At 34.3% G+C, this 72,089-nt stretch overlaps 5 protein-coding genes across 9 annotated transcripts; 4 read left to right on the forward strand and 1 right to left on the reverse strand.

The window, feature by feature from the left end:
• The first annotated feature begins 4,178 nt into the window (after positions 1–4,178).
• Positions 4,179–5,774, forward strand: LOC107904654 (uncharacterized protein At2g34160). The gene is made up of 5 exons (XM_016831103.2): positions 4,179–4,474; positions 4,841–4,889; positions 5,105–5,167; positions 5,252–5,316; positions 5,410–5,774. The coding sequence occupies exons 1-5, from the start codon at positions 4,352–4,354 to the stop codon at positions 5,500–5,502; spliced, it is 393 nt and encodes a 130-aa protein (XP_016686592.1). The 5' UTR covers positions 4,179–4,351; the 3' UTR covers positions 5,503–5,774.
• A 1,697-nt stretch (positions 5,775–7,471) lies between these two features.
• LOC107889372 (flowering locus K homology domain) lies at positions 7,472–13,375 on the forward strand. Of its 2 annotated transcripts, none has more exons than XM_041081650.1 (7): positions 7,472–7,675; positions 8,322–8,904; positions 10,595–10,847; positions 11,261–11,409; positions 11,499–11,768; positions 12,244–12,438; positions 12,905–13,375. In XM_041081650.1, the coding sequence occupies exons 2-7, from the start codon at positions 8,332–8,334 to the stop codon at positions 13,064–13,066; spliced, it is 1,602 nt and encodes a 533-aa protein (XP_040937584.1). In that variant the 5' UTR covers positions 7,472–7,675; positions 8,322–8,331; the 3' UTR covers positions 13,067–13,375. The 2 variants fall into 2 exon arrangements, with proteins under 2 accessions (XP_040937584.1, XP_040937585.1); XM_041081651.1 differs by having other exon boundaries at positions 11,264–11,409.
• A 2,370-nt stretch (positions 13,376–15,745) lies between these two features.
• LOC107889359 (uncharacterized) lies at positions 15,746–19,505 on the forward strand. The gene is made up of 2 exons (XM_041081652.1): positions 15,746–16,182; positions 16,984–19,505. The coding sequence occupies exon 2, from the start codon at positions 17,071–17,073 to the stop codon at positions 19,282–19,284; it is 2,214 nt and encodes a 737-aa protein (XP_040937586.1). The 5' UTR covers positions 15,746–16,182; positions 16,984–17,070; the 3' UTR covers positions 19,285–19,505.
• A 19,378-nt stretch (positions 19,506–38,883) lies between these two features.
• LOC107889336 (myosin-binding protein 1) lies at positions 38,884–43,401 on the forward strand. 4 transcript variants are annotated; one of them, XM_016813738.2, is made up of 4 exons: positions 38,884–39,390; positions 40,895–41,754; positions 41,838–42,932; positions 43,035–43,401. In XM_016813738.2, exons 2-3 carry the CDS (start codon positions 40,905–40,907, stop codon positions 42,905–42,907), a joined length of 1,920 nt encoding a protein of 639 aa, XP_016669227.2. In that variant the 5' UTR covers positions 38,884–39,390; positions 40,895–40,904; the 3' UTR covers positions 42,908–42,932; positions 43,035–43,401. The 4 variants fall into 4 exon arrangements, with proteins under 4 accessions (XP_016669227.2, XP_016669206.2, XP_016669214.2 ...); XM_016813725.2 differs by having other exon boundaries at positions 38,904–39,390; positions 40,304–41,754; XM_016813730.2 differs by having other exon boundaries at positions 38,909–39,463; positions 40,304–41,754.
• Positions 43,402–43,542: 141 nt separating this feature from the next.
• LOC107956075 (phosphoribosylaminoimidazole carboxylase, chloroplastic) lies at positions 43,543–44,867 on the reverse strand. Its single transcript, XM_041081653.1, is given in 5 exon segments — positions 43,543–44,020; positions 44,126–44,232; positions 44,304–44,398; positions 44,490–44,607; positions 44,691–44,867. Coding segments are annotated over 5 exon segments (489 nt in total). The 5' UTR covers positions 44,766–44,867; the 3' UTR covers positions 43,543–43,926.
• Between the last annotated feature and the right edge of the window lie 27,222 nt (positions 44,868–72,089).

Here is a 72,089-nt window from a genome sequence, read left to right on the forward strand (position 1 = left end):
TAACGTGAATTGAAATATAAGATTCTCTTGTTCCGAAGGAATATCACATCCAGCACGTTAGGACACGATACTCTAAACCATCGAAACCAAGATCACCTTATAGTTTAATGAAACCATATTTTGAAGCTTTAAGAGGATATTTGGCTATTTAGTCGAACGAGAAATCGAAACCCAGCACGTTAGGGCACGTTTCCTCGATTTTCCAAACGCGAAATATTGCCTTATTTAGAAAAATTTTCCTTTTGATGTTTGGTGTTAATGCTTGACGAAACAATAACGAATACGACAAGGTAAGCAAAGTAAAGTGAGTAACAACAATACAATAGGCAAAATGAAATGACGAGGCGATTACATAAACAAAGCATACAAATAAATAAATAGAACTAACATTTTAGAAAAAGCACAAGTGTACATGGATAAATAAACAAACACCAAATAACAATGATGACAATAAATACAATTATGTAAAATGTATATATATGCATGTATAATTTAAAACCATAAAATAAGAAATATATATAAATTACAGAATATGAAAACATAGATAAGTATGTACATATATATGAAATCGGTAAATATTATAAAAAATGTAAATGTGTATTTATATATTTACAAATCGTGATAATATAAAATATATGTATGTGAATTATAAAATATGTGAAATATACAAAAAGCATTTTTAAGAGTATAAAATATATAAGTAAATATATGTAAGTATATAAGAATTATGAAATGTGAAAAAATATATTTAAGTAGGTATAAGTACGTATATCTACATATATATGTAAAAAATATAATATTAAGAAAGGGGTATATATATATGCGTAATATCTATAAATACATATATAATATAATGTTAAAATATTCACATAATATACATAATAATAATGTTGAAAACATCTATTAATAATAAATATATACTTATATGTATTAAATATATATTCATAAATACAAAAACATATACTAATAATCACAATAGTAAAGATAAAAAATGTATACGTAACATAATGCGAAAATATATAAATGTTGTGATATCTAAAAACATATACATAAAAATGAAAGAAATGTATGACGAATAATGCAAAGATATTTGTATGAGATAATGGGAAATATACGAATAGCACGATATTTACAAGTGTATGCTTAATATAATTATTTAAAAAATGATATAAATAAATGAATACATGAAAATAATACCATATACGCAAAAATACCTATATACATATATGTAATGAAATATGTGAACAAATATTAATATTAAAGAATATATAATATATGTATATAATAGTAGAAACGAAACAAAATATATATAGTTAAATATAATACAATAATAATGAAACAACAATGATAATAATATTATATATATAACAATTAATATTTAAAATTGAATTAAACAGCAAAAATATTATGAAATTTAAGGTAAAAAAAATAGATGAAAAAGGGATGAGATTGGATTAAAACCAAATCTCTGGGGCGAATTTTGAAAGAAATTAAAGGAGAATGGACTTATCAGAACGCGCGTTAAACTATGGGGGATCAAATAAGTAATTTATCCAAACACTTGAAACGACACCGTTGGAAGGGGGACTAAATCGCAAGTGTAATGGATTTCGGGGTCAATTTATAAACAACGAATAACTTGGTTGCGAAATATAAAAATGCGGAAGGGCCAATTGCGCAAATAGCCCTTCCGCTCAAAAACACGCGGATCCTGCCCTGGTGCGGGTCGGGTCGACCCGCCCCACGTCCGAAACGACGTCGTTTTATCATTAAACAGGGGGGGACCAAAACGGTGCGTTTTGGTCCCCTATAAAAGCTAAGTTTTTTTGAAAAAATTCATTTGAGACCAGGTGAGGGAAAAAAAAAAGAAAGAAAGAGGGAGAGGGAGGGCACGGAGAGATTTCCGGCCAAGGGGGGGTCACCGGACGGCCACCGGAGGCTCGCCGGCGCCGGCGCCGGCCACCGCGTGGTAAAATTTTTTATTTTTTTTGCTAACTCCTTTTTTATAAACTTATGCTATGTAAAAATATAATAGATGAGTTTTTGAACAATAAAAAAAAAACCTTAGATCTGACTGCCTTTTCTGTTTTTGGTCTTTCTTGCTTGAATCTGCTTTTACTCTTGTATTCTTAAGTAGTATTACAATTGAAAAATGAAAGGAAAAAATCCCTTTGTTCCCATGACAGATTTCGGCTTTTAAAGCCAATACATTTGTTTTGTTCCTTTTGTTTATTATTTTCCCCATCATTCGCATGCTTTCCTTGCTGTTGTGTTTGTTCTTGCTGCAGGTGGTGGGCACGGTGGAGCAGGTGGGAGTGTCAGACGCGTGGGCGTCGTGGTGGCCAAGGCTGAGGCGTGCGAGTGGCGACCGATCAGAGGCGTGCATGCGTGGGGGGCAGACGAGGCTGAGCGGCGCGCCCTAGGCATGCTGCGCCTAGGGTTTTCTGCTGCAAACATTTGTTTTTTTTTATTTGGGCTAGGGTTTCTGCTATTGGGCTAGGTAGTGGGTTGAATTTTGGGTTTGTTATTTTGTAATTGGACTGTTGTTTATTGTTTTAATATTCGGGCCTGGGCATAAAATTAGGCCTTACATTAACCATGCAGTTTTTTTATTAAAATCATTTACATTTTTATATTCACAAAAACATTAACTTAAAAAATAATATTTATTTAATAAATTTTAATTTTTTTCTATTTTTCACACAAGTGCATGAAGTAATTATAAGTAATAGTTTATTAAGAAGCCAAATCGTATACGAAAATATAGCATGCTTATATCATTTTAGGCACCAAATTAGACTTTAATTATTCAATTTCTGTAATAAAGCGAAAGGGCGTGGCGGAAAGATGGTACCATTGACTTTAATTTTGGACAATCGTATTTAATTCTCATCATACGAAGCTAAGGTCGGTCCTCAAAAAGTATTTACTTGCTATCCTTTATTCACTATTATATCAGATATTACCCCTTTTTTAAAGCTTAATATTATATACGATAAAATTAAGGAACAAAATAATATAATAAAAATATTATTTATTATTATTTTTTCTTTCTTCTAATGTGTTAACCAATAATCGGAGTCAATCTATTGATTAATTCTTCACATTTTGTAGTCTATTGAGAAAGTAGGTTTTAGTCGAGAGTTTTAATACGATAATAATTAATTATTAAAAAATTAAAAAAAAAAAAACCTTATGTCTAGTAAGCTGGAATCCAAACTATCATTTTTTGGTTAGTCCAAGTCAAACAAATTAAAGTTTGAAAATAAAGGCTAATGTTGGACCACCCTCTTAATTAAATTTATACCAAATACGGGGAAGGTGCCTTTATTTAACTTAATATCAATCAGAATCATGATTAAAAATGAAGTAGTCTGAAGTTAAAAAAGGGTTTAAAAGATAGAAACTTTATGGGATCCAAATACAAAGGAATCTCAAAAATAAAAACAAAAGCTTTGAAATTTGTATTTGCTTTAGCAGTGTTTGGTTACGGGTTGATGACCAAATTATAAAATTGGCGAGCCAGTTGGTGCCGACAAATATTTTTACTACGTGTGTATTAAGACAGCATTTGTTTGTCCCAAACATGTTTTCTACATGCTTCTTTTTTTTCTACTATTATTGGAAAACCTTTTTCTTTTTTCTTTTTTCATGAGAAAATGACTAATCGCAAAAAAAATTGGTTTTGTCCCAATTCTTTTGATTTCAAACCCATGTATGTATATATATATAAAAAAGTAAGGTCTATTTCATAAATCACCGACAATTTTGTGCACGCTTTCCTAATCTTTTTGTGGGGATAAAAAATCCAATATTTTTTTCAATTTAAAGGAAAAATAATAAAAGAAGAAGCCAATTTCATTTATTCTCATTTAAATTTAATTGGAAAATCATATATTTTACTATGGGTGGAATTCTTTTAAAAATCGGGGTTTGGCACTCAGTTTTGGTTATGAGAGCCCATTTCCTGAAACATGGAAATGGGCCAAAAAGAAGCGGGAAGCCCATACAGTACGAGGGTATAACTCTCCTTTCATCCGTTTCTAAGCAATCTTTTTATCCATTAAATTAAATTAATTCGGTAATTAAAGAAAACCCGTATTCCTCTCTTACTGCGTCCACAAACCAATAAAACCCCACCACGCGTTCAATTCTCATTGGTTCTATTTGTTCCCATATATAACCACCCTCCCGTAACGGTATTTTCCGCCCCCAACTTTCCCGCTACACAAAAACAACATAAAAAGAAATCAAGAAAACCAGAGGAAAAAAAAAAAAGATAAAAAAAAACAAACCAAGGATCCCAAGAGAGCAAAGAATTTTGAGGAGCATTAATCAGAGGAAAAAAAAAATGGGTGTGGAGGCAGTGGCTGCTACAGGTGGAGGAGGAGGAGGTGTTGAGGCACAGAAGAAGAACAGAATTCAAGTCTCTAACACCAAAAAGCCTCTCTTTTTCTATGTTAATCTTGCTAAAGTATGGGTTTTTTTTTGTTTTAATGTGATATATTTCTTGAAAAATGATGTTTTTTTTTGGTTTTGGGTCTTCTTTAATTTGTCGCTTGATTGTCTAATGTGTTCACAGTGTGTTGCTTTTGCCATACATATGATCTTTCTTTTTATATTAAAAATTAAGAATTAGTGGCTAATTACGATGATTTGTCTTATCTTGATGAATGTTCCCTTTTTGCTAATTGATCTTTAATTTCGTTGTAATCTGCGGTTGATCTGATGTAACTTCAAAGATAAGAGTTTTATTATTACCAATTCCAAGAAATTGTTAGTCTATATGGATGATTCACATTACAAAATCATGTTTCATTTTAGTTTTCTTTTGATGTAGAGATATATCCAGCAGCATAATGAGGTTGAGCTTTCTGCCTTGGGCATGGGTAAATTTCTCTGAATCCATATTATCTCAAATCTTTGTATAACTTTACAATTGCAAATTACTGATATCCTACACTTACGCTTCTTTCTTTTATACTTTTGATCTGTTTTGATGCTTCAATGCCCATGTAGTTCACCACCTAGTTGTATTTATCGGCTTTGAAATCGATTCATTATCATAATGCTTGCTTTTTTTTTTCTCAAACTTGTAATGCAGCAATCACTACTGTTGTCACTATTGCTGAGATCTTGAAGAATAATGGACTTGCTATTGAGAAGAGTAAGAATCTCTCTCTCTTAATCCTAAAAAAGTTTCTCATCAAGCATGGTTAATTTGATATTGATTGTTTATGGAACAAAGCAGAAGTTTTGACATCCACAGTAGGCATGAAAGACGAGAACGAAGGGCGTGTTGTTCTAAAAGCCAAGGTGTGTTTATATTCTTACAGTCTATATAGTTTGCTTCTGGATTTGGTAACTGAATATACCTTCCTTCTGATCTCTTCTTGCTTGCTTTTTTAGATTGAAATCGTGTTGGGGAAGTCTGAAAAGTTCGACTTGCTGATGAATGCTTCCAATGTGGCAACGGAGACTGATCCTAAAGACAAGGAATGACAAAGTTAGTGAAGCAAAATATTTGATGTTCATTGTTGTAGTTGGATGTTCGAATTCTTTGTTATGTGTCTACCTTGGTCCTTGATAGTGCTTACTAACAGGAGTATAGGCAGGTATTGATTGAAACTTGTGGATTAGATAATTGCTCAATAGAGTAGAGACACAGCATTTTATAGAATGATATAAACAATGGGGCAATTCCAATTGTATTCTTCTCTCTATTCTCCAAGTGTGGAGGGATCATCTATGATATTACATTGTTTCTTTTTGAACTTGTATTTTCAATGTTACAATGCAAAAATGGATGATTGAATAATCAATTAGGTCTGCTTGATTTACTGAATCCCTACATGTTTCAGACACAAATTCAGGCATGGTTTTGAGCATATCCGTATCCAACACTCTCCTCTCAAGTTTGGGTCACGTAGTTGAAGCCTAATTCTCACCTTTTATCGGTTTGATAAAATATAACTATATCAGCCGCAAAATATGTAATATGATTGTGTTCTACATCAGTAATAAGGTGTCAACACAGAGGTTTCAAATGGTTGCAAGCTTTGAAAGCTTTTCTCATTACTTTTATGTCTCAATGATTTATTGTCACGTTCGAAAAACGGAATGCTGAAGCCCAAAGAGGCTCTTGGTCAACACGGTTCTAACAAAGTAATGTGATTACTCTTGTTTTCTGTTGTTGTTTAAAATGGATTAACAAGCTCAACATGACTGAAATAAGCTGGAGTTCTTTATATAAACCATTCTTGCATGTGTAAATACAAGGAACTCAAACATTGATCAATGTTTGATATGTTCTTTGTAGTGAGTGATACTTGATCAGCCTGTCAATTAAACCATACTGAGTTTATTCGAATGCATGTACACTACTAAATCCTTACTTGAAACGGACCGTTCGACTTGATATGGCAGGTTTTGCCCGCGATTTTCTTATATGGTGTTAACAACAGATTTGGCAAGTCGAAGCCGGTATCTATGATAACATGGTATGAAAATAATATGGAAATCATACATGACACGAAGATGCCTAATAAGTTTCTGCAGTAAAACTTATCTGTCATTTTCTGTGTTTCCTAATGCACAAATTAGCTAGCCTAAGGTTTTTAAAAGCATTTCTTGGCTTGGTTTCTGGAACTGATTGGATATAGTCTTCAGCATTGGCAGCCTGCATTTCCCTTCTGTCAGCTTACTCTAATCAATGGATTTCGATGAGTTCGTTCGGTATGGCTGCATAATAATAATCATGCTATTTATTGTTTCTACCCTTTCTGCACTCTGCTTATTTCAGTTGTATTGAACCGGTCATACATCGCATTTCGTTTCAGTAGTTAAATCTAAAGTTATTCTAAAAAAGAATGTAAAAGTTTGCATTGAATGGTATCTACATAGTGCAGTCTTTCTCTTTTAGACAGTCTTTAATGGAATGCTTTTTTTCATGGAGAGTGGTGTCCACAATTTACCTGAATCGTGTTTTCATGGAGTGATTACTTTAGATATTGTCAAGCTCTTGCATAGATTATTTGCAGCTATATATACTGATGGCTTTTGAGAGCATATATTGGTGGATCTCATATGATGCTTCAATGCATAGATCCCCCATTTTCATATGAAAATGATGCTGCCATTATGAAAGTTGGTACCATATCTTTTTGGAAATTGGTAACTGATATAACAATGAAAAACTTGTTAATCTGATGATTAAGGTAAATAATCACTTTCTAAGTTCGTTTGTGTTATTGCCATTTTCCGTGTTTCCTACCAAGCAACAGCTTTTGATGTCATATATTATTGGAAATTGGTCATTGACATCAAAATTGCAGCCTTTCATTGGCATGAAGGAAAAAAAAAACCCGGATTTGCAAAAAAAAAAAAGCCCACAAACTTGCAGGGTTGTTTTTGTCATTTGAATGTTTTCCTAGGACAAAAAGGCAAAATCAGCTTTCTCCAAGGCCCCCAACATAAATAAACCCCGCCCGAAATTCCCCAAATCGAGATAATTTCACATATTTATCGCTTCGTTTCACTCTCGTAAACGAACCCTCCAAAAAACCTAACGGGATTTGCTTTACTCTCTCAGTCTTCTTATAGTTTTCGCGATTTTCGTACCTGAAGTCAAAACCCATCTTCCTATTCCTATTATTATCTTCTCTCTTCATCTCATGTAAGTCCTCTAATTCAATCAATTTCTATATTTGTAGGGTTTTATCTTGTAGTTCATTTTTTTCTCTCTCTTATTTGAGGCTTTAAGGCTTAATAATAATGGCTTCCCTTTGTTTTGCAAATATATGCAATCCTTTTTGGAGCCGAATTTCCCTCTGGGTTATGTTAGGGTTTTTTAATAGTTTTTCTTGTTCTCCAGTGATTTGAGTATTTAGAGGTTTTATTGGTGGATTTTTTTTTATAATTGTGATACGAGCAAAAATATTTGAGATGAAATTTATAGATAAAAGAAAAAAGAAGAAAGGTACATTTACGAACTAACCCAAACAAATGTCAAAAGCCATAATATTAATAGAGTTAGGCATGTATGTAATTATTTGTTTCTTTTTCTTCCTTTTTTGGATTTTAATTAGTTGCGGCTGCTTAGTAAAGATCTTTTTTTTGTTTGCTTCTTCTGTAGATTTGATATTGTTGGCTTATCACTTGTATGTTTAGGGGATGGGAGTTTGGCACAAATTATTAATATTTGCTATTATCAGTGTGCTATTTTTGACCTTTATTTGACAAACAGTTAGATTGACATGATTGTTTTGCATTGTAATGTTTTTCATATGTTAATGTTGTCTTTCCTTTTTTATTCACCGCAGCACAACACTTATGGCTGAAGTTGGTCAAAGCTATGGTGAGAATGAAGTAGAACAAGTGCAAGAACATGGGGACTTAGAGCAGAATCTTAACCTGGGGCATGATTTGAACTTGGAGCACAGTGCAAACTTGGAACAAAATGCGAACTTGGAGCACATTGCAAACTTGGAGCACATGGCAAACTTGGAGCACAATGCAAACTTGGAGCATATTGCGAACTTACAGCAGATTGCGAACTTAGAGCACATTGCTAACTTGGAGCACAATGCTAACTTAGAGCACAGTGTGGACTCAGAGCAGAACTTAAACTTGGAGGAAGAACCAGAAGAGAACTTGGAGGAGCATAAATTGCAGCAGGAATCACAACATCAACCAAAACAAGATCATGAAAACGAGGCAGTGGTTGGAGGTGGTGAAAAGAAGTGGCCTGGATGGCCTGGAGAGAGTGTTTTCCGGATGTTAGTTCCTGCACAGAAGGTTGGTAGTATAATTGGACGTAAAGGGGAGTTCATAAAAAAAATAGTTGAGGAGACAAGAGCTCGAATCAAGATACTTGATGGTCCTCCAGGGACACAAGAGAGAGCTGTAAGTTTGTACCTTCTCTTCTCAGCTTATATTATATTTACACTTTTGATTATGATAATAGACTAGTAGGGCAGAACCAGTTCTTGTTGAGGCTCACTTTCTGTGTCTACTTGAACTCTTGTGATATAAGTCATATGAGTATCTTCGTTATCCTCTATTCTTGAAGAACGATTCTGCTACACAGAGTGGCTTTCCTTAACTGCAAAGTTAAGCTGACACTCACTGCTGGAAATATCTTTATGGTTGTTAGAATTTATTCTGTTCCATTTATATTAGATCGACATTCCATATGCATTTATTTATTTGTGCTTATGATGAAGCCATGTTGGTATATAGTGCTGTGGAAGTGATTTTGACTATAGAAAATAACAAAGATTGCTCTTTGATTTTAGCTAGATCTCTCACAGTTTTAGGGACTACTTACTTAAATGTTATATTGGTTCAAAACATGAAAAATTGAAAACATAACAAATAAAGGGAAATGTAAAAAGATTCATCAACAAGTAAAGGTTAAGCTTTAAAATATTCCTTTCTAAACAATTCTATAAAGAAGTTATAGAATAAAACATTGAAGATTATAGAAGGATGGAAGTGATGAATTAATGGATGTAAAGTTTGAAGTGCTTCACATGGGGGTAATTTGAATAAAAATAATTCTTTGTTACACAATAATTGTTCATCATTTCTTAAAGTTGCCTAACTTCAGCAGTCAATTCATGCCCAAGGCATGTTATCGTTTTAAATATTTGAGTAACTAAAGAAGATTGTAAGAAAAAGGCCATAAGAAGCAGCCCGTAAAATACAAATACAGTTCCCTTTATTGCAATAACAAAAATGAGTCTGTGCAGGTTCCATCCGCAAATTTTAAGGAAAGGAGTCAATCATCAATAAGACTCCTCTTATGAGGAACCAAATTCTCAGATTGCAGGGATCATCATTGAGCATTTCAAAGTGCTGAAAGTTTGATCTGAACTAACAGACACATCTTGTATGAACAACTGTACCAAGAAGCTCTGCTTTTTCCCTGGTAACTTCAGAACCTAGATGACTGGTGTCAATTGTTAAATGAATCTTAAAGGATCCTGTGGAAATAGCTCAAAGATCCCTTGACATCAAGCTAAAATTAAACTCCTATTTGTAGCATAATACATAAATACCTAAAATTATTGTGGCCTAAATTTACCCAAATTCATGTGAAGCCTGTCTTAATAATACATATGGTATATGCATGTGTGATATATTCCCTAACTGGGCTCAAAATCTATGATCCAAATAACTTTCAAAAACTTAACAGATAAAAACAACTTGGTTAATAAGTCTATCCTCTTGACAAGAATAATAATTTGCACAGATAAAACGGTAATTCAACTAAGGTCAAGAGTGTGAAGATAAATAAAACTGTTCTAGAAAAAGTTCAATATCATTGTTGAACATAAAATGTCAGCTTTCCTTTAAACAAAAAGGAGTTTAACCGTATACTATAGATTACACCTAATCTAATCCAGTATGGCAATTTTCACTTCTTCAAAGCATTATGCTTCATGGTTTTACACGTTTTCCCTCATTTACTGGTGGTGTGTGGTAAAATTGGGTTTTGTTTGAGTTTCTTACCTTTCCTTCCTAATTTTATCTGGCCATGTGGACAATGAATCAACTTAGCCTTTGTGCTGCTGCTTTGTCTTGTGAATAGGTAATGGTATCTGGGAAGGAGGAGCCTGATTCTTCTCTTCCGCCTGCTATGGATGGACTTTTAAGGGTCCATAAACGCCTTATTGATGGCTTGGAGGGTGATTCATCTCATGCACCATCGGCTGTGGGAACCAAGGTTTCAACAAGGCTGCTAGTCCCTGCCCCACAAGCTGGAAGTTTGATTGGAAAACAAGGAACAACTGTCAAAACCATTCAAGAATCGTCTAATTGTATTGTTAGAGTTCTTGGATCAGGTATTTTTTCATCGCTTCTTTTGTACCTTTCCTTTTAGTGTAAAAAATTGCCATTTCTTTCAGATTGTTTGTTGGTGTTGTTGAAATAGTAAAAGCTTAATGGCTAATCTTCATAAACTATTTTCAATTGTTTATCTAAGTGGTGCTTAATATTGCTCCTCTGCATGTGTTTGACTATCTTGATTTTTACCCAAATTCAAGAATATGGTTTTTAGTTCCAGTGCTAATAATTTGAAGTTTTTTTAATTATTATTATAAAGATTTGGCATCCTTTGTTTGATATCTCATGCTATCATTTTGTTAAGGGATTTCATTCTTAATTTCTTTAGACTGCTTTTGACTGGTTTTGTTTATAATAATTTGTTAACATTTCTTTTCTCTTTCTCTTTGTTAAATAAAATAAAATGCTGCAGAAGACCTTCCAGTCTTTGCTCTTCAAGATGATAGGATTGTTGAAGTTGTAGGAGAAGCAGCTGATGTGCATAAAGCTTTGGAGCTAATTGCATCTCACCTCAGGAAGTTTTTAGTGGACCGCAGTATAATTCCCTTATTTGAAATGCATGTGAGGCTTCTACTTTTTGTTGACGTACTGATTGATCATGCCTCTGTTAGTGTATAGACTAATGAAAATCTGTTACATGTTTCTATCAGATGCAAAAGTCTAATCCTCAGATGGACCATATGCCACCTCGTCAAACCTGGGCCCCACCTCAAGGTGTCCCTCCTAATGCTGGTGGAGGTGGTTTTGGACACAATCCTCAGTACATGCCGCCTCCACGGCAACTCGAGAATTACTACCCACCTGCTGATATGCCTCCTATGGATAAGCAGCCACATCAGGGTATTTCTGCCTATGGAAGAGAAGCCCCAACTGGTGCTCATGGATCATCAAATCCCAATGCACCATCAATGATCACACAGGTACAACAACTTACTTACCTGGTGTCCACTTTCTCTCCATTTTCCTCCCCTAATTTTTCCATTTCACTTTAGAAGAAGATGCTCAGGAGCTTTTTTCTCTTTGACTGTTAATGCCATTCCTTGTTCTGGGTTTGAGTTTTTCAAGTAATGGGGATGGCTTGCTGAATTTTAATATTAGAGATCAATGTAAAGTAAGTTATCATGCCTTGGCCTGAAAGGGGGTGTGTGGGAAGGCTTTAGCAAACCTTTTATACTCGTGTGTTTTGTAGAGATCCATGTATGCAACCTCATGCATTGGTCTACTTTTTTCTGGTTTTGTTTCTGGATGTTGGTCAGTTTTTGGATGTTACTTCAAAGGTTGTTTTACTCGGTGTAGGCACAGCAAGGTCTTGCCAGTCTTGTGAAGTGTTAAGTTGATTGGTCTCAGATCGAACAATCAGATTGCAACATGTTAATAAAATTTTTGTGTTTGCAGGTCACTCAGCAAATGCAAATTCCGCTATCTTATGCTGATGCTGTTATTGGGACAGCTGGTGCAAGCATTAGCTATATTCGACGTGTTAGTGGGGCAACTGTCACCATTCAAGAAACTAGGGGTGTTCCTGGGGAAATGACTGTTGAAATAAGTGGTACTGCTTCACAAGTTCAAACTGCTCAGCAACTGATACAGGCATGTTTTTTTCCCTGGCTTCTGAACCTTCTTGATCTTTCTTTTGCTATTTGCTACTCCGAAAGCAATTTCCATGTGTTTTTCATTGCTTATTCTTTTGATATCCTTTGCAATATGGGTTTGTCCACTTTTAGTAGGATATGATTATTCATTCTGATGCATCATTGTAGAGGGCTGAATAAGATAAGAGGTTGTGGCTACGTGCTTGTTATAATGATTTTGATATCTCATTTTCAAATAGCTTGCAAAAGGTAATAATTTTGTAATAGATCTAGACAGCAAGTACTAGTCATGCAGGTCTCGTTTGGCCTTTGTTAGCTATCTCTCCCTGCATGCCATGCTCACATATAGAATCTTGTCAGAATAACCTACTGGGGACAATTTATTGAGTTGAAGACTATGGGTACCGCTCACTGAATTGTTTGGAGCTTTTGGTCTAATATACTGGATATTACTTGTGTTGCAGAATTTTATGGCTGAAGCTGCCGCACCAGCACAGGCACAAGTTGGTGGGGCTGCAGACCAGGCTTATAATCCGTATGCAGCTCATGGTTCTCTATACGCATCACCTCCACCTAATCCAGGACATGCGGGTGGCTATGGCTATGGTTCAAACTATGGGTACTAAGCAAAGGGTTTAGACATTACATGTTGGAGGTTGATGGAAAAATGGAGGTGGTAGAACTAGCAAAATTGGTTTCGAAGTGATGTAGTGTTGTACCGGTGGTTAATGTGGTGTTAGAGCAAACTGAAAAATACATGTTAGATTTTGCCAAGTTTCAATTGTATTGAAGCATATTTAATTTGAATTTTATGAAACAGATTTAGATTTTAAAAAATATTAAAGAGAGATTTTATTTCTTTTTAGAAACTAGTGTAATTTTTACCGCAAATTGTGCTGTGTTTTTCAAAACTAGCAATACTTGATTTCTTCCAATAAGTTTGATTTTTACCTAAATTCCAGACTCCACTGAGCCCACATGGGAAAGTAGTCTTGATCACTAAACTATAAAATTTTTTAATTTTATTACTATCCTTATTATTCAGACCACCTTCATTAGCCTTAGTATAGTAATATATTGAATTCCCAACACACATACATACATTCTATCTAATTTTAAATAATTCAATCAGTTTTTGCCCCCAACACATCTCCATCATGCATCTAACCCCCGCCCCCATCCCGCATTTATTCCTCTTCTCTCTTCTCTAAATTGGGAAAAAAATCCTAAACAAATCTGCTTTAGGTTTTCTCAAAGTAGTTCCTAAAAATCGAAAGCATTTCCAACTTCATCGTACAGAAAACACGGCTGCCACCTCTTCTATCTGTTGACTTCTCAACTCTGTAATTACAAGAAGAAATCTTGCTCTAATTTTTCTGCCAACACTCTCAACTAGGTTTTTTGGACCCACCACCTACACTGCCGCTGCATCTCTAGCTTCTTAATTTTAGTGCTACTATATGTTTTCTTTATATATATTTGAGAATTTGGCTATATTTGTTGTAAGTTGAAATAACTATCCTCTTGGGTGTAATTTATACAGAGGATGTTATGGTTTTTACTTACGAATCAGTGTATTGTACTTGCGAGAGAAGCATGTTAAGTTCTCCATGGTGGAATTGTGGAATTTGTTGCATTAGTCTTCACCTTTAGAGGAATAGTAAAGAAAATGTTTTTAACAGGAACCAAGTAACCCAAAGCTGTCGAGCTTATGCTATAGTTAGGTTTATCAGCATCCATTTTTGTTTAATACTTTTGAGAACTAAATTAATAAATTTTGTAAACGTAAAAGTTTAAATTTATTGAGAATTGAGGCTAACTTGATAGAATGTATAAGTGTTGATGATTTATTATACCAAGTAAAAAAAAAGGTCATCTCAATATTTCTGCGATCAAAACAGAAACAAATGATAATGTTAATGATAATATTGAAATTTTTTGTAGTTCAATGATGAAAGCTGAAACACACTAATCATTAGGTGACTAAATTGTATGTTTGACTTATATTATATTCAGAAGCGAAGTCAAAAAAAATATAATTTCACCATTTTTATATTTATATCTTTATAATTTTTAAAAGATTGAATCAAATTTTTATTATTTTTAAGGGGACCAAAGTGTATACCTTTACTAAAATAAATTTTTATAAATTTTAGAAGAACCTAAATGGAAAATTTTTTATTTTAAGGGGCCGGGTCCCTGTCAACCACTTAGCTACGTCTTTGATTATATTATATGTGATAAACAATAATATAATGATCACATCAGCTATCCATTAAAGATTTTAAATAATTTTTTTTAAATAATTTAATAATAATTTAATAATTTTTTTAAAATTAAATGACTGACATGTAAACTATAATATTTAAAAATTAGTTTTTTTATGTTTATTTTTAATGGATTTTTTATTTTTTATATTGTATTTGTATTGATGATAATTTTTGGCTGCTTAAAGTAAAAAAAAAATTGTATAATATTTTAAGTTAATAATATGTTTTATGTACATTTTATAAATGTGGTGGTAGGTTTATTATATTCTTGATTATATAATATTTTGCATACAAATCTGTGATTTGTTGGTCTTATTTTTTATATGTTTAAATAAATTTATATAACTTTTTTATATTGATGAATGTATTTATGTTATTATTTTTCAAATCATTCCAGGATTAAAATTAGATTTTTTTGAAATATATCAATGTTATATTTTAGTTTTTCTTAACAAAAGATATCTCAAATAGCATTTGAGTTTTCAAATTTTAAAATGAACAACTTATTAATTAATAAGTTTATGTTTAGAGATGTTTATAAGTTAGATTAAGTTCCGTTAAACTTATAAATTGTATCACTTCCATACAACTTGCTCAAATAGGATATGATTCAACTTGAGTTAAACACCTTTAACTTCATATTCTAGAGAAAAGTTTTTGAAAAATCATTTTTAATTAATATTTAATGAATTTATATAATTTAATTATTTAAAAACTAAAGCTTTAAACATGTAGATGTCAAAATGTTAAGTAAAATTAAAAAAAAAAAAGGAAATCAAGTCAAGTAAGCTTCATTTAGAATAAAAGTTTCACTCTTTTTCCCGAATAAACTTAATTTATTATCCAAATTAGTCCAATAATTTTTATCAAAACATTCCAAGTAGGCCTATTTATAATCTAAAAATTTGATTAATTATTATTTGATTATTGTCATAGGGGGATTTCATTAAAATGGAAAAAAGGGGGGGCCAAATAGTAATTGCAGAAACCCTAAAAACAAAAAGGAAAAAAGCGAGGTAGAACGTAGTCTGACATAAATACCCTCGGGGTGGGCAAAATGGAAACATTGTCTCTCTCAAATACCCTTCACCACTCTCCCTCTTCTGCCCCTGTAATTCCTCAATCTCCCCTTTGCCCTTCGCTTCACCCCCTTTCTCGTTAATTCCCGATTTTCTCCCGGAACAAACAAATCCCTCCCCCTAACCATTTTACCCGCCAATTTCCCTCCTTTTCAAATTTCCTACCTTTTTCTTCCCTTCCCAGCTTCACCCCCTTTTGATTCCCCTCCCAAGCCCTAGTTTCTTCTTCGATTCTGGGGGGTTTTCTGGCTTCACCTCTTCTTTTCTTGCGTTTTTGCCCAATACCCACACCCTTTTTTCGCTGATTCTTCTAACTTTGTTTATCGTGCTTTCTTGCCGTTTGGGTTTTGAGCTAGGGTTTCAAGTTCGGTTCTTTGTTCTTTCTCAATCCAGGTACTTCGATCTTCATTTTTTGAGGATTTACTCTCTGGGTTTTTTTTTCCGGATGTTTTGAATTGATGGGTATTTTTCTTTCTTCAAATTTGGTGATTTGATTTACTTAGCTTTGTTGAAGTGTTACAAATTTATTTATTTTGAAGATTTTTCAAGCAAGCTTCTTAATGCTTTTTCTTACCTTTTGTGGGTTTCTGTTTTAGGAATTTCTTAGTGTTTATATCTTACTTTGTGTTAAATTTTGTACCTATTCAGTTAGCTTAGTTTTAAGAGTGCTTAAATGGGAGCTTTTACATGGTTACACTTAAACTTGAGAGGAGAAAGTTAACTGCTAGCTATTTGTTTAGATTTGTGGGAACCTGAATTTCTGTCTGGTTAAGAAATGCTTACATAAAGTCTAATTGTTTCCTTTTGTTTTGAGATCTTATATAGAGGTCGAGCTGGTGTTAAGTATGTGTATTTTGTTGTTCTTTTCCTTGATATTTGGCTTTTCTTGCTGTTCATTATGTGTATGTTTTTATTTCCTATGTTGGTTGACATAGCTTGTGTTGTCGGAACTAACTTGGGTGTCTTGGATGCTCTACCTGGTTTTATTGTACACCTTTCAAGAAGTGAAAAGTTAGCTGCTTAGAGTGCATCATTCCTGTATGTAATGTGCTTATGTTTTTGTGATTTGTTCCAACGAAAGCATTGCTAAAACAAAACCGACCTCTTGGTTTTTTAGGCTTTTTGGATGCGTTCCTTTATGTGTCGCAGTATACCTTTCTTTTCATATTGTAGTGACGGTATTTCATTTGGCAGGTATGCATTGACATAGGTGGAAAATCTACCTTTTGACCATCTGTCTGCATATTCGGGTTGTATTGTTCCTATAGATTGGTTTATTCAATGGCTAACCATGATTTGATACTTGGACAAAGCCACAATCTAGCATTGAGGCAGAATCAGCCACTGGTGCTAGGCCATGATCATAATTTGGGTCTTACCCAGAACCATGATTTGGAATTAGGACAAACCCATGAGCGTCATTTAGGCTTGGGACAGGATCATGACTTAGGTTTGGGGCATTCTCATGATCATGAGTTGGATTTAGGACAGAGGCATGACCAAGAAGAGGATGTTGGCCACAGTTATGGGCATGATAATGAGTTAGCTAATGATCGAAAACCAGACCATGGTGACAATGAGTTAGCTTTATCAGAGCATAATGAATTGACCGTTTCAGAAAACCAAGAGCTTGATGATAGTCTGGCATTGGCCGTGGACGACAGCCAGGAGATGGGAATTGATCCTGCCCGAGATTTGCAGCACTCCCAGATTGTAGTTAGTCTTCCTCCTGTCCTTCAGGTTCGGAATTCAAATCCAACTTACGAATTGGCTGTTGGGCAAGAGTTCCCGGATGTCAAAAGCTGTCGTAGGGCATTGAGAGATGCGGCTATTGCTCTTCACTTTGAAATGCAGACCATCAAATCTGATAAGACTCGTTTTACTGCCAAATGTGCAAGTGAGGGATGTCCGTGGCGTATACATGCAGCAAAGCTCCCTGGGGTCCCAACATTCACAATCAGAACCATCCATGAGACCCATACATGTGGAGGGATTGCTCATCTTGGCCATCAACAAGCCTCTGTGCAGTGGGTGGCAAACACTGTGGAACAGCGATTAAGGGAGAACCCTAATTACAAGCCGAAGGAGATATTGGAAGAGATTCACCGGGTTCATGGAATCACCTTATCTTACAAGCAAGCCTGGCGAGGCAAGGAGCGTATCATGGCTGCTATGCGTGGATCTTTTGAGGAAGGGTATCGCCTACTCCCTCAATATTGTGAACAGATCAAGCGGACAAATCCGGGGAGTATTGCGTCTGTTTATGGAAACCCAACTGATAACTGTTTCCAGCGTCTATTCATATCATTTCAGGCCTCAATTTATGGTTTTTTGAATGCTTGTCGACCACTTCTTGGGTTAGATAGGACATATTTGAAAAGCAAGTATCTTGGAACTTTGCTTCTTGCTACTGGTTTTGATGGTGATGGTGCTTTGTTTCCTCTGGCATTTGGTGTTGTTGATGAGGAGAATGATGAAAACTGGATGTGGTTTCTCTCTGAACTTCATAACCTGCTTGAAATCAATACCGAAAACATGCCAAGGCTTACGATTTTGTCTGATAGGCAGAAAGGTGTTGTTGATGGTGTTGAAGCCAATTTCCCTACAGCTTTTCATGGATTTTGCATGCGTCACTTGAGTGAAAGTTTTAGAAAAGAGTTCAATAATACCATGCTTGTCAACCTTTTATGGGAAGCCGCTCATGCCTTGACTGTAATTGAATTTGAGGCAAAGATTCTTGAGATTGAAGAGATATCACAAGATGCTGCATATTGGATCCGGCGAATCCCACCTCGTTTGTGGGCAACAGCCTATTTCGAAGGCACGAGATTTGGGCATCTAACAGCAAACATAGTTGAATCACTGAATTCTTGGATTTTAGAAGCTTCAGGGCTTCCAATAATTCAGATGATGGAATGCATTAGGAGACAGCTTATGACATGGTTCAATGAACGGCGAGAGACTAGCATGCAATGGACGTCAATACTTGTCCCTTCTGCCGAAAGGCGTGTTGCGGAGGCACTTGAGTATGCACGCACATATCAGGTCCTTCGTGCTAATGAAGCTGAATTTGAAGTTATATCTCGTGAAGGGACAAATATTGTGGACATTCGCAATCGCTGTTGCCTTTGTCGTGGCTGGCAATTGTATGGTTTGCCATGTGCGCACGCTGTGGCAGCACTTCTTTCTTGCAGGCAGAATGTTCATCGATTTACTGAGAGCTGTTTCACCGTGGCAACATATCGGAAGGCATATTCTCAAACCATTCATCCGATTCCAGATAAAAGTCTATGGAAAGAGTTGTCTGAGGGGGACCCGAATGCCAACAAAGCCGTTCAAGTTGTCATTCACCCACCCAAATCACTTAAACCACCTGGTCGGCCTCGAAAAAAGCGAGTTAGAGCAGAAGATCGTGGCCGTGAGAAGCGGGTTGTGCATTGTAGCCGTTGTAATCAGACAGGCCATTTTAGAACAACATGCGCAGCACCAATTTAAGTTCAGATTTTCTAGTAAGTTAAACTGCTGCTATAGAATTTGGGTATGTCCCCATCTGTGCAAAATGGTTCTTGCTTTCTTCCTCTTTTTTTTTTTTTTTTAGTATTTTATCAGTTATTAGATTTGCAAGTAAATGCGTTGTTCTACTTGTCATTTAGCTATCCAGTTGCCTTGTATGAATGTTCCCTTCAATAACATATCCACTTGACTTGTCTCTTTAATTTTTTAGGCTAATTATTCCTTCAATTTAATGTGTTAAAATGATCGAAAAATAGTCGTTTTTGGGTGCAGCTTTGTAGATAATGAGACTTGAACTCATCACGTTGTATTCAGTTTGCATTAAAATATATCAAATCTAAATTTGATGATCATCCATTTTTACAGTTTAGAAGGGTTGGGTGTAAGTCAAGGCTAAGTTATAGATATATGCTGAAAATAAAAAAAAAAATTGAGAAACTATACTTTATCATTATTATTATTATTATCAATTTACGCTGTTTTTGAGGTGAAAGAAAAATATGTCCTATAAGATGCGTTTTTACTGCCCATTTTATTGTCACGTCAGTGAAAATATGTCTTGTAGGAACGGTAATTTTTCCATCGACTACAAGGAGTCCAAAAATTATAATTTTTCCTATATATAAATCTTTTTAAATTTCATTCCTTTCAACTCAAAACTCAATACTTAGTCCTCAATTCTCAATTAATTTTTTTAAATTATTCTCTGAAATTGATTTTTTTCGATTTTGTTTTATTCATTATAAATTATGAAATGATAAATCAGGTTATTCACTTGGATGACAAGTATATCTCCATCGTTCAATTACAAATGATAAGAAAATATTATTAAATTATTTATTTTAAATATTTAATTATTATGTTGTCAATATTATTAATTTTTTATGTTTATATACTCAAATCAAAAATCAAATTTTGGAGACGTACATAAATAATTTAAGCGAAGTGTATCAGATGTCATTTACGAACACTTGCGAGATGCATAATTGCTTTATGTGGCTATGCTCAGGGGACTAAATTGAATACCTCACTTATCAACGCTTTGGTTGAAAGATAGAAATAAAAGACACACGCATTCCATCTTTCCTGTAGTGAGTGTACAATTACACTCAAAGGTGTTAGTTTATAACTTGGTCTACCGGTCGATGAGAAGTCGTTACTAGGCTAGTGACAAGTGCCGATTGGAGACAACATGCGAGCAACTATTAGGGAAGATGCCAAACAAGTTTAGGGGTAGCCGGATCGAAATGAGATGGTTAGAGGATAATTTAAAAACTATTGAGGCTTTAGCGAGTGGCGTTGAAAAATGAAAATTCTCGCGTGTATTCATCTTGACGTTGATCGGGGGTTTGCTCATGCTAGATAAATCTCAAAATTTTGGTACATTTAAGGTGACTAGTACTATTAGCCGACTTAAAAGAAGCGAGACGACTTAGTTGGGGATCAGCGTGTTGGCGACATTGTACTGAGAAATGGGTTGAGCGACAAAACCAGACAAAGTTAAAATCGGCGGTTGTATGCTCATTCTTCAATCGTGGGCATGGTATCGACTACCATTTTTTACGCCCTCGCGTGGACCCCCTTATGAATTCTCACTCGCAATATGATAAAATTCATTTAATAATATCATTATCATTTCATTTTTTCATTGTTGTAATTTTGAAATAACATATTATTTGAATAAGTGAAACAACCTTGCGAGCAGGGGCGTAGCTAAGGGGGGCTGGCATGGGCCCCGGCCCCCCCTAAAATGGAAAATTTCATTTTAGGCCCTTGAAATTTTTAAAAAATTTTAAATTAGTAAAGGTAAAATTGCACTTTGGCCCTCCCCTAAAATTATAAAAATTCAATTTAATCATTTACAAATTATAAAAATATAAACTATAAAAAATTAAAATTTCATCCGGCCCCCCCTAAAAAAAATTTCTGGCTTCGCACCTGCTTGCGAGACAACGTGGTATACCGACCGAGCTTGTGGATATCCGACTAGCTTTAGATCAACAAACCGAAGAGGAGGTTAGTTTTTGAATTTCAACGTTATCGAATTTTTATTCCAACATTTGAAATTAAATATTAGGCACGTGCTAAAATTTAAAAATTTGTACTACAGTTTGCATGGATGCCATATGCAGATCTGATGATTCAAAAAAGTGTCTTGGTCGAATTTTTGGCCAATCGCAACATCTGGCACATCAAAGTGCCATTGATCATTTTTGCAATGATCGAGATTCACGAATTTGATTGAGTGATGCAACAGTTTGGCTGTACGCAACATATTCTGCCATCACCCTAGAAGCTCGACGATCTGCAGAATATCAACTTACGGGGGGGACTTGAGGAAGATTGGCCAACATTCCACAAGAAGTATATTGAGATTTGACAGCGTTGGTACGATTACTTATCAACGTGTGAACCAATTATCACATCGGAATTGGCGACATCTTTGGATTACATGGATTGGTTTAGGTATAATGACAAGTTATATCTACTGTTGGTGTAATAGCTCGTTTTCAGTGAAATCAGAACAGTGATTTCGGGATCACAAATTCGATGTCAAAATATTTATTTTATTATTATTTTAATGTTTACAGGATGTTAGTATCATCGTATAAAAATTTCGTTAAGAAATTTTATCGTTTGCATGCTTAATTTAATAAAAAGGATTAAATTACAAAAGGTGTAAAATTAGAGTTCTACAGGCTAAAAGCACTAAATAGCTATGGAACTTAAATGTTTGAACACTTAGTTAGTAAATAGACCATTTTTAACTTGAGTGGACATTTATGGACATTATACAAGTGTTTTTCAAAAGTTAAATAAAGGTTAAATAAGTAAATAAATAAATAAATAAAGTAAAACAAAACAAAGTTTTGGTATCATCTTTCTCATTGTGTTTCCATCGATTTTTGGAGAAAGAAAACACCATTTTTGGTGCTTTGAAGGTTCGGCTAGGCTACCTTGTGCATATCAAGATAAACCACGAACAGTTCTAGATCGAGGCAAAGAAAAAGCTTCGAACTAGCCAACTTCATTTCCTACGTTGATCATCAAGGTAAGTTCGTACGTTTAAATAGTATTTTTAATTATGATTTAAATACTATTATTGCATATTATTAAATTGTGTGTTGACGGGAAAATTCAACAATGTAACGGCGAGCATCGATGAATGAAAAGGGATGACTTCGGCTATCGATCTATGAAAAAGGATAGCTTTGGTTATCAATTATGAAAATGGTTGGTGACGACCATTGAATAATGAAAAGGGATGGTGACGACCATCAAATTATGAAAAGGAATGGCTTCGACTATCGTACAATAAAAAGGAATGACCTCGACTATCAATCTATTGAAAATGGATAGCTTCGGCTATAAATTATGAAAAAGGGATGGTGATGACCATCGATTTATGAAAGGGATGGTGATGACCATCAAATTATGAAAAGGGAAACCTCGGCTATCGAATTATGAAAAGGGATAACTTCGGTTACCGATTTATGAAAAGGGATGTGTTAACCATCGTAGTATTACCTCGTGTGAGCTTCGGTAAGAGCTTTCAATGTAAATTTCATTATTTTGATAAAAGGTAGGTAATGTGTACCTTTGTGGAAATTAAGAGTATGAACACATATATATACATATATGAGATTTTGAATTAGTTGTTCTCATGTTGAATTGGAGTATACATGCTTTATGGTTGTTTAATGTATTGTCAAATTTAAACTATATTTGTTACGAACTTACTAAGCTTGACATGCTTACTTTGTGTCTATTTTTTTGCATTTGTAGTTATCGGAAGCTTGTTCGGGTTGAAAAGTCGTCAGAGACCTATTGCACTATCCACCGGCTCTTTCGGTACTTACGGATGTTTAAATTTGGTTATAATGGAATGTATAGGTATTTTGCCTAAAATTGGATTATGTGCTTTGTTGTGAATATGGCCATTTGATTTAGCTTGTGTTTTGACATATTTTGGTATGTATATAAGTAGCATTAACATGGCGGATGATATGCTTGATATGGTTGAATGATGGAAGATGAAGTGTTAGTTGAATGAACATATTGTATAAGTCTTGCAACTTGTAGCGAATTGGTACTTGGATATGCATGATCTAATTGGTTATTTGATGCTAGTTATAGAATGAAAATTTTGGTACCAAATGGTTCTATTTTAGTAAGTGAATTACATGGTATATATTGATGAAAATATGTATACAAAGTAGTTGATTATTGGACCACATTGGATTCATGGCTACACATGGTTGTATATTGTCATTTAAGATGCCTAAGGGCATATTGGTTATATGATGTTATACCATATGTTTATGGCTTGTTTATGTTTGATTTGGATGCCTTGTTATGGCTTGTAAATATATGCAATGTTGATTGTAGGTACATGCCTAATTGGGTGAGAAAAATGGCTTGTAAAGTGGCCTATTTTCGTCCAAACGAGCGTGTGTCTCAGCCATATGTCCCTTGTAGCTTTTAAAGGGTTGCAACGGCCTAGCACACGGGCGTGTGGGGTTACTTCGAAGGGTACACAGCCTGGCACATGGGCGTGTGGTTTGGCCGTGTGACCTAAGTTAGTGAGTTACACGGGCACGAACACGGGCTAGGACACGGTCGTGTGTCCCTACTTCGAATGCCCACACTGTTTGAGTCAAGGTTGTGTCTCTTGACCGTGTGAGTCGCACGGCCTGGTCATACGGCCGTGAGACCCCTACAGTGTTGAAAATTTTCATTATTTTCTAAAAATTCTCTGACTTTCCGATTTAGTCCCAACTTGTTTCTAATGCATATTTATGGCCTAGAGGGCTCGTATAAGGGACAATATGTATGTTTTGAATTGGTTTTAATATGTTTAATAATATGATATGAAATGTTTGAAATTCTCACTTTGGTTTGTAAACCCCGACAATGCTCTGTAACACTATTCCGGCGACAGATACGGGTTATGGGTGTTATATTTATTAGCATCAGAAAGAAGTAGGCAACGTTGTCTTAGGAGACCAAGATGAGGGCCCATCAATCTTAGGTCGAGAGAACATACTGTAGGAGGATCAATATCTGCTCCAGCTCCACAAAATGATCTAATCGTCGTACAACCTCTCGGTCAGTATTGTTCATATACTTTTGGTGCTAACCCACTTTAGTTTACACAAACACCACAACACGCACCATCATTCACTGTAGGAACACTTTCTCCAAGTGTATATTTCGCACGACCGCCACCCACCGTACCATATTTCATGTTGATACCGCCAGCAACAACAACGCATCTAGTATCGTTAACAATTCTCACATTTTATTCGCAATCGGACCATGTGACACCATACGGTTATCCGTCGATAGTGTAACAAGCACCCCCAACATCATTGTTCTATCGAGGTGAGTTATCCTTGCAACTGTTGATTCATACAAGGGGGATGTACGATAGGCGGCTAGGACCTAGACGCAATCAATCACGGAGGAAGGAGATGAATATGGCAATCAACATGGACGTACATGGGAAGATGAAGAAGAAAACGATGATGAGCCGCCAACCCAAATAATTGGACAGAACCCTAGGTGTGCCCGACACCCACCCGATTGTGGCACACATTTGAGATGCCAGTAATTATGTTATTTGTAATTTTTCCCTAATTTTATACTTTGTTTTACATCCCAAATGTACACTTATTTACAATCTACGAAACAAATTTATTAAGTTGGTTTGCTTTGTACCACATTGTCGAAACCTTTTTTTGAAGTCAACTTTATTTTAAAAATGAAAATGGGAGTTGCCACCAATCACTTTTAGGAGGTGTGACTAGGTCACCTAGTAATTTGATCGTCTTAATAAGAAGTTTAATTTATTAAAACTTTGTTTTTTTGTCTACAAAAATTTAGAAAATGGGTTCAGGAGTCAGTTATGCACAAGGAAAGATAAGTACCTTCGTTATGCCCAAAATTGATACGTAATTGATTACTTGATGTCTTTAATGTCGAAAATTAAAGATTTGAAAAGAGTTAAAAATACGATCTACGATCCCTCTTTGTAGTAATGTATATATTTTTAGTAAAATCCCTTAAATAGATCAAAACGTATGTAAAAGGCTTTCTTATCTCGAGGTAACAAAAAGATTGTATCCCATAAGTTAGGACACAACGTCTTGAATTCTCGAAAATAAGTTTGCCTTTTATTTTTTTATATTAAATCTCACATATTTTAATTTTAAAAGGATATTCGATCATATAGATTCAACGAGAAAGTCGAAACCCCGTAAGTTAGGGCACGACTTCTCGAATCTCCAAATATGGAACATTGCCTTATTTTTAATAAATTTCTTTTTTGAATAATAACAAGTGTAATATTTAAAACTATGGGTATTTATGTTATTTTGGGGTATAATATAAAAGCGACCAATTACATTTAAATATAATGCATGATGTAGTGATTATAAAATGGCTATACGGATAGAATGTTAGAATAATATATAATAAGTGAATAAGGAAATGCTATGATAATATCAATATAACTATAGCAATAGTAAGAATATTAATCCATGGTATAAAATAAATAAAGTGATAAAAATAAAAAATAAAAATAAAAATGCAAGATGCCTTATGACGATTATAAACATAAATAATGTGAGAATGATAAAAGAAATGAAAAAAATAGTAAAAATAAGATAAAAAATAATATAATAACAATCATAATAATAAATGAATAAATATGTACAAATATAAAAATGTAACAATCTTGTTTTTAAATATATAAAAAATAAGCAAGTAAATAAATAAATAGATAAATAAATAAATAATAGTAATAAGAATGATGATAAGAATTAAAATAATACAGGTAACAAGTGCATAAATAAAGGAAATGTAAACATTATAATCTTTAAATGTATAAAAAGGATAAAAATAGTAAATAGATAAATAAATAAATAAAATAATATATTATGAAATCTATACAGGGTTGAAAATAAATAAATAAGGGTTAAATCGCAATTTAGACGAAATTAAGGGATAGATTGTAAAAAAAAAAGAAAGGGCAGAATGAAGGGCTGAAATAAAATGTGCGCCAAGGGACGGGGACTAGATGGGAAATTTTTCCCAGTCCCACAAACGCCATTCATGATGGACTAAAACGAAACAAAATCAACGTTGCAGGATAAAAATTAAAAAAATAGAAAAAAAGAAATAGGACTAAAGTGAAACAGGCCACAAAAGCGAAATAACTAAAAGGGTAAATAGACCCTTAGTCCACATGCGGATCTTATGCGGACGGGTCGGGTCAGTTCGGTTCAGCCTTAAAAAGACATCGTTTTGGGGCCTTCCGAACTCCTCCAAAATGGTGTCGTTTCACTTGCTTATAAAAACCAAAATTTCCCCCAAAATTTTATTTTATCCCATTTCAGAAAAAAAAAACAAAAAAAAAGCTCTCATCTTCTCTTTCGAAGGCCCCAGGTCCGGTTGTCGATTTGGTGATGATGCCGCTGTCCACGGTGGCCAAAATATCACCTGAACCTTTTTTTTTTTTCGCGTAGAACTCCTTTTTGGAGTTGAAATCACAAAAAAAATGCAAAATGAAAAAACGAGCCTTTGGCAGAACCCCAAAGGATTCGACGGTCTTGTGGACTGACGATAACACCGACAGGTAAAAAAGGGTTCCTTTTTATGCTTTTATTATTTTTATTTGTTTATTTCGAAAAGAGACACAAAAAAATAGAAGTGAAAATACAACACCTTTTTCTTTGAATCAATTTCAAAATCTTTGCTTTTTTATATATCTTTTTCTGTAAAAATTACATTGATGGTTGTTGTGGCTTTTATAGCCAGTTTTACAACATATATTTTCTTTTTTCTTTCGTTGTTTCTGCTGCTCTTCAGTCTCTGTTTCGTTTCTTTTTCTTTGCAGGTATCTCTAGCGGAGTCAACGGCGACGATGGGAGTCGTGCCTTGCCATTTCGGTGAAAGGAGGGGGAAAGGGCCTCGGGCGACACATTGGCTAACGTGGCATGAGAAGCGACGCAAAGGAGACTAGGGTTTCTTTTGTTTTATTGAAAACATTTAAGTTTTTTGTAACACCCCGTACCCGAGACCGTTGCCGGAGTCGAACACGAGGTGCTAACCGACTTAATTCATTTACTTTCACAGTCCATTTTAAAAATTTCTAGGCAGTTGGCTAACTGCGTCACTGTCACCTTAAAATCATATCTTGAGTTCCAAAACTCTAAAATCAGTTTTGTAATTTTTCCCTGAAACTAGACTCATATGTCCATCTACATATTTTTTTCTAGAATTTTTGGTCAAGCCAATTAGTACAGTTTATTAGTTAAAGTCTCCCCTATTACAGGGTACGACTATACTGACCTTCATGCATTACGACTTGGATATCTCCCTCTACAGGGCTTCAATACTGATGCTGTTTGCTTCTACAGAAACTAGACTCGAAAATAAATCTGTACATATATGGCATGACTTCTAATTATCTCTGGTCAATTTATAATGAATTTCCAAAGTCGGAACAGGGACTCCAGAAACCGTTCTGGCCCTGTCTCACGAAAACTTAAATATCTCTTAACATACTGTTCATATGATCTTTTTGTTACTTTCCTATGAAAATATACTCGTCAAGGTTCGTTTACATAATTTTTTCACTATTTAATTCCATTCTTACTATTTTTAGTGATTTTTCACATCCACGTCACTGCAGCTGTCAGCATCTGTCTTTACGGTAGGCTTTACCTATTTCATAGTTTCCATGATTCAACTAGCCCTTTAACATATATAGCACAAAATATGATCATGATTAACCATCCCAATGGCTAATCGTTTCCAAACATTTCCATACCTCTTAATGAACAACATACAAATGATTATAATACCATGCCCAAAGTGTATATAAGCCATTTTCGCATGGCTATCCAAATTTATACAAAACCAAAGGGGTATGTGACCAATAACAAGAAGGGTAGTCCTATACATGTCATTTCAAAGTTCAACCAAAAGTATACCAAAAGGAGCTTTGATAGTGTGGGCGACTTCGACTTCAAAAATCCCGAGTCCGATAGCTGAAGAACCAAAATCTATAAAACAGAGAATTAAATAAACGGAGTAAGCATTAAATGCTTAGTAAGTTTTGAGCAAAGAATTTAAGCACATCAGAAGTATAGCATTCATATACTAAACGGATAATTCCATATATACATTTTCTCAAATCATTCCTACTTCACATTCCAACCCCTATATTCATACATAAGGGATCATCTTAGCCAAATACCGGAAGCTCATTACTCGACTGAGCGAATATTATTCGAAGGGAATCAACTATTCCAATGCACATACGAAACATACCTCATTGTTGGGATTTTACAAGCGTATTAACTGAAATTTTTTCAGCAAGATCGCTCGTTCCCGAATCACGTACCTTCGGAATTTAACCGGATATAGCTACTCGTTCAAATGCCTTCGGGACATAGCCCGGTTATAGTAACTCGCACAAATGCCTTCGGGACTTAACCCGGATTTAGTGACTCGCACCAATGCCTTCGGGCTTAGCTCGGAATTAGTAACTCGCACAAATGCCTTCGGATCTTAGTCCAGATATAGTCACTTAGCACAAAGCCTTCGGGACTTAGCTCGGACATCATTCGAATAACCATGCACATTTATCAATAAATCATGACACATCCGTATTTCATTTTCATTACCAAAGCTCAAACACAAGACACTTATCACACTTGCAATTTCGGCTCAATAGCCACATACAAAGAGCATGATTTTGATTTGCTTAAAACATGATCTAATCAAATCATAATCTAAGTTCCATTACTCGAAAACTTACCTCGGATGTGGTCGAACGATTTCGGCAGCTATTCGATAACTTTTTTCTTCCCCTTATCCAACTGTGGTCCTCTAAGCTCTTGAGCTAATTCAAACAAATTTAACTTATTAAAGTCTCATTTTGCTAGCTTATGGCCGAATATGACAAGGAGTTTGATAGGTCATATGGCCACCTTTTAGCTCAAATACACAATGGTCATACGCATTTTTAATCACATCAAGCAATTTAATACAATTCATTCGAACATCAAAAGAGAAGCTCAAGGTACTTAGCCCATATATACATTAGACATTAGAGTCACATATGTACGAAATCACGAATCGAATTCAACATACTAGCTAATATTTCCCCTTAGCCGAATTTTCTAAGTCAAGCTAAAGCCATCAATAGGCTACCTATGGCCGAACATACACATCAACTTATGTACTCATTCATGTGGCCGAACATACATGTCTATGTTGGGGCCGATTGCAACACTTAATACATTCTACAAGTATGGTCACTTGTATTGACTAAACACCATTTTGTTTCAAGTTCAAAACTTGGCTAATACACACATATACACTAGTAAATCAAACACTAACATTTGCACTTCACCTTACTACCATTTCTCATCCAATAACGTGAACAACAACCATATTTCTCTTCTACTTCCTACCATGGCCGAATGCATCACAACACCATACCATTTCAATTTTGGTCATGGTTGAACAAGGAACTTAATGTCTCACTCAAAGATGCTAAAAAGAAGATTCAAGAGTCATCAATCCACCATCACATGCATCATTACAAGCTTCACTTTTAGCATGCAAATAACATCAACACAAATCCACCTTAGCCGAATATCATCTCCATGACATAGTAAAGATTTGAACCATGGGCTAGTTAGAACTCAAGCTAACAAAAAAAACATGCATGAATCTCATGGCACAACATCAAACTTACCTTCACCTAGCTACAAGCATGGCCGAATCTCTTCAACATTTCCTCCCTTCTTTCTTTTGAATTTTCGATCAAGAAGAATGAAAAAACGATGGACACATTTTTTTTCTTTTGTTTTCATCATTTTCCTTCTCTTTTTTTTTCCATTTCTTTATTACTAACTTTATTTTTTTGTTTCCTCCCATGATGCACCAACACAACATGTCTATGACATGTTTTGCCCATCACCCTTTGTCCACCCTAATGTCATGGCCGACCACTACTAGATGGGGGGAAAAATTGACATGCAAGTCCCCCTTTTTCAACATGCACTAATAGGTCCTTATGTTTTGATCTATCACATTTCAAAAGTGTCACACATAAGTCCTATTGACTAAATTCACATGCAATTTACTAAATCGAAGCTTAAAATTTTCATACATTTATTTTAGACAATAAATATCATATTCAAATAATTTGGTGACTCGGTTTAGCGGTCCTGAAATCGCTTTCCTACTAGGGTCGCTTTAGGACTGTCACATTTTTGGAGGATTTGGGCCATAGGATTTTTTTAAAATATTTTGGTTGCTTGTAAATGTAATTTTGGGCCTATAATGGACTCTGGACTTAAATGGATTCTTATTATTTTTATTTTTATTTCTGGTTTGGTTTCTGTTTAAGTCCCAGACAAAATTGGGCCTTTACACATATTGTATGGTGAGTTCGAAATTTTTTTTCATTTCTGTTACTTTTTCATTTATGTTTTTCTCCTTCCATTTGTTAATTACAATATTTTCAAATAGCAAATGTTTGCTGACAAGGTACGAGAAAAAATTAAATTTTTTTATTCCGTATTGTAATATATCTTACTTCAATAATTATAATTAACTTACAATTTACAAAAAAAATTAATGAATAAATGAATAAGTTAGTGTTTTAGTTAGCACTTCTCCTCGATGTTCTCTGCAGGTGTAGACAAGTTGGCTTCGTACATCCTGGGTTCCTATAGTAACTGCGTAACCTCTGTGTGCCTTTCCACTCCTCAATATCCATATTGCCTCGTATTTGAGTTATGTTCGGTCAAACTTTTGGCTTGCGTCGGAAGTTCTTAATTGGATGCCACAATTGTATATGCAATCTATACGTGTTGAGGCACATGCCACAATTGTGTGTGTGCATGGATAATGAAGTGCTTGAAATCTCCCACAGTCGCAAGTCATTTGTTGCAAGTCTATGCGGTACACTCCCCCGAAAACTCCTTGGTCGAGTCTATGGGACTCCGTAACCTAGAATATTGGGTTTGGACGCGAGTAATACACTAAAGACATTGAGTTCGCTCTTTCTACATTTTCCCCAATATCTTTCAATACTATATCGCACCAAATATGATCTCCTTTTATCTATTCTACATATGTCTCACCCCGCTTTGCAAACAAGGTTGCTAATCGAAAATATGTTTCCTTGACCACTGAGGTTACTAGCAAATAACATGTCCCCTTCAGTACAAAATTAATGCATTCCACTAGGTTCGTTGTTATGTGCTCGTATCATAGTCCTCCATCATATGATTGCGTCCACTATTCCTTGGGTATCCCATCGAGGTACGTCGCACCTTATCGGTTTACAACCCATAGTCTCTCCAACATTTCATGAAATCGATGTTGGACGAGCTCGTACCCTGTTGATGACAATAAATATTGTATTCAAGAAATGCAACCCAAATGTATCTTTTAAATTATTATACATAAAAAAATACCATGACAACGTACCTATATTAATAACATGTCACCATTTCACATCCTTATGATATCGAGCCATGTAGTTAAACAAAACCTATGGTGTGCACGATCCCATAGGATTGAATGCTGATCGAATACAGCTTGTATTCTAGTACCCCTAACGGAAGTGATGTATATATTGAGTTGCAGCACAACATGCCTTCTCAGGTTAGTTAAGAAGAAATCTCATTCATTTCCTAATTCTTCGGGTGTTATTGCAAAATACATTGGTAAGATTTTTCGATTACCATCTTAATACAAATAACAACAACCGATGCTCGTATCTTTCGTACATGAATATGTCATCAATTTGAACAAGTATCTTACAATACCAGAATGCAGTTATACATTGCTTGAAAGTCCAGAAAAAATGATGGGAAGTTTTTTTCAAGGGACCAAGCGATCGACGTGATACATAGGCTCCATTACGAGGTCGACAATGGAACCTGAAACGTACCACTCCAGTACCTGACACCATTGCCACAATTCATTGTAGGATTTCTCTCACTCACTATGCATTTTCTCCAAGACCTTCTGTTTTGCCAACAATGTCTTGTGGCAGGACATGGTGTAATCAAACTTGCTACGAATGTGTCGATCAAAACTGGGATAGAAATCTTAAGACTCACTTTAACCATGAGTAATATAAATTCAAATATAATGTCCGAATCCAATATTTGATAATTGTTTCACATGCTCGAAAAATAATAAATTGGGTCACCATACGTAATACAATGTCGAAAAAATGATAGAATTTGAATCGATGTTGTTAACCATGATACATACCAGCTACAACACATATATGGAGCGATAAACTTCTTAATCATCCAAAACGCTGACTTCTTCCTCACAGATGAAATGATTTTTCCATAAACATCTTGTTCCATGCATTCCGTACTTTTCCTCATATTTTTTGAATCGAGAACATGTAACGATGAAGTTGACGGAAAGCTGTGTGCTATATCGCTTGATAGTAGCTGCAAAAGCATCTTTGGAGTCAAACTCCATCCCTACCTTTAAGTGATCAAGATTTGTTGATGAAGTTGCATGCCTTAGTCTTCTATAAGGGAGGTTTGGGAATTGTAAACCACCTTCAGCAGCAAGATTGATAGTATATATGTGGAGTGAGGGTTCGTATGTCGTGAAACCTGGATCATCCTATCAAACAATGCTCGAAGCTTTACCACTAGATCCACCGTCTTCTGGTTTAATAAGAATGAGATTCGATTATGAAATTACTGTAATTTCTTCACTATCTGGTCTGGACTCCTCTATTAAGTCATTATCGGTTTCAGGCCCCTCTTTGTTATCAACCCCGATTGCAAGTCCGATGTTAGGAGTAGACCATTCATTCTTGTAAATCCGATGTCAATCCTCAAATCACTTTTGTTTGGCCCACCGACGTGACTTGATGGTGTACCTGTGTGAATGTTACTGGTTGAACATTGATGTGTCGAAGTTGAAATCAAAGGCACCGACAGAATATCATGTATGTGTGACGTAGAACTAATGACCAAATACATCTTACTATGCCCCGAAATTGTAATCAGGGGCGAAACCGATGAATACCTCACCATTGACGACGATTCTAGGTTGTCTTGGTAGGAGCTTTACAATAATGATATGAATCCACCGCACAACCGTGTGGTCAGAATTTTTGCTTCTTGATCTAGCGTGGAATTTGGTGAACATGGTATAATCGAGCTCGGGCCACCTTCATCCTCTTTGACAAAGTTGACATATAACTCTAGTACAACATTCCCACTAAAGCAATGTGATTCAATCACTGTTTCCAACTTGTTGTCCCTTGTGATATCAAAATTGGCATATCTAATGAGGTTCGATGACCTCAGATATCTACATTTCAAGCTCGAGATTCTTCTTTGGATCCCCACTTTGCGCCTAGTCACTGTTCGAAGTGTTGGATCTGGTGCTCTAAGTGTAGTATTTTTGTTTAAGTACACTTGTAATTTTTTCGAACATATTGGTTAATAAAACAAATTCATTGATTACATTAATGTAATTTGTATAATGGTCCCCATATAGTTTTTGCACGTAAAACAAAATGGAAGCAAATGTTGCTCACTTTTTGTCTAATATTAAACTAATATTAAGGGGTATTACGTGGTCGGATCGTAATATATAAAGATAACTTGTATTAATAGATAAACTTAAACGTGTCCTTAGTCTAATTGGAAATAAGCAAACCGATTAAAAGACTAATATGTCATCTATCAAGTTCAATTAGGGAGATGTTTTGTCTTAGGCATCAAAGTGGATGAGTCCTAAAAGATAGAGACATAGATATGACTGACAAGACTAGGGGTGAGTATTCAATCGAGTCGAGTTGAATCGAGTCCAAAATTTTCGAGTTAGTCGAGTTAACAAATCCTATTTTAGCAACCGAACTCAATTTGAATTTTTTTCGAATCGAATCGAATCAAGTCAAAAAGTTTCGAGTGGAGTTAACGAATCCTATTATTTATACTTAATATTGCATTTAGATGGACATGTTATTTAACTAGTAGACGAATTACAAGATTATTTAACTACATGAATAATATAATGATTTTTCCTTTTAAATTAATGGGTAAATATTTATCAAATGACATAGTTTTACCTTTTAACTTAATTATTTTGAATTTTAACTTTCAAAAAAAGTAAACATTTATCAAAACGATATAGTTTTATCTTTTTTTTATTCGGATATTCGGATAACTCGAATTGTGTAATTCATATTCAAGTTAAACCAAAAAAATTAATTTTTTTATTTGAGTTGATCCTAATAACTTGGTTAACTCAAAAAATTCGAAATATTTAATTCAAAATTTGAATTTTTTATCGAGTTTTTCGAATCGAATCGAATTTTTTCACCAATAGACAAGACTAATAGTTCATCGGACAAGACCCAAGAAGAATAGATCCTGAACCTGTTTATGGATTTATTCACTTGTGACGTTCATAGTGTAGCATACCTAAATCTTGAGTGGATGGCGGACTATATATGCGTGACTCATACATTTTGATGTAAGTAAAAACCTGAGTTCAAATATATATGGAATCGAAAGTTGGTGCATTGGGTGTACGACTTCTATAGTATGTAGCGTCATTCACAACAATGGAATTCATAGCCCGAGAAATTGGTGAATGACATTCTCTCATAGGCATTACATGGTTAATGAAAAGTAAACATGGCTACGGGTCTTTCGTCTTTGTGATGATAACTTGATCATTATTTAATAATGGTTGACTTTTCATGAAAAGTGATGTAATAGTTACCATAAGATAAAATATGAGCATATTGGGAGAATGAATACTATCCTAAAGAGATCAATGATATCTATGAGGGTAACACGCTTATGACAAAGTCATTAGACGAGCACTGAGTAGATGTTTTCGTAATGGTATGTCGTTAGGGAGAGCTCAATCACGATACTATAGTGAAGTGACTTCATGACTAAATGAGTTTATAATTAATATGAGAAAAGCCGAAACTTAATTATAAATCATTTGAACCCTAATTACATATGTCTAATCGGTCCTTTCGCTAGCTCGTTGAAATCAGAAATGAATTATGTGTTTGAATAGAAATGAACGAAATGAATATGTAAAGAGAAATGAGAAACATTAAAGAATGATTATAGTTTTTTCCTAAAATGGAAAAATAAAATCATTTGGAGATGAATGTAGGTTTCTAAAATGAAAAAAGAAATGAAAATGATTCATTTGCAATTCTATATGGATTACTTAAGTGATCTGAAGAATGAGTTTATGTTTTTGGATTATTTTGAAGCCAAAAAATGAAAATAAACTATTCGGTCATAGTGAACATGTTGAGTTGTGAAATATTATACATATTTTCTCGAAATTTTACCAATGACAAAATCGTCAAAATTTTATCGGGGGTAAAATAGTTAAAATTTTACTAGGGTAAAATATGGATGAAAAAATTATTTAATATAGAATATTAAAATTTATTTCAGGAAATAGAAAAATCGAATCGGGTTGGACCACATTATAGATTACTTGGTCAAAAGCCCCAAGAAGCACTTGTGACTAGACTCAATGTGAGAGAGGCCAAAAACCTCTCATATAACGTAAAGAGGGAAAAATCCTAGTAGGAATACTAGGGTGTGTCGTCCACCCCACTCCTATTTTAAGTGGTAAGTTGTTTTTTTATTTGAAATAAATCACTACAACTCAACAAGGGTTCTACTTTCTCTTCTTATAAATAGATGGCACTGGTAAGGCATTAAACACAACTTTGAGATATTGTTACTCTACCGAAAAATATAGAGAATTTATTCTCAACTATTAAATATATTTTTCCAAAACAACAATTCTACTGATATCTATTAAAGAAGAGAGTATTTATATTTTCACCCCAAATAAAAGAATGAACTTTTTCTAGTTATGTGTTTTGATTCAATTGGTTCAAGCCCACACTCGGAGCAATTTGTAGTACGAGGATAGTGGAGAATATTGTTTGGTTGAAAATTGGGAACAATGAGCATTTGCTAAGCCAAAAACACAAATATGAATTCGATTAGGGTTTATTGTTATGAATATGAAAAATCAGGTCGGTTTTCAAATTTTTAATTTTCTTCTATGTAATAAAACCATTTTCAGACCAATTTTTTTCCAACACAAAGCTCTTTTAACGTTATGCTCTGGTTGAATGCCAGATCTTCAGATTAGGCTGATATAAAAAATGAGCCTAATTTTAGTCTCACAAATTTGACCTTTGTAATGGATAATAGCTCTAACTCATCTGCTCCTTGAACCAATTAGTTTGCTCCATATGTTTAAAACCAAGAAAATAGTAAAAAAGTATAGTTCTCATCACCTAAATTAAAAGATCTACACGTAATTTAACGAATGACCTTTGCTTGGACAATAGTGTAGGTGGGGAATTCAAGTTTTTCATGACAACACTATTCTCCTAATGTCAAGTATCCTTATGGAAATAATCTGCTTGAGCAGTCGGTATGGAAACTCAAGGGATTGTATTGAGTTTATTTTATAGAGCTCGTACCCCAAGACACATCAAACGATTCCAACAACAACATAAGCCCTATGCATTACTAGTTTTTGAAGTATACAATTAAAGTTGAAATTTGTAGGGGAGAAAACACTCCCCCACTGTGGTGTTTTTAGCAAGGCAGGAATGTATGAAATTTATCTCGAAAATCCTAGGTTGTAAGAGACTTAAAGGCAGAAGCAATCAAGTTGGGTGGGGGTTGAAATGCTTAGAGAGAAAATGCTCATTGCAGGGGGCTTTTCAACTGACATGGTAGTTGAAACGCTTCCTACAAGGCGTGTTTTCATACCACATGTCTGATTGATATGTTAGTGGAAAATGTATCCTGCAGGAAGCGTTTTCACTACTATATTAGCTGAAAACACTTTTTGTAAGAAGCGTTTTCTCTCTGGACATTTCAACCCCTGCCCCAACTTGATTACTTTTGCCTCTAAGTGTCTGTAACCCGAGATTCTCGAGATAAATTTCATACATTGCAACTCGGGATTCCCCAGATAAATTAAAAAATTTTCTTTTTTACCCTACCCCATCCCTTATATAAATGGTCGCTCTCATCCCCTACTCCAACATATCTTAGTCCCCTTTAAATTATTTTTTTCTTTTTCTTGCATGTTAAAATTTCAGAGTTTAAAGATTTATTTCTCTCTAGCTTTATGGGAGACATAGTCATAGTTTTAAGTTATTTTTTGGGTTCATGGTGATGTTGTAGAGCTCGATAACCTATAATTTTCACCTACCATGTGAGTATGGAGCCATCACTTGAGAAGTCGGGATTGCGTTAAAAGTCAAGGTCCAAGTTGATGGTGATTATACCATCTCGGGTTGAAGTGAAACTAAGGCTTCAAGTTTACAAAGGTTATGCTATCAAAAGATTGAGCATAACTGGGGCCCTAGTTAACAGTGGTATGCTGTCAAAAGATGGAGCATAATTGGGGCCCTAGTTGACAGTGGTTATGTGGGCACGACAACAAGTTTCTTATTATCAGAGGAGTAGCATGCTTTATAGAACTCATACGAAAGTGCGAGGAAGAAAAACACATGAGCCTTCTAGTATAATCAAGTAATTTGTGTTGTCTATATCCATCGAAGACAGTGATTTTGTTAGTAAAATCTATTACACCTCAATTCTGTCATAGGTTATAGTAACGGGGTCACCGCTTTTAGTGGACATGGATAAAATGAATTACTTTATTATACTAAAATGCCACTGTGCTTTTCTTTCTCTTACTTCTATTTGGGTTTTATGAAGCATCCTTATCTGACGAGGAAAAACTCGTTGTCGTGCCCACATAACCATTGTCAACTAGGCCCCATTTATGCCCCATCCCTTGACATCATAACATTTGTAAATTTGAAACCCTAGTTTACACTTCAACCCAAGATCATATAATCACCATTAACTGGGACCTTGAGTTGCAACGTGATCCGGCTTCTCGAGTGAGACTTACATGACAGATGAAATTTATAGGTCACCCGGCTCCAAAACACCACCGTAAATTCAAACATGCCTTAAAATTATAACAATGCCTATAAAAGCGCACTTTGTAGAATACATTTTCCTTTCTCTTTAAAATTAACATAATCGATAAATTAAAAAAAGCTATATAACTTCTATTTTTTTTATTTTCAGCGTATACTTAAAAATTAGCCGTAAATCAAAGTACATAAACAAATTTACAGAACTCAGTTATGGCATTAAATTAACTACATGGAAGATTTAATCCTTTTGGATCACACAGTCAACACGGTTTTGTAATTCTTCTGTCAATTTTGGTAAAAGAGAAAAAAAGAAACAATTCTTTTTTCATATTTCAGTTAGATTAACGGTCAAATCAAATGAAACCCCGAAATTCAATAATTCAAAAATAAATAAAAATAAAAAACATATCTTTGCAACTTCCAATTATCGTCATTGGTCGGCCTCCCCTTCAATGCTTTCCACCATTGGTCGGTTACTTAATTTCTTCACCTACAACTCATACCAATCATCAGCACTATTAAAAAAGTAACCATTTTTTTTCTAGCTCAAAAGTTTAGAACAACCCCATTTTCCATTCATCCTCCATAACCATATATTTTCTTAACAAAGAAGACAAACTAAATGTTTTCTTTTGGGTTTATTACTCCTTTTTTTATTTTTTGGCTTTTGACAGTGAATTCTTTCTGGAATCTTTCCCTTTTTTCTTTTCTTTGTCTTTCTTCTACTTTCGGCTTTCAGTATTTTTCTGAATCAGCAGCCGACCTTTTGTTCTTTGTCGGCTGCTTATTATTTAATAATTTTTTTAATAAAAAGAAATTTTCTCTGTATAAATCAATACAAAAAATACGTGAGAACAACGTGCATCCTTTGTTGTTACCTCTTTTTTTTTTCATTCTTATATATAAAACTACTTCAACTTTTGTTTTCTTTCGTTTCAATAACTGTTAGATGAGTTTCATTAGACGACTTCTCCTCTGAATTTTCAATAATTCTTTTTTTTTTCTCTATTGGTTTTCTTCCTTGAGTTTCTCACACACAGGTCAGCTTGCTCTTTTCTACAACTTATAAAAGTTTCTTTTTTGGCCTTGGAAATACCATAGTTTGACCTGCATGTATGATCCAGTTTATGTTCTTGAATTATGTTAATATGATTTAAGTTCTATTGTGTAATTAATCTTACTTTTGATTTTCTGATGGATTTTTAATTAGATCATCTTGTGAGAGTATTGATTGAGGGTTTACACCTTTTTGTTACCTTCTGATTTGGGCTTCTATGTTATTTGCTTATAATTTGGTTTTTAAAGTTCTTTATCCATGGTCCATACTGATCTTTCAGAAGAAACTAGCTTGTCTCCTGCTATCATTTTGTTTTGTTAGTTTCTTATTTTTAGCTATTTGCATATGCCCAAAATGATTTTTTTTCCTGTTTCTTTTCTTGATTATGCTTTATAGTTTTATTTATATGATTAAAATTGATCCTCTACAATAGGTGACTTTTTTATATTTGGAACTTGTCTCATTACTTTGTGATTTGGATGCATTTTATACACTTTAATATATTGGGTTTAATGAAAATAAATGATGTTCTTGGCCTAATTTTATGATGATATACCTTTTCATCTTTATGCAAGATGTATGCATATTGGGATCCTTAAGATTTCTGTGCTTGAATTTGTTTAATATAAGAACTTTAGTTCATTAGTTTGTTGTTTGAGATTTATATTTGGCAATTATGGCTATTGATCTTGTAGTGGAATTATGTTTATCCACTCTCTCTTGCATGCATAAATCTTCTATGAAAAGTGGTTTTTGAGATTTTTGATGAATGACATAGAGGCATCATGCATGATGTTGTTATCAAGAACTTTATGTCATAGAATTTGTCTGTCAGATGATGTTTCGTTTCTTTTCGATCTTTTCTCTTATCTCTGTCGATCTTTTTCTATTGGCAGCTTTGAATCTAGCCTTGGATTATTGATTTCATTTTGGGAGTTTTGGACTTCGATTTATTTGAAGCAGTTCATTATCTTGTTCTAAGGTCGCATAATCTTCTAGGAGATGGGTAGAGGGGGTACTTCATCTGCTAACACGGGGAGAATTTCCCGTCGGTTTAGTACGGCCTTATCATCAGCCTTTTTTGAATGGCTGTTGCTTTTTATGCTCTTCATTGATGCTATAGTTTCATACCTAATAAAAAAATTTGCTCATAAATGCGAATTGCGAACCCCGTGTATGCTATGCTCCAGACTTGATCATGTTTTTGGCAAAGAAAAACAGAAGTTTTATATTGATCTTGTATGTAATGATCATAAGTTGGAGATTTCATCCTTAGTTTATTGTCATGCTCACAACAAGCTTGTTGATGTTCATGGAATGTGCGAAAGTTGCCTTTTCTCATTTGCTACAATGAATAAGTCTAATGCCGAAACCTATAGGTTATTGGTCGGAAAGTTGGGGGATTTTGATTGTGGTCTTGAGGAGGATCCTTCACTTGGGAATCATAAACTTGGATGTTCAACTAAAAGACACTGTTCTTGTTGCAGTGAACCATGGATGCCAAGAGAGTATGTCAAAACATCGATTCAGACTCGATCGGCTGTGTTTCCGGATACTAAATTTGATCTACCTTTACCGGTTTCTGTAGAACATGGTCATGATGAGCAGAACAGAAGTGGCGATGTGTCTGTTTTGGTTCAAGCTACACATCAGAGGAAAAATCAGCCTGATCCTTTATCTCATGTAGTATATTCGGAGCTTCAGATTGATTCGGAGTCAGAATCTGAAGTGAAAAACGATGCTGGCGGCGAGGAAGATGGCATAATTATCCAAACTCATCATCTAAAACAAGATCTTGTTGATCAACACGTGCAGCCAGAGTCTCAAACTTTTACTTTATCTGACAATTTTGCTTCAGAGAAATTCATGGATCCTGTTTCTGCACTTAAGCCTTCAATATTCATTTCACAATCAGAATCAGAATCAGAATCAGCCATCATTGAGCCTCTTGGCACTATACCAGCGGAATCTACTGATTTGAAACAACATGGCTTGGAGGAACTCAATTGGGAGCAAGCCAGTACCAAAATCGAGCCATCCGCTTCTTCTAAGCTTATTTCTATTGATGATGTCCCTTTCTCATCGATAGACAAGGAAGCTTCTATCGATGTGTCAACAGAAATGAATCTTAGTTCCGTTGATAAGGTCTCTCCATTGTCGAATGCTGGTGAAATTCCTAATCAAGGGTCGGAAGATAGTAAGCTTATTTCCCTTGATTTTCTTTCTTTGTCTCCAATCGACAATGAAACTCTGGTTGAAGTACCAAAGGAAAGTAAGAACATTTCCGTCGACAATGTTTCTCCATCAAATGTTGCTGCATCTTCCGTCAAAGAATCAAAAGAAAATAGTAAGTTGAACTTACTAGATACACCCCTCCTACTTAATATCTGTGAGATTGTTTCGTATTAATTTAACGTTTTCTGTCACTAGGTGTCATGGAAACTCCTGAAGTTGAGAAGATATCTGAGGCAAAGCGTGAAGGAATCCACATATCGGCAGAACAGCCACTTCCAATACCTGAATCACCGGTGGAAGAAAACCGTGTCATTAATGGCAATAGCATCCAAGCGATCAATTCATTGGACCTAAGCGATGCTTATAAGCTAGCTGTAGGTAGTAAAGGTAGACAGTTATCTGGTTTGCTTGTTGAACAATGGATTGGAAGAGATTCTTCTAGACTTAGTGAAGATTTAAAGGTCTTATTGTCGCAATTATCTTCTCGAGGGATGGAGCAATTGATGAGCGATGTAAGTCCTAGGATCGCTGCAAGTCCGAGGATTGCTGTAAGTCCAAGGATATCTATAAACAGTGATGATTTAAAAGCCTCAGATTCTTCTGCATTTAATGGAATTGAGATACTTCAAAGGAGGGTATCATTGGAGAGAAATGAGTCTGGTTTATCATTAGATGGAAGCATTGTTAGCGAAATCGAAGGTGAAAGTGTGGTTGATCGGCTGAAACGACAGGTTGAGCATGACAGGAAACTATTGAGTGTTTTGTATAAGGAATTGGAAGAAGAAAGAAATGCGTCTGCAGTCGCTACAAATCAAGCGATGGCCATGATTACTCGACTGCAGGAAGAGAAGGCAACGCTTCAAATGGAAGCCTTGCAGCACCTGAGAATGATGGAAGAACAAGCTGAGTACGATATGGAAGCACTGCAAAACACAAACGACCTTCTTGCTGAGAAAGAGAAAGAGATTCAAGATCTAGAAGCCGAGCTAGAGTTTTACAGGATGAAGTTCCCCAATGAATTCATGCCGGAGGGCATAGTGAAGTCAGCATACAATTTGCAAATAACACGGGACACAATGGATCATTTAGAAGCTAATAGTATTGAAGAAAAGGCAATCTTACATACAGATACAGTTACCGGAAAACCGAACATCGGCTCCACAGTTGAAGAAACATATCAATCATTTGAGGACACAAACAAAGTCACCATGAAGAATCCATTGTCTGAACATGAACATGGGTACCAAGAAGAACTCATTCCTTGAGGCTTTATTTACAAACACTACGAAGGTAAGTACTTTGATTTTCATTGTCTGAATGTGTGAAAATGCGTTTGCATGATACAAATTTCATATATAAAATATTGCTTACTTATTTTTGTTAATTTAACAGATGCCTGAAAGAGATGCTACTGGCCATGAATTGTATAGGTATTCCAGAGATTGTTTTCTCCTTAGAAAATAATATAGGACATGATTTTAAAACATTATTGCAGAGGTTGTGTGACATGTTGTAAATAGCTAGCTGACATGTTTTGCATACCATCAAAATTGGAGTTGGTGAGATTTTTTTACATTTTTCATATTTCTCTTGGTAATCTAAGTTTGCAGCACATTTTTTTCTTGATTTTTCTTTTTCATTTTTTAAGTGAAAATTAATGGATTGATTTGAGTGATTGCATTTTGTAAAAGGGTTTGCTGTATAAGTGTAAAGTTAAAGGATGTAAATTAAAATAGGTAAGCAGTTCCAAGTTTGTTTTTGATTGGTTTTGATTGTTTTTTTTTTTTACATTAAATAATATCTGTTTTTAATTATTAATAATAAATGAAAGTATTTTTTTTTAATAATCTTATTATAGGTTTCTCCTATCAACCCATATATAGGAATCATCCTTTTTTTGATTGCTTCAAAATGCAGTTCATAAATCAGTACAAACCAGTGTCTTGAACATGAAATAAATCTCCATTAACAAATATTAAGTTACTGCACTTCAACAAAAATATAGATGAATTCAAGCTATTAAACTCAAAATGAGAGACAAGAAAAGAATGATCTTACAGCAAAAAAAGGTTTGTGCATTGCCCCTTTCACCTGTTCTTCCCATCAATTCTTCCCTTGCATTGTTGTTATTTTCCAACTGAACCAATGCCAGTTTTGGACAGGTTGTAGTAGCTATGGTGTCTCAGTCCATTAGTAAATTAGCTAAAGATCATGACAGGGTTGTTATTTGATCTCATTGTTTATGGTGTGAATTCCCAGCAGAAATTCTAGTAAGCCGTTACTCTTACTGATTTAAATAAACTTCCCAACCATCCTTCCGTAGCTTCTCAGCTTTTGTCAAGACATGGTCCCTTGTGTCTTCTTGATACTGATTCATTCTAAGGATAAGTGCGACACAAAACACGAATCAAAATTAGAATTCACAACGTTTCAATTTCAAATGCATCCATCTTTTATTTATATAAAGAGAGATGTGAACTTACCTCGCCAATAGATCAGCATCACCAACTCCCAACATCCTTACTGCCAGCAATCCTGCGTTTGTAGCGTTGTTTACTGCAACCGTTGCAACAGGAACACCCCTTGGCATCTGCATCATTAAAATGAGTTTAAACATCGAGCATTTGGGAATGCAATGTCATGTACAAGTTCAAGTCTTACCTGCACGATTGACAAGAGTGAATCGATTCCGTCCAATGTAGAAGCACGGACAGGGAGACCGATAACAGGTAAAGGTGTAAGTGAAGCTACCATACCTATAATTCAAAACAGGCCTCATCAGTGTCAGTAACATGGCTAATGCATGTTGGAGAATGATGTTAAACAGTAGTTTTATTTATAACTAGCCTGGTAAGTGAGCTGCACCACCAGCGCCAGCAATGATAACCTGAATGCCTCACTCCCGAGCAGAGGAGGCATAAGAGTTCATCAGTTCAGAGGTCCGGTGTGCTGAGACTATCCGAACCTGCAAATGAATTAATCAATGGAGTCAAAGTGGATTTGCATCATTTGTAAACAAAAATTCTAAGCTAAAAAAAAAAAAGCTACCTCAGTAGGCACACCAAACATATTTAAGATTCTAGCTGCATCCTTCATAACTGGAAGATCTGAATCCGAACCCATTACAATCCCAACACGTCGTGCAAGTGCATTTAGCAACAAAAAGGATCCAAAATGTCAGTAAAGCCAACCAACGGTGGTTTCAATTCTCCACGTGGTTCAATTTCAGTTATGTCCGCACAGTTCTAATTCAACCTTTAAATAAATTTGCATTCAGTAAGTCTAACAAAAAACAAACTGACAACAAAATTGAAGTTCAAGCATCAACTCTAGGTCAACTGACCTTCATTCGGATTTTCATAACCTTCTTCCCTCAGCATTGATTTCAGCCGTGCTTCTAAAACACCAACAGAAGGGCCAACAAGAGTTATATGACCCATCTTCCTTTGCCTTCGCATTTCTGGTAAAAACATCATGACAGCCAATTAATAAGAACATGTGTATGAGAGAAAAAAAATGAAAAAAACTAGGACAGCAAGATGGATAAGCCTGAGGAAACTTAAAGCAGACCTAACCTGGCTTATCATACCAATGAGCAGTAGCTCCTGGAATCTCCAGTGCCCTTGCTATTAGTTGATGAGCCACTTTGAAACCTGGCTCCCCCTGAAACCATACAATTTTTAGTGTAACTCAAATCTAACAAACTAGTTCACTGCCCACAAGCACAAGGAAAACAGAAAATTTCGGTAAATCATACTCATGTATAAAGTTATTTCAGTTTATGATAAGAAACATTAAAGCAGAAAGGTGAGGAAGGTACGGAAAAGGAAGAGAAGGAACCTACTTCATCCTCACTCAGTAGATTGTACATGATAGCAGCTGGAGTTTTCATGGATGGATCACCGAGAGGAAGACCAACAACAGCCCGCAAATGCTGTTCAAACTGTGATGTACAGCAGGACTCAATAGTGTGATCACCACTATTATGAGGTCTTGGAGCTACTTCATTTAGTAGAATCTAATAGAAACAAAGAATAGGTCAGTCAAAGGCGGAATTGCTGAATTATTGCTGGCCATCTAGGACTGGGATAAAAAACTATAAAGATAGCAGATGTACACCTGACCATCCCTCGTCAAAAACAACTCCACTGCAAAGACACCAGCACCTTCTAATGAACTTATAGCTTTATATGCAACATCATTTGCAAGTTTTCTGATCCTCCATGGTACGTCAGCAGGTGCCTTAACAATGTGACATGTTTTCCCTATAAGAGCTCACAAATTTACAATCATAGTAGATTTAGAGAGCTCCTCGCAAGTCGTATGTAAATATTATCACATAATTCTAATTTACAATAAATGGAATTCTAGTAAGGAACGTGAATGTCTTACTTGTGAATAGTTTCAACAACTGGATAGCACAGGATAGAGTTATCTCTTCCTCTTGCCACGTTGACAGCCAACTCCTAAAAGCAATGTCAGTACAATTCAGAAGTATGTCTATAAACAAATAGTAATTATCTGTATCATGATGAGGCAGTTCGGAAAATACCCCATCAATACAGTGAGCATGAAGTTATCAAGTATAAATAAATAAAGAGGAAATAAATGCATAGTAAAAAAGTCAACAGTACATTCTAGACATCCACCTTTATGAAAGGAGCCCATTTCTCAACATACAGGCCACGACCAAATCCACCAAGGACTGCAATAAAAATGAAAATTCTTTAAATCGGAAAAGTAAATGTTCAGTATCTAAGTTACAAAAATGGAGTTTATGAGAAGTTTCAAAGTCAAGAAGAACAAGGAACTAGTCATAGGCAAAATTAGATACTAATAAACAAAAGGAAAGAATACACGACAACTTCTCCAGTCCCAAGTGACAATCACCATATGAACATCTACATCAAATTAGACATGTTCTTCTGTAAATATTGATATAGTCAACATTTATACAAATTGTAGATTTGGAATGACATCCACAACCAACATTTTAGTCTTTGACAAATATTTAGGGAAAGCCTATGCCTTAAAAAATTAAGGTAAGTCATTATGAATTAAGAAAGTGATGAAATGTTACAAAAATCTCCTTTCTAATAGCATCTCCCTTACCATCTATGGCCGAAGAGCTTTCTCCTTCACTCTTTGCAACAACATTTCCTTGCCCATCATAAGCTAACCTCTTGCTCTTAATCATAAGAGGATAGCCATATAGTTCACCTGCTCTCTTGGTTTCTTCTAGATTATTAATCTGTTTTTATCAAAACAGAGAGACCAATATATCGATATAAGTTTTAAAGAATTTCAATACAATAGAATAAACCCCTAGAAAATAAAACACAGAAGGCAACCTCCATAAACTGAGGAAGTGGAATGCCATGCCGAGAAAAATGAACTTTCTAGAGATATTTATCCTGTGAAATAGTAAATCCAGCTTGATAACTCATCGTAAAAAGTACATTATGCTTAACATCCATCCAGGTATCAACAGTAAAAGAAAACTGACGCAATTTATTACAGACATTAGTACCGCTCGCAAGTAAACAAGCCTAGGGAATTTACTTGAATAATTCGAATGGTAGAAGCTTTAGGTTCACAATCAATTCCTTGTTGTTCAAGCTTCTCTAGAGTTGCAACATCCACATGTTCAATTTCAACCGTCAAAACTCCACATCTAACTACCAAGAAACAGATAATGAACATAAATACTTCATTTAAAACAAATAAAGGAAATAAGTTAAGTATCAAAATTGGACGTTTTAGCAAATTCTTCAAGAGTAGCACTGTCATCAAAGCTCCCAACCATGTGATCATAAGCAAGGGCACTGGCCGGGCAATTCTCTGAAGGGTCCAAAACCATAACTTTAATGGCCATCTTGGAAGCTGCTTGGCATAACATACGACCCAATTCTTTTAGTTTCTAATTAATTAATAAAAATTTAATTTAGTTATGCAAGACTGATTATTTTAGTTTAATTTTAATTCTATATCTTGTAATAATATTCATATAATTATATTTTCCTAATTTAGTTATGCATCAAATTTATTTTGTATTATCATATGCATTTCTATTTAAAAAAGTGAAATAAAATTTTAAATTCTGATTTTTATTCTAGTCTGTGTTGGGCCAAACTTTCGCATGCAGTTGACAACAAGTTCGTTTTTTAGTTCAACTTACTCCTTTTTCTTTTTAATTTTTAATAAATCGTATATGCATAAACTTATGGATATTAATATATTATATAATTACTTGCCTCTAATATTTATTTACATTTTTTAATTTTTTTAATTTTAATAAATACTGCTTTGACAAATATTGGTTTTTAAACCAAATAGTAATAAATAATAAAAGAAAAATATTTGTAAAATGGTAGAGTAAGTATCCTATAAAAATATAATAAAATATTAAAACATAAATATTTAAAAAAACCGCATGTTAATTTTGATTTTTTTTATCAAGAATTAAGTTGGTGCGCTGAATTCAAACTCTTAAAAAAAAGAGGCTAAATTGAAACAAAAAGTAAAGAGGAGAGCTTGATTGAAAGATTGAAGATTCAAAGATGATTGGATAAATATTGAATGATTTTTTATATTGTTATAACTCTGTAATTAGTTTAAATTCTAGTTTAAATTTGATTTTTAAATTTTGAATTATTTAGTGGTAATATTTAGAATTATTTAGTAATAATATTTAGTGATAATATTTAAAATTATTTTGTGATAATATTTAAGAAAAATCTAGCTAAATTTTAGCACTAAAAGTTTGTATAAATAACTAGTGGCTACAATTAGAGGTGTGCATGGGCCGGGCCGGGTCGGGTTCGGCTAGGCTCAACTAAAAATTCAAGTCCGTTTGCTATGCTTAGGCCCTGCCTGGCCCAAAAAATGCGCCTAAAATTTTGCCCAAGCTCGGCCCGAATAAAAATGCTAAAACTCGGGCTCGACTTGGCCCGCTTATATTAATTTTTATATAATTTTAAAATATATATAATACACAAAAAATACAAAAAACATTAAAATAAATATTTCCCAACATTAAGATAGATGCAACTTAATAAGCAAATGTCTCTAAAATAATAATAAAATTAACAAATGTCTCTAAAATAATAACAAAATTAACAATAAAATAAGTTTTATAAATATCCAAACAATAACAACAAAATAGTAGCAACATTATAGTAAAATGGTAGCAAAATAGGGAGAAAACAATAAGAAAATAATATTAAAAAAAATAGATTTTTTTGTCCTTTAGTGAATTCAGGCCGGGTCGGGCTGAGCTGGACCAAAAATGCCTTACCCGGGGCCCGACCCATTTTTTAAACGGAACTTATTTTTTTTGTCCAAACCCAGTTTTTAGGCCTATATTTTTACGCAAACCCTCTTACATTTTGAGCAGGCCTTCTGTAATAGCCCAATTTCGGTGAGGTCGGAACAGTAGTTTTGGGACCGCAAATCCAAGTTAAAAATAAAAATAATTTTATTTTATGGTTGGCATCATGATAGGAAGGTCACATGAAAATTTTGATGCTAAAATTTTATCGATTGTGTGGTTAGTTAGGTAAAGGACGAAATTGCATGAAATGCAAAAGTTGGATTCTAGTAGCTATAGGTATCAAATAGCTATAGAATTCAAAAATTAAGGTCCTTATATGGTAATTAGACCATTGAAGAGTAGTTAGTAGATATTTAATGACTCATCAATGGAAAAATTAGAAAAGGCAAGGGACTAATTGGAAATCACTAAAATTAAAAGATGAAAATTAAATAAAAAGAAATATTCATCTAATTTCATATCATCTTCCCCAAAATTTATGTGGAAACCTTAAGAGAACTTACCAAGCTTGAAAAGGTATGAAATCAAGTCCCGTTTTTAATAATTTTTATATTTTTGAAACTGGGATAGTCTAATCTCTCTATTTAGGAGATTAATTTGAAAAGCTATCAAGGTATGAAATTTGGGTCATGGATGAATATGCTGAAAATTATAAATTTATAGTAGAAAATGAAAAGTTATTCATAGATAAACAATTTTTACAATGCAATTTTTTATGAAAACTTGATTTAGGGACTAAAATGAAAAATAGTAAAAACCCATGGAAAATTATAAAATTTGTGAAAAATGTGTGCTGTAAATGTTATTTATAAATTTTGGCTAGGCTTGGAAAGAGGGTTAAATTTTATGAATTTCATTTTCCAAGCCTAGGGACGAAATCAAAATTTTTGAAAAGAATAGAATGCAAATGTATATGAAATGTGATAGATTAATAGTTAAATTTATCCATATAGATCTGGAAAGACCAACTATGGAACTAGATCAAGGAAAGCAAAACGTTTCAGATTAGTTGAAATTCAAAAAAGAACCATTTTCAAGGTAAGTTCGTGTAACTTAAAAATGTATGTTGATATGCTTGAATTGAATTGTATAATTGTGTTGTTATGTGTTAGATTATATATACATAATGATATAATTTTAAGTTGTGTAATATGGACAAATTATCGTGTTTCGGTCGAATGTTGAATTTTAATGGGTTGAAAATAATAGTGCATATGTTGCAAATAGAATTTAGCCTGGACGGGTCATTCTAATGTAAGCCCTCTTGAGTTAGGTTATAAATTGGATTTAGCCCGGATGGGTAATCCATGTTAAGCTCTTTAGAGCATATGCTATGGAGGATTCAGCCTAGACTGGTAATCCTACAGTAAAATGTACGACTCAATGGTGTGCTTTTTCATTATGTACCCAATGGGTACTTTTGCACATGTATATTTTACCTGAACACCCATCAAGATTTCAATAGTTCGACGGATAAGACTCTTGAAGAGTGGAAAGGTGAAATTAATGGAAGCTTATAATATGATGAGCTCATCTATATTTACTTGATATTCATATGAGATTATGTGACTAACTTGTTTGAATAAGTGTATGTGTTTAGGTAACTTACCCAAAATTGATGGAATATGTATTTATGTGTGATTGTGTTAATAAATAAGACCGGTAAATTTATTTCCTGTTATACGGGCTTATTTTTGCCTGTTTTATAGTGCTCAAAGCTCGCGAGGGTTGAAGTCGGTCAGAGCAATCATCACACTATCCACTATCTCATTTTGGTATAAATAGAAATCTTATTTTGGTATAATGGCATGTATTAGCTTAGTTGACCAATGATGGCTTGTACTGGTTGTTTTGTAACCTAGATATTTAAGTGGCTAATGATGGTCTAAGTTTGGCTATTTTAAAGTGGTGTTTTGATAATCACATAAGTGCTTATTATGTGTTGGTTTAATGAAATTGTGTTAGCATATGAGTTTATGACATGAGTAAGTTTATATCTATTGATGCATGAGATAATACTACATGATTGATGTCAAATTTCTTGTGAATATGATGTTGGATTGGTGGATACATGTTTGTGAGTTTTAGTGCAGGAAAATGGTAAGTTTTAAGTGACAAATGAGGCTAGGAAATGGCCTTATTTTGTCCACACGGGTAGACATACGGGCATTTTTCTTGGCCATGTGTGACACACTGCTTGTCCCATGGGCATGTGGTCTAGTCGTGTGTCCCCTGCATCTTAAAAATGAGAAACAGAATACTCAGAATTGGATACACGGGCGAGTGTCTCAGCCGTGTGGTTGACACAGCCTGGAACACGTGTAATACCCCAAAAATTTCTACAGTAAAAGATTATCTTTGATATAGTAAAATAAGGAAATAAAGTGACAAAAAGGGAAATTTTGAGTTATGACAACATTGAGAAGTAAATTATGATATTTTGATTTAGGAAAGGACTAAATTGTAAAAGTGAGAAAAGTTTTGTTGCCTAAAAGTAAATACTCAAAACTTGAGGGCTAAAGTGTAAACATGAAAAAGTTGAAGGACCAATAGTACAAATATTTTAAGGGTAGAATGATCTAGAAACAAAGGAAAATGAATGAATTAGGACCAAATTGAATAGGTGAAGAATTATGAAGAAGTAAATTGCAATTTTACCAAATTAAATGATGACTCAAGGATGAAATTTTCAAAAATAATAATGGACAAAATGGTCAATTGGAAGAGAGAGAAATCTAGAATGTAATAATGATGTTGATGATATTTTATAACTATTTAATTAGATAAATATTATTTTATTAATGAGATATTTTATTATTTTATTATTATTCTATTATTAATTTATTATTAATTATTTAGTATAAAAGGAAGGAAAGATGAAGAATTTTCATCATCTTTCCCATGCAAAACCAACGTGAGAAGAAGAAGAAGAAGAAGAAGAAAATAAGTTTTCATTTTGATAGACCATAATTTATACACATTTTTATCCCATGCTTAACACATTTTATGGATGGTTTCTCCTTAGAATTGGTGGATTCGATGCTCCTAATCCTTTAATTTCATGTTTTATACTTAGGTGAGCATAGGAGAGTAAAAAAGGAGAGAAACGGGCCGAAAACAAAGAAAATAGACTCACGTGGGAAATAAACACAGCCTGAACTTCCTCACACGGGCGTGTCACACGGCCGTGTCCCTTTGGTAAGATCAAAGCACGACTTACACGGGTAGATCACACGCCTATGCCCATTTAACAGCCTTGACCATGGCCTTAAGTAATCACACACGGGCTTATCCCTGCCGAGCCCAAGTTTAGTCCAATTCGAAAAAGGCCAATTTTGAGGGCTCTTAGGCATTCTAAAGCTTATTTAAACACCTAAGGAGGCACTTAGAAGGGGGACGCAGAGTAGGAAGCAAGGAATTACTGAAGGAAAGCCGATTGATCCATCTCAAGAGCCGGATTCATCATCAAAACTGAAGATCTCCCTTCAAGTTCCTTCAGGAGTTTTGGGTTTTCTTATGTTTTGTTATCTTTATGCTTTTGAGATGTTTTCTTTCATAAATATGCACTAAACCCCCTAAATACCTAAGGGGAATGAAAACTAAGACAAATCTTGTTATTATTATCTGGATTGTATGATAAATATTTGACTTGTTCTTAGTTATGCGTTCTTAATTCTTGTTTTAATATTCCAGGATATTGATTCAAGTTAACGCTCTTATTCAGAGGAGGAATAGACCCTGTCTAAGAGTAAAATTGTCATAATTAAGCGGAGTTAATTGCGCGCCTAGATATATGGTGACAAGATTTTTCCGGATTAGGGTGAAACCTAATAAGGGAATCCATAGATTGAGTTAATGCAATTCTAGGGTGTTAATTAGAAAGTGATTTCAATTATTCAACCAGGGTTAGACATTATTAGTTTCGAGAGGGATAATAATATAATTTAGGGATTTCTACGGATCAAGTCAAATGAATAAATCATCTGATTCAGAGTCAAATAACAAGTGAAGTCTAGGTGGATTTTTCCTTAGGTATTGTCCCAATCAATCAAATTTTCCCAAAAGTATTTTCCCAAGTTTACTTCTGTGCATTCTTAGTTAATAATTAGTTTAGATAACCAAACCTCTTAATTTTTAGGCTAGATAATAAAAAGGAAGTAAATACTAGTACTCGTAGTTCCTTTGGGTTCGACAATCCGGTCTTGCTGAACTATACTACTGTTTGATAGGTACACTTTCCTTAATCGTGATAATAAGTTAGTCTCATTTATAAATCTTTAAAACCTATTACGAATATCACGCATCACATTTCTTTACAATTTGGTCCTTCTACCAAAAATTCACCATTTTCACCCAAAAATCAAAATAATTTCCATAGCTACCAAAAGAAAAAAAGTTTAAGGAGATTATGGGAAGTTATAATATCAAGTTGGATTCAAAAAATGAAAGCTGAAGGAGAGAGAAAATCAAGATGAAGATTGAAATCAATAGAACAAGGTAAGAACATCATGATTTTAATATATTTTTAAGTTTGATATTATTGAAAAAGAATGGGATTGATGTTAATGTAGAGTTTCCTTACATATGGTTCTATGTTCTTGATATGTTAGTGAAGAGAAAATAAGAGAAAGTGATGAGAAATAGTGTAAAGAAAGAAAATAAGGGTGTTATAAACATGATAATTAATATCTTGCACTAAAACAGTTTTGGGCAGCAGCAGTCGTCTAAATTTGAAAAATCACCAAAAATTTTAAAAATTTAATTATAATTTGAATAAAATATGAAATTAAATTTTATTGAGTCTAGTTTTTCATAGAAGAAACGGTGTAAGCAATGAAATTGTAAATTATGAGATATAACAAATTTAGTTAGACAAGGTCAGAATGATTTCGGATTCCCCTATTCTAAATTTGGAAAATCATAAAAAATTGGATAAAAATAATTATGGGCTTAAATTTATATGCTTAGAATTCTTAATGAGTTTATTTTCAAGATAAATTTATGGGAATATCATTTGAATCCTGTACAAGGAGATAATTAATTTTTATTGAAGAAGGGTCAGAATTGTTAGACAGCAGAACATGGGTGACTTTAAAGAATAAACTGTACTTATTGGCTAAATAAAAACTTCTGAAAATATTATAGTAAGAAGATATGTGAGTCTAATTTTAGGAGAAATTAGCGGATCCAAATTTTGAGTTCTGTAGCTCAAGCTAAAAATAATTTAGTGACTATGACACGAATAAACAACTTTGAATAAATTTATAAGTAAATAGTGAAATCATAGATAATGTTACTTATAAGAATGATATATACATTAAGGATGTGGAATGGAGAGGAGGAGGAGGAGGAGAATAAATATATGAATTTTTAGCTAGCAAGGGTTTACATTTAAAATGGATAATTTGTATCTTTTAGACTCAGGGACTAAATTGAATAAAAAAAGAACTGTAGGGGCAATTTTGTAAAAATTTCAAAAATTACCAAAATGAAGGAAATGATTTTTTTATTGATTAAATTAATAAATTGATGAAATTATTAATTTGGATCAAGATTGGGTGAAAATCGGGGAAAATGAAAAATTTACCAAAATACCCTTGAATCTTGATATTTCTACAATTTCTACAGGTAAGTTCGTGTAACTTGAATTATATTGAAAGGACAATTTGATGGATCTCTGAAAAGGAATTGACGGTAAAAAGGATCTAGCCCGGACGGGTGATCCTAACCTGATATAGCCCTCTTGAAGAATACATGGAAAATAGATTTAACCCGAATGGGTAATCCGAATTAGGGTCTGAATTTAGCCTGGACTGGTAATTCAAATCCAAGCTCATTAGAGTAATTGTCGTTGCAGGGGATTTAACCTAGACTGGTAATCCCGCTGTAAGGATGAGGTTCGCGGGAGTGTGCTTTCTAAAATGAAATGTGTAAGACCATGGTTGAAAGATACCATGGCAACATGATATGAAATGTGTAAGACTATGGTTGAAAGATACCATGGAAACATGATGGGAAATGAATAAGACCATGGTTGAAAGATACTATGGCAGCGTGACATGAAATGAATAAGACCATGGTTGAAAGATACCAAGGCAATGTGATAGAAAATGAATAAGACCATGGTTAAAAGATACCATGGCAACATGATGGGAAATGAATAAAACCATGGTTGAAAGATACAATGGCAACATGACAGAAAATGAGTAAGACCATAGTTGAAAGACACTATGGCATCATGTCGAAGATAAATAAGATCATGGATGAGAGACGCCAAGACATCTATTGAACAACTAATATTCAGGTAATATGTACCAGATGACGAATAGTTATATGAATTGGTTATACAAAATGGTTGTGTGAAATGTTTACAAGAATTGGTCATATGGAAATATATGTACAAAATAGTTGTATGAAATAATTAAGAAGATAGATAAATGAAATAAGTATAGGTACATGAAATTTAATTTATGTTAAGTTTAATATGAACTATTATCGAAATAAATATACATAAGATATATGGAAATGATGGTGCATGAAATATTGTATAACGAAATGAATGATATATGCTTATGAAGAAACGGTAAGAGAATAATATGTTTCGTGACATGTACATATATGATTATCTTTGATATGTTGATACAAGGAAATTATGTAAGTTGAGACTATTATTAAACTAAAGTGTGATATGTCGAATTAGGGCTTAATCGGAATAGTGGTTTCGTGACCATAAATTTGAGATAGAAATAATTATAAAATAATTATTTTGAGGTTTATGATATGATTGCATGATTGTGTGAAAATTTCGTGATGAAATTCTATGCCTAAAGTGCTTAAATTGAAAGTAGGGACTAAATCGAATAAGTTGCAAAACTTGTATTCTAGAAGTTTTTAGTATGAAATTGTTTTGGAATATTAATGAGGAGGTCTTAAATAGAAATTTGATCAATTTTAAGTTCATGGACAAAATTATGACATGGAAGGAATTTTTGGAAAGTTTAGTAGTAAGGGTATTTTGGTCATTTAGTTATTAAAATGAATTAAAAACAAAATTAAAAGCCAATTTTTGTCCATCTTCTTCATTAGGCCGAAATTTCAAGGGTCCTCCATAGCTAGGGTTTGTTTCAAGCTTCCAAGCTCCATAGTAAGTGATTCCAAGCCCCGTTTTTAATGATTTTTACGTTTTTGAGATCCCGGTAACTCGATAAAGCTTATGTTAGCAATAATTTAACCTAGGGTTTATATTTGGAAAAATACCCATAGGTGAAATTTGTGTATTTTGATGTTTTATGATAGAATATGAAGTTTTAAATTATGTTAGACAACTTGTACTACTCGATTTTAAGCAAAAACGAGTAAAAGGGCTTAATCGGTAAAAATACCTAATAGTCACAAGTACATGTTAGAGTGAGAATTTGATGTTGCCATAGAAGAGAAAAGTGATCAGCATGTTGTAAAACATAAGAATAAGGAATAAAGTTTAATCCCGAGCCTAGGGGCAAAAATGTAAATATGCAAAAGTTTAGGGGTAAAATTGTAATTTTGCCAAAATTTGAGTTAAGGATTAATTTGATAATGTGAGTATTAAATAAGCTAAATGTGTTATTTTAGATCAAGAAAGACGTGGAATCGACCTCAATCGAGGAAAAGAAAAGATTGTGGACTAAATTGCAAAATCTTTGTATTTTGGTACCAAGGTAAGTTCATGTGTAAATAATGTAGCATAATGGTTATTTTTAAGTTATTGATGTTAATTATATGTTATGCTGAATTTTATTATGAAATGTATGCTTTGTGGTTAATTTCAAATAATATGTAAATTATGTGAACTACTTGTTAAATATAATTGTTACCGAGTATTGATTTCGGCATTCTACGGAAGACGGCAAGGATAAGTGTTCGAGGAAAAAGCCCGTTTGAACCTTAGGAATAGATTAGGATACAAGTGACATGTCACTAGGATGGTTGAGCATCCGAACTCGTTGAGTTGAGTCCGAGTTCACTTATGGATGCGAATGTCCGAACTCGTTGAGTTGAGTCCGAGTTCGTGAGATGTAACTAGGCATCCGAACTCGTTGAGTTGAGTCCGAGTTCACTTATGGATGCGAACGCTCGAGCTCGTTGAGTTGAGTCCGAGTTCGCTTATGGGCGGGTTACATGATTTCTTGATTGCATATATGGCACTTATGTGCAAGTTATCCATGTATCCGAATTATATTCCGATGTGTTCAACGGGTAAAGTTCTACTCAAATGGAGGAATATTCGAGATGTAAAGAGACGTATTGGTAAGTGATATGAAATGGATATTTTGGACAGGTATGTATTTAACCCTCGGGTTGAGTATTGATACAACCACGATAAGGTAATAAGATGATGAAAAATGATTAAAAATGTGATATGTGTTTTAGTGATACATGCTAATGTTGATTGGTATGACTGTTTGTTATGTTACTTATTATTTGCATATGAACTTACTAAGCATTTATGCTTACTCCCTCCTTCTTACTCATAGTAGTTTTGGACAAGCCAACTCAGGGGTCGGGATAGGTCGAAGGCTCAGTCACACTATCCGGAAGACTTTTGGTAATGGCTTGTAAATTTAAGTATGGCATGTATAGCAATATACCTTTTTTGTGTAAATGATCTTATGGTATGGTGACGGAATGGTTGAGGAAATGCTTGATAATGATAAATTATGAAAATAGTTAGTTTAGATTATATTTGATGTTAAGGAAAATTATTAAGATACTTAGTGCATAAAAACTCATAAAAGGGATGAAATTTGCCATAAACAGAATACTGCAGCAACACTGACGGGAATTTAAAAATTTACTAAAAATCATAGAAATTGAACTTGGTGATGGAATACATATCAAATTGAAGCTTATTATGTCTAGTTTCACATGAAACAAATGAAACAGGTAAAGGAATTATATGTTACAAGATATTTGAATTTTAGTGAAACAGGGTCATAGCAGTTTCTGAATCCCCTGTTCCAACTTTAGAAATTCACCATAAATTTTAAAGATATAATTAGGTAGTGTATTTTATATTCTCAGAATCCTTATTGAGTCTAGTTTCAGGAGAAATAAACCTCATAGTCATATGAATTTTTTACAGAGAGAAATGTGGTTTGTAGTAAACAGAGGTCAGACCAGTCAAGTCCTGAAACAGGGGTAATTTTAACTAATAAACTGTACTAATTGGCCCAACCAAAAATTCTAGAAAAAAATTAGTAGATAGATATATGAGTCTAGATTTAGGAAAAATTTACGGATCTTGATTTCGAGTTTTGTAACTCGAGATATGATTTTTCTTGTGACTGTGATGCAAGTAGCTTAAAAGCTGTGAATGTAGAAATAAATAATCCAAAGTTCTAAATATGTTAAATTAAGCTTAGTAACACCTCATACTCGACTCCGGCGACGGTCTCGGGCGTGGGGGCGTTACAATATCAATGTTGAAATTATATGAAATATGTACAAGTATACTAACAATGTTGTTGTTTGATACTTAGACAAGTGCCAAGCTATTGCTTGAACGGTAATATGTTTATTTATATGATGCATTGAATCGGTAAGTATTTAATTGAAATTTTTTTAAATGATATGTAAATCCTAATAATGCCCCGAAACCCTGTTCCTGTAACGGATACGGGTTAGGGGTGTTACAACACGGGCCTATTACACGACCGTGTGAAAACTGAACCTAAATTTCGAAAATAAAAATTTGCCACACGGCCTAGCACATGGGCGTGCGACTTGGCCGTGTGACTTCAATTTCTTCATGCTTTAAAAGTCAGAGAGCTACACGAGTTAGGGACACGGGCGTGTGTAGTATACGGCCTGACCACACGGGCATGTCCCTAGACCACACGGGCGTGTCCCTAGACCACACGGGCGTGTGAGCCCTATACCTAGGAAAATTTTTGGAATTTCGCGAAAAATTCCCTGAGTTCCCGATTTAGTCCCGATTTGATTCCCACACTTGTTTTGGGCCTCGAGGGTCCATATAAGGGACGATGTGTATGATCTCGGTAAATAAATAATAATTTACATAAAATAATTGAAAAATATTTTGAATGTTCTGGTAATACTCCGAAACCCTGTTCCAACGACAGATACGGGTTAGGGGTGATACACCTTCGGGCCAGGCCGAGTGGCCCATCCCATGAGCAGGTCTAGCTACAACCAATTGAACACACTTTATCTTTGGCATTTAATAAATTCTTTTCTTTTTCTCTTTTCTCCCTTCCCACGTCACCCATATTCTATTCTTTCAATTTTTTTTCTTTAACTTTTAACTTTTTGGTTTAATTGCCTTCCAAGGCCCTTTCCCTTTCCACCTTTCACAATTCCACAAAACTACTTTTAAAGCATGATTTTTTTCATGATTAACTAAATCCTTTTTAGCCTTAGCCCGGTTATCACTTTGACCAAATAATCGTGAGATATAAACCTACACTAAAGACTTTGCAATTTGGTATTCACTATCTCCCCGGTATATGAGATAGTACAAATTTGTCCCTCAAAGTTGATTCGATTTCAATTCAAAAAGCGCGCGTTGGGTTGGAATAGTTTGGCGTACAGTTGGGAAGTTGAGTTGGCGGTGCTGTATTCAAAATCCTGCGAACAAATTGGCGTGTTCAATTAGAAAAAGCTAGTTGGATTCCGTCAAAGGAGATAGTGATTGGATTTAAATGACCCACATGGTTGAGGTCGTTAATTCGAGTTGGACTTTTCAGATCACAAGGTTGTTGAAGTCTTAAATTACGGGTACGTGCCACGTGATTGGAAATTTGACAATGGTCAATTTGCAAGTGATACCGAGATCGATTACGAGAGGAAGAGTTGGCGGTTTAAGGGATCCTTGATTGCTATAACCAACTTATCGATTGGAATGGAAAATCTATTTCAATGGTCGATTCAAGATTGGAGTACACCGAGGCTAAGGCTAAGCTTTAAAAAATATTTTATTTATCCATTTATTTTATTTTCTTAAATATATTTTTGTAATTTTGAATCTATTTTTATTTTATTTTATTTTTGTATTTCCTTATTTTATTATCTTAATCAATTTAAAACCCTTATTTTTATTTTTCAATACTACTACGCACAAGCCGTGGGAAAGATTGTGGCTGCGACAACGAATCTAGTTACAAGAAAATGTGAAATTAGGTAACCAGCCCCAGTGGATTTGACCCTACCACTCTATATTTCAATTTATTGTTATATTTGTTTTAGGAATTTATATTTGGTGGTTTCGACGCCCATCATACAATAATAAATAGACAATAAACCAATAACAATTCAACATAATATTATATTAATATATAATTAGTTTAATAATTTGATTCTTAAATAAATTAATTTAGAGATCAATTTGAATTACGAAAAATATAATAACAGGTGTTGAAAATATTAAATTATGTCAAATCACAAAAATAAATTATAAAATATATGTAAACATTATGTAATATGAATTATTAATGTGTAAATATTAATTATATAAATTTATAAAACTTTTCACACTAAAAAAATAAAACACAAGGTAAATGAATGATATTTTTGTCTAAATTGGATTATAATGGTAATTAATGTACAATATGATATGGACTAAAATACAACATTAATACAAGATAAACTATAAAATAATATATACAACAAAATACAATACAAAAATAACGGCAACACAATAGAAACATAAAAAGTGTCAAAAACTTTATATAACAAATCATAAAATATGTAACATATTTAATGCTTTCAAATTATGGGGGGAAAAATCAAATAAATTATAAATAAAAAATCAAATCAAAACAAAACAAAAGAGGGAGAAACATTCGGTAAATTAATTAAAAATGTTGTTTTTAAAAAAATAATTAGGGATTTAGGTCTTTTTTTTTCTAAATTTAAGGAAATAAACTGATATTGGAAAGAGAAACACAAAAACGCATCCTGTAGAAAGCATTTTATGTTTCTAAAAGGAATATTTTTGTGTGTGTATTAGATGTTGAAAATTTGGAAAGAAAGATTTGTTTGTGTTTGTGTTTGTGTTTGAGGTAAACATTGTGATAATTTTAAAGCATATTTGACTTCACAGTGATGCGATGACGCTTGAAGACCGACACACTTCATTTGTCGTATGGGGATAGAACCATCACTTTAGAAGCCCATCGTATTGCAACTCAGGCTCTCAGTTCATGGTGGTTATACGGTCATGAGTTAAAGTATAACTCGGGCCCCCAATTGACAGTAGTTATGTGGTTATGGGTTCTAGTTTCATTATATTGAAAGAGGATACTTTATAAACCCTATACATAAATTTGAGACCATAATCATAGAGACAAACAAAGGGGCTTTCTAGTATAATCAACTTATTTTTTTCTCGATTTCCACCAAAGGTAGTATCCTTAATCTCATTGTCCATAACCTATGATAGAGTTGGGGGCAAGAAGACTTTCAATGGGAGGAGTGACTCCGACGGTGGAGAAAAAACTGAAACTCGAGTCGGGCAGTAACGGTTGTAGTTATTAATAAGCTCTTTAATCATAGCAATCACGTCGCATTTCAGCTTTTTTCCAACTTCACAGTCACTCTTCCTCGTGAAATTCTTCTTGTCCTTAACTCTATCATAAGTTATAGTAACGGGGAGGTAAAGGATACTACCTTTGGTAAAGATAGAGAAAAATAAAAAGTTGATTATATTGGAAAGCCCTTTTGTTTTTCCCTGTGATTATTATCTCAAACTTATGTATGGGGTTTATAAAGTATCCTCATCTAGTGGCGTTAAATTTGAACTTGTGACCCCATAACCACTGTCAACTAGGACCCAAGTTATGCTTGAATCTGTGACCACAAAACCATCACCAAGTGGGAGTCATAGTTATGCTTCAACCTGTAACATCCCAAACCTGTATTCGTCGCCAATGTAGGATTGCGGAGTATTATCAAGTGGGAGTCATGTTAATTCATCATTAACATGCATAACGTCCCTCATTTAAGCCTTCAAGTCTAAAAATCATTTTAAAAGTGTTTCGAGACCAAATCGGGAACATTTGAAAATTTTAGGAAAAAGTTAGAAAAATTTTAATTACAGGGGTCACACGGCTGTGTGGCCAAGCCGTGTACCCTTCAAAATGGTCTCGCACGCCCATGTGCTAGCCGTGTGTCTCACACGGCCAAGTCACACGCCTGTGAGTCTAGTCGTGTGGATCTAAAATGTGCCAAAATCGCTCAATTTAGCCTAACATAAAGCTACTTAAGACACCAAACTTTAAGTTTCATACACATATTTAACCTTTGGTCAAAACGCATACTAACATTTAGCTTCAAACATTAACATATACTTATAACTCAATTTACATCACATTCACCAAAACAACTAACAACCAAAGACATCCTAGGTACATGCTATTACAAAATTAAACATCACCACACTTGAGATCGGGATTGTTGTTGTTGGATGCTGAGTCGGCGATCAAAATAGAGTACCTAACCTGCGCACGGAAAACAAAATCACACGCTGAGTAAAACTCAACGATATTTCTATAATCCAAACATTTTAAGACATGATTTGATACATGAATACTCAAATTGAATTATATCATCATACTACCATCTAAACATACAATTATAAGATATCACTATTTCAATTTCATGCCTTTCATCACTTTATTTCATACTATACTCAATTTTCACAAGTATTCACATTTAGTGGCTTTGAATATATATCTCAATTCACATCACTTGCTATATGAATAGCTTTGCATAGATCATTCAACAATTTACTTATATTATGGCACAAACCAATCCACATTAAGTAACTTCACTTATTTGAATAACCACAAGTAACTCAAGAATATATCATGCTTCAAATGAATAAATGTATATACATAAGTAAATATAATCATATTTAGTAATATCTATAACCATCCTTCTTAGATGATTCATAACACCTTACTGTATAGTCCATTTGGTACATGACACCCAGTGCCTAGCGGATAATCCATAAAAGAGTTTGCGCCCAGCGCTAGTCAGATAAACCGACAAATGTGTGCCTAGCACTAGTCAAATAAATTGACGGAAGTTACGCCCAGCGCTAGTCGGATATATCGACGAATAATCAGGGAGCCCAGCTCTAGTTGGATAAATCAACGATAGTTGCGCTCAGCGCTAGTCGGATAAACTGACGATATAAGTAGTGAGCCCAACTCTAGTTGGATAAACCAACGATATTTGCGCCCAGCGCTAGTCAGATAAATCGACAAATGTGTGCCCAGCACTAGTCAGATAAACTGATGAAAGTTGCGCCCAATACTAGCCGGATAAACCGAAAATATCAATTACCCATTTGCAAGTCCATAAAATCATATTTCATAATCTCAATATCACATTCACTTCAATTATCTATTAATCAACTCAATATCATATTCACTTCAATTATCTATTAATGATTCATTAATTTATTCCATAATGCCACATTCTATCTATTTATGATTTTATCAATATCCATTCAATAGAGCTTAACCAAACACAAATGAAAACATACTTAAATAATAATTAACAATTAACTAATTAAATTAAATAAATAGAGTCCGAGTTCAAAAACTACGAATTTACTTAGCGTGTAAACACGAGATTTTAGTTTCTAAGGAAACTTAAAAAAATCATTATCTCCCATTACTAACATACTTCAATAGCCCCCCCTCACTTCCAGTTGCCCTTCCAACTTTGGATGCAAATTTTTAGCATTAAAGAAAATATTTAATTACTTCACATAAATGTTGATAATTTACATGTACTGGACTATTCGAACACTTAATTGAGTCATTGAGGTCGCTTGTATAAGTGTTATATTTTAGTATGTATAAATATAAATAAAATTCTAATATATTGGGTTGCTCAGACAGTATAATCAAATTCTAATATATTGGGCTGCTCAAACAGTATAATCAAAATATATAAATAAAAATATATAAATAGGCTATTTCGGACAGCCATGAATAAGGCACAACATTAAATTTGTTAAGTTGGTATCACATTCAATATATCTAAACTTGGACAGCATTAAATCTAGAAAATCATTCATGTAAAACATATTTAATCTGTCTAAAAATCGGACAACATAGTGCAGTCATTATTAAGTCAAACCACATTCAATTCATTCAAATTTGGACAACATGAATGCATTAGGAAACTATATTAGTTCATAAAACATAAAAGAAAGTCTCAAAGACTTACATAAAACCAAAGATGATTATCCCATACCCTTCACTTTTCCTCGATTTACGTTCAAGCTACTCATTTCATGATCATAACATAATAAATTAATTTATTAACTAATTCAAACACCATATCAAGTTTAAATTCAAACCATTATACCATTAATTACATTTTACTTATTTGCACTTAACATTTACTCTCAATACAATTAAATCTTCAATTCTAAATCATGTTATTAAATCAAAATCAAGAAAATCCCATTTCAACCAAAATTTTCCACAAGGCTCAAAACAACTCATACTTTCAATTAATTCACAATTTAATCCTTGAATTTATCATTCTTATAATTTAATCCCTAACCTTAGTATCATCAAAAATCATTTAGCAATTATTCCTATTTATCTACCAAACTTAATATCTAACGTGATAACACCAAAGCCCAAATATTCTACTATGGCAACTTCCACAAACTTCACTAAATTCAAAAAATTCAACATGGGTAAATTAATTTAAGATCTTATGGTTCCAAAAATACTAAATTTATGCTAAAAGAATCAAGAAATACCAACATTATTCAACTTCAATCTCATCATTTCATATTTCATTTCAATTATGAATTTAATTCAATTCTCAGGTACCAAAATACTCACCTCAATTACTTACTATATGCAAATAATTATATATGCAATAATCTATCAGATTATAAAAGCACAAACCGTAATTTTTTAAACTATTCAATGATTTTTATCCTTCTCTTTTTTATTCGAAAGTTCCGTTACGACGTTAGCAGAACTTTCAAACTCCTAGCCGTGCGATTTCTTCTCTCTTTTTCTTTCCTTTTTCTTTCTCTCTTTTTTTTCTTTTGTTTGCGTGTGACAGAGAATGAAACTTTCTCTTTCTTTTGTCTTTCTTATTAATACTATTTTTATATCTTATTATATAATATACATACATTTTATACAATTTAATAATTATACATATTATATTGTCATAAATGTCCATTACAACGGTCCACTTAAAATGAACCAAGGGCATAATTGCTTCTTTAGTCCTTTTAATATAGATCACCTTATAATTTAGAATTAATTCTTACTTTTATCACTTATTTGATTTAGTCTCTTTATTTCAATTAAACAATCTTTTTTCAAAAATACATAACCAAAAATTTAATTCACTTTTAATATAATTATGTAAATATTTAATAAAATATTAACGAGTCCGATTTAGGAAAACGAGGTCCTGATACTTCAATTTTCAAAACCATCGACTTTAGAACCAATACACTTGTACCTTGGCTAACTATCTAATAAAATAAAAAAATTAATTATTAGATCGACCTCAATATAATACTGTAATACCTTCATAACTATAAATAAAGAGTATTCATTAATTCTATCTTCAGGAAACAACATTCCAAAACCACCGTTTTCAACTCCATTGACTTTTGGGTCGTTACACAACCTATGACCGTATAACCACTATGAACTTAGATCTCGAGTTCCAATGCGATAGGCTTTTGGGGTGATGGTTTGATCCGCATGGTAGATGAAATGTGTGGCTCTCCGAGCACTATCGCATCACTGTAAACTCAAACACACATAAACTATCAAAATGTCCCCCTCAAACACAAACACAAATAAATATTTCCCTCCAAAAATTTCAACACTCAACAAAAAAAATTAAAAAGAGAATTTTTAGTTTTCTAAGGGATGGTGGGCGAGAAAGTTGATAGAGTAGGGGGAGTAAAATCCCCTTTATATAGGCAACCAAGGGAAATTTTTTTTAAAAAAATGATGTGGGAGCCTATTTTCATGATATTAAGGATTAAATTGTAAACTTAGTGAAATTTGTAATTGAAATAAGAGAAGTTATGATAAAACTATACATTGATGACAAGTGAGTTTTAAGGATTAAATTGAAAAAGTATAATGATTATGTATGTCTAAATGAAAGTCAATACAAAAAACCATGAAAAATTAAAAATTAGCATTAAAACAATTTTAGACAGCAACAGTTGTATAACTTTGAAAATTTATCAAACAGATCTTAATTTGGAATACTGTAGATCAAGATAAAAATAATTTAATGACTGCTACTCAATTGGATAGCTTTGCTAAAACTATGTAATTAGTAAAATTGAAATTAATGTTAAATATAGGCATACAATAATAAATGGCATTAATTTTCATATAAATACACATACTGGAACGTCCCAAAATTTGATTTTTATTTCTAAGTCGTGTTAATGAATTTGTGTCTGCTTCTGTGGTTGTGTGTTCTTTATGCTCACTTGAGATCTGAGGTTCAAGTTGCTTAAATTTTGGAGTTTTTGTTAAGTTCCTTACTTGAACCCTTAGTTTAGAATTCTTTGTTTAAGCTTAATTCGGTGACTTTTTGTGACAAGAATGAGCTTGATGGTTCACTGGTTAAACATTTGCCTATTATTTGATTCCATGTTTGAGTAACTGTGTATGCGACAATGATTATATTTTGCACTTTTCTACAAAAACTGGAGTTTAAATGCTTTTTCCCTCTACTGTTAACTTAGAAGTTTTTCTTTTCATTTTTTTATTACTTATTTCTTTCCAAAGACTTGTTTTTCTTTTTGTTATTACGTTCTTAGTAAATTTTCTTTTTGGTTCTGTCAATCTTGTATAATTGCTGCGTCGGATTATGTTTTTGCTTGTTTTGGTGGGCCTTAAGGTAAGTTGCATTGTTGGTCTTCGTTGTACTACGTTATTGTGTGATTTGGGATTTTTCCAAAATCTCAAAGATTGTTAATCTTGTTGTACGTTGCATTCTGGTACGCTAGAGGAGACTCAAAAGACGTTTAACGCATCCCGTTTTACTTAGGAATTAAGTGTGTGCTAAGATTCTGCGGTAAGTAGATTTTTTCTCATTTCGTGTAGGGAATCGAAGGTTTTGACAGAATTTGATTGTTAGTAGTTGTGTGTCTTGCGAATGTAATGTTGAAATGTGTCTTTAAAACTTGTTTTAGGTTTAGATTTGTAATTGAGTGCTTTTACAATGTTGGGTAACATGTGGGTACTAAAACCCTTTTCTTTTTCTGTGTTTTTCTCCGTCAAAAACGGGGTTGTCAACGGTACACGAGCGTGTGCAGGCTGTATGGGTCACACAGCCATGTAAGAGCCCGTATGGTGGACCGTGTAACTCTCTGAGCTCAAATTTGGGGTCACACGGGAACGTCAAAGGGCATATGTTTGATCGTGTGTGAGAAGTGACGTGTAAGAGTCACACGGGCAAAACACACGGACGTGTGTCCAGGCAATATACCTCACTGAGTTTAGATTTAAAGTCACACGGGCGTGGAACTCACTGAGTTAAGATTGGAGTCACACAGGCAAGACATTCGGGCATGTGTTCAGGCTGTGTAACTCCCTGAGTTCAGATTTGGAGTCACACGGGCAAGGGACACGGGCGTGTGCCTAGCCGGGTGAGGTACACGGACTAGCACACAAGCATGTGCCCAGGCTGTGTGACTCTTTGATTTGTTAAATAGGGCACACAGATGAAAATACGGTCGTGTGTCGGGCTGTGTGGAGTGAGACGGGCCACCGTTCGGGTGTGTGAGCCCAAATCGCCATCTTCAGTAATTTCGTAATTATTGTACGGGGCGAGTATAGACTACTTGTAAGATAGGTATCATTGTCTTGAGTTGTATGATAGCTTTATTGTGACTACAGATTGGTTTCACTTATACTCTGTTATACTGAAACGTGTGGTTGTGTCTACATCTGAATTGTAACACCCCAAACCCGGCCTAGACATTATGGCCGAATCAGGCGACGCTACAAAGAATGAGATTTTTGAAATCGAATTTATCAAGTTAAAACTGTTTCCGTTTATTATCTTCTATTTATCTCTCGTCAATTTCAAAACCATTCTCTCATTAATTGGATTCGTTTAAAAACACATTCTGTAGTGGAAGCTTTTAAAACCGTGATATTTAAAAAAAATCATTCACGTTTAGGAAAATATTATTTTTAATTAAACCGAGTTTTGGTTGTGTTTTGTAGTTTAAATGTCCATGTAAACAGTTAAAATTCAAAGTAACGGCAAACAGTCCAAAAGTCCAAATTACATCAACAATACCCCAAAAAAAATAATAGGAATTAAAAACCTTAAATGGAATTTAATCAATTCAATAGCCATGTGGTCACCGTTGAGTCCTTCATCACACTAATCCGTCTAGGTTTGAGGGTTACCTGTACAGATAAACAAAAATGGGTGAGTTTACGTAAACTCAGTATGTAATCCCCACAGAAGACATGCATACAGTCAAACAACAGTTATTAGTCAAATGCAGTCTGAGCCTAAGCCTATTACAATTTCGGATGCAGTTTAGGCCCTAGCCCATTCAAATACAGTTTCAGATATAAATTAGGGCCTTAGCCAATCTCAGATACAGTATGCATACAGTAACATAAATCAATATCCTACCCACCAGCCTTTACACACCATCTTAGACCATCCCTACACACCATGTGGGGTTTAAAACACTCACCCAGCCCTACACACCAAGTTGTACCGAATGCGGCACATATCAATAATATTGGAGCTGAGCTGCCAGATAATAGGCATGAAAGCCTTTCAGTACACTTCCTCTAATAATCAATCATCCCACACCAATGCAGATGCAACTAAACATGCTCAATGCAAATATACAGAAATACATGCTTACATGTTAATATTCAGTTATCAGTCATACATACAGATCAGTAAGCATACATAAATTTAACATGCTCAATACATACATTGTATGCTCAAATCACACAATTTAGGGTCTAAGTAGCGCTTACCGACCCTACAGTAGGTCCACAGTCGACTTGAGCAACCCGTACAACCCTAGGAAACATTTTAGCTAAATAGGCCCACACGCCCATGTGATTTGCCCATGTGGCTTACACGTCCAGATTAACCTTAGCCCGTGTGGATCACACGGCCTGGCCCAAATTTCACACGCCCATATAGACTACCTGTGTGGGCCCATACGCCCAGTTCGGTCTAGCCCGTATGGCCCACACGGCCACATCCAAACCATCACATGGCCTTCGTCAATCACACAGCCGTGTTGTCACACACGGCCTACCACACGGGTGACCATACGCCCATATGACATTGATAGTAGCCTTTTTCAACTTTTGCTGAAGCTCGATTTCTATATTTTGGGTACACACTTAGTTCGTTTTTACCGATATTGTAATTCCGAGATCTCCAAAACCTATAATCGACATTATTAAAGTCCAAATTTAGTAACACAAACGAAAACTAACCCGAGAATATTTCATAATGAAACCTTAGAACATCAAATAGTAAACTCGATCATTTACCGAAACGAACCAAAATCCCAAATGTTTAAATCTCTAGAGAAGCACTAATTACTGTTTGATCTTCACCTAATTAAAAGAACCAAAAATAAACAGACCTCTTTTAAAAAACCAACTATGGAACGATAATATAGAGACAACACGACACTTACTGAATGAGCGAATTCAATAGTTGAACAAGAATGAGGCAAAACAGAAATTGAAAGAGTAGAGGAAGGAAAAAGTAGAGAAGAAAAGGGAATTTTGAATAACGTTAGAATTTTGGAAAAGGGAAGCCGAAATTTAAAAAAAAGAATTAAACAAAAACAAAAATAAAACATGATAACTTCCCAAACCCCTTAATTATCTTCACTAACCCACTACTCATAATTCCAGTTTGACCGAAACTCTCTTAGTCAAACGAACAAAAATATACTCACATGCTCGCGCAGGGATTTACACACAAGACCTTCAACAAACTAACACTAAACATAACCACCAGACCAGCAGGCCCATTCTGATATGGTTTTACAAATAATTTAATATAAGCTCGCTGAACAAGTATAAGGCTTAAGTCAGAAAAATACCAAAATTTGCCAAATGTAAGGCTTCAACTTGGAACCTCTCACACACACCCAGAACACTTAACCACCAAAGTTGATACATACTTTGTGTCATATTTTAACAGAAACAAAAATAAGAATTTTGGGGTGTTACAACTCTACCCCTTAAAAGAAAATTTCTGCCTTAAAATTTACCTGATCAGAACAGATGAGGATGCCGTTGACGCGTCGCATCCTTAGGCTCCCATGTGATCTCCTTAGTGCTATGATTCTGCCACAGCACCTTCACTAAAGGGATAGACTTCTTCTGAAGAACCTTTAAATCATGATCCAGAATCTGAACCGACTCCTCCTCAAAGGTCAAATATGGCCTAACCTCAATCTCTTCAACAGGGACAATATGAGTAGGCTCAAAGTGGTAACGCCTCAACATCGAGACATGGAATACGTCATGAATACGATATAGCTCTAGAGGTAACTCCAACTGATAAGCGACCGGTTTCACTCGTTTTAGAATTCGATAAGGCCCAATAAACTTAGGGCTCAACTTGTCCTTACGACCGAACCTCAGATCCTTCTTCCATGGCGAAACCTTAAGAAACACAAAATCCCACACAAAATACTCAATTTCACGTCTCTTCAGATCAATATAAGACTTCTGTCTGTCAAAAGTAGCCTTCAGACGATCCCAAATCAGTCGAATTTTATCATCAGTATCAGAAACCAACTCAAGACCCAAAACTTGATGTTCGCCCAACTCAGTCCAACACAAAGGAATACGTCACTTACAACTATACAGAGCCTCGTAAGGTGCCATCTAAATACTCGACTAGAAACTGTTATTGTAAGCGAACTCGGCTATCGGCAGATAATCCTCCCAACTGCCTCGAAAATCGATAACTCAACTCCTCAACATATCCTCTAGTATCTGAATTACCCTCTCAGATTAACCATCAGTCTGAGGATGGAACACAATACTGAAGTCCAATCTCGAACCTAGAACTTCATGTAACTTTTTTCAGGACTGAGACATGAAGCTAGGATCCCTATTAGAAATGATTGAGATCGGTACCCCATGCAGTCTCACTATCTCAGAAATATAGAGTTTCGCCAACTTCTGAAAAGAATAGTCAGTCCTAACCGGAATGAAGTGGGCAGACTTGGTCAATCGATCCACGATGACCCAAACAGAATCCTTCTCTATGGGTATCAAGGGCAACCCACTAACAAAGTACATCGTTACTCGCTCCTACTTTCATAGCAGAATCTTAACCGGTTGCAGCAAGCCCGAAGGTAACTGATGGTCAACCTTAACTTGCTGGTATGTCAGACATTGTGCCACAAAGTTAGTAACCTCCCGTTTTAATCCCAGCCACCAGTACAGTTCTCAAAGATCTCAGTACATCTTATTCCCACCAGGATGCATAGTATAAAGGCTACTATGCACCTCTATCAAAATAAGCTGCCTCAGATCAGTATCATTCGGTACGCAAATCCAACCACGGAAACAAAGTACCCCATCATTATTCAGCCCAAAGTCCATAGTACTGCCACTATCAACCTGACGGAACCGAAAACCCAACGATTCATCCTCTAACTACCTAATTTGAATCTGTCCTATCCAAGTCAATTTAACCTGTAGCTCAGCCAATAAACTTCCTTTTGTCGAACAAACTAAGTCGAGCGAACATTGCTCTTAGATCAGTTATTGCCCTATGGCTCAATGCATCAGCCACCATATTAGCCTTGTCAGAATGGTATTCAATAGTACAGTCATAATCCTTAAGCAGCTCAATCCATTTACGCTGCTTAAGATTCAACTCCTTCTGAGTCAGGAGGTACCTGAGGCTTTTGTGATTAGTGTAGATAGTGCACTTCTCACCGTACAGATAGTGCCTCCAGATTTTCAAAGCAAAAACTACGGTGGCCAATTCCAACTTATGCATCGGATAGTTGGCCTCATGCGTCTTGAGCTGACGAGATGCATATGCCACAACCTTAT

The sequence above is a fragment of the Gossypium hirsutum genome, chromosome A11, assembly GCF_007990345.1.
Source record: "Gossypium hirsutum isolate 1008001.06 chromosome A11, Gossypium_hirsutum_v2.1, whole genome shotgun sequence".
Lineage (NCBI taxonomy): Eukaryota > Viridiplantae > Streptophyta > Magnoliopsida > Malvales > Malvaceae > Gossypium > Gossypium hirsutum.

Excerpts from the sequence above, each read along its gene's own strand:
- LOC107889372 (XM_041081650.1), top strand. The coding sequence starts at position 8,332 with ATGGCTGAAGTTGGTCAAAGCTATGGTGAGAATGAAGTAGAACAAGTG. Across the intron at positions 11,410-11,498 it reads TTCCCTTATTTGAAATGCAT|ATGCAAAAGTCTAATCCTCA; the intron begins GTGAGGCTTCTA and ends TGTTTCTATCAG. Across the intron at positions 11,769-12,243 it reads CACCATCAATGATCACACAG|GTCACTCAGCAAATGCAAAT; the intron begins GTACAACAACTT and ends TTGTGTTTGCAG.
- LOC107889359 (XM_041081652.1), top strand. The coding sequence starts at position 17,071 with ATGGCTAACCATGATTTGATACTTGGACAAAGCCACAATCTAGCATTG.
- LOC107904654 (XM_016831103.2), top strand. The coding sequence starts at position 4,352 with ATGGGTGTGGAGGCAGTGGCTGCTACAGGTGGAGGAGGAGGAGGTGTT. Across the intron at positions 4,475-4,840 it reads TCTATGTTAATCTTGCTAAA|AGATATATCCAGCAGCATAA; the intron begins GTATGGGTTTTT and ends CTTTTGATGTAG. Across the intron at positions 5,317-5,409 it reads GTGTTGTTCTAAAAGCCAAG|ATTGAAATCGTGTTGGGGAA; the intron begins GTGTGTTTATAT and ends TTGCTTTTTTAG.
- LOC107889336 (XM_016813717.2), top strand. The coding sequence starts at position 40,410 with ATGGGTAGAGGGGGTACTTCATCTGCTAACACGGGGAGAATTTCCCGT. Across the intron at positions 41,755-41,837 it reads CAAAGAATCAAAAGAAAATA|GTGTCATGGAAACTCCTGAA; the intron begins GTAAGTTGAACT and ends TTCTGTCACTAG.